Below are 70,920 nucleotides of genomic sequence, written 5' to 3' on the forward strand. Positions count from 1 at the left end.
ATGGATATTGATTCATAGACTCAAATCCTGCTCCACTGGGAGATTGCTGCCTGGTATCTGCTGGTGCTGGGCCTTCAATTGACTCCCTCACAGCTGAGAGATGCCACCACAGAGAAGACACCTAATGGCCACCAGCTCCCTCTCCAGGCTCTAACATCTGTGAGTCCTGGGCTATGACACAAGTACATATGGCTGCCCACAAATAATGTGTTTGGATATCTAAGACTCTAGCTCATGCCTAGGCTGTTGGGTTGACGAATAGCAACTCAGAAGGCTGGGCTCAGTGGTGGAATTCTGGAGGAAGATCTGGTCTTTGCCATTCTTCTCCAAGTTCTGTGCCCCTGACAGTTCACAAGGGTGCCCACCTGCATGCATTTTGATGAGCCCAGGAAAGAAGACCATGCTGGCAGGAAGTTCAAGGGCTCCTGAACCCAAGGATTCTGGAAGAGAATAGAAGTAGGAGGTTTGTCCTGGGTGCTGACAAGGCCAGTGCCTCCAGCATCAGCAAGTCCTGTAATTCTTTTCCCTATAAGCATCATAGCCTTCTACATGATTGGGGTTAGACTTTGAGGTACATGGAATGAAACTATGGTCATGGCCCAATGTGGGCAGGGGGGCCTCTGTGCTTGCCCAGTTCCATGAACTGGGACTGGAGTGGGAGCTCCATGTGGGGATCAAGATGGAGAGAGACACCCAGCCAGGCACTCAGGAAGAGCCAACTCTAGATGGTACATAGCAAGAGAAGACCTGTTGGACACTCCTTGGGGATTTTGGATGCCCAAGGTGCTTGAGGCTGCCTGAAACCTGCCTTAGTATCACTGTGTTCTGGAATCCATGAGGAGAACCCTGAGCAGCATAGAGGAAGATGGTCTTGCTCAGAGTTTCCCATTCATGACAGCGGAAGCAGCTGCCTCTCGGGAGTGGGTGAGAGGGGACTTCTCCTGGGACAGTCACTGGGGCTGCATTCCTGAAGTGACTAGGGTAGACAATAGAGACCCCCTGTGGGGCTTCCTTTCTCCTCTAGTCCTTCATCCAGGAGATTCTGTCAATTCCACAGTCTCTCTCTCCCCCCCCCTCCTTCCAGATGAGTTCCAGGCTTCTACCCAGGCTTGCAGTGTACCCTGTTGCAGGAGTCCAGAGCCTTCAGCCATTCCTGGCTTCTCTGCGCCCTCTGGTCTGAGTCTCCGGTCAAGATCTTCACAGTGACAATCCTGTGCAGTGGTGTTCAGAGGTGGGGCCTGAGGACCATCTTCTCCTTCTCTTCCTTCTCTTCCTTCTTCTCCTTCTCTTCCTTCTCCTCCTTCTCCTCCTTCTCCTCCTTCACCTCCTTCTCCTCCTGTGAATCTGCAGAGAAGACTTCACCCATGAGGGATGAACCCTCACTAGACCCCCGATCTTCTAGTACCTTAACATTGCATCCCCTAGCCCCCAGAATGCTGAATAATCATATGGCAATTTGGCAGAAACTTCAGAGATGGGGCCTGGGGGTGTGACTCAGTGGGCAGAGCACTTGCTAAGCATGCGTGAAACCCTGGGTTTGGGCTCACACAGCTTAAACCAAGCCTGTTGGCAAGCTGCTGTAATCCCAGGTAGATGCAAAAGGGGCAGAAGTTCAAGGTCATCCCTGGCTACATAATGAGTTGGAAACCATCTTGGACTACCCAAGACTCTGTTTCTAAAAGAAAATTTGAAAGAATATCCTGAGGTGCGCCCTTGAGTAAGTGTGAGTTGGGAATCTCTGAACTGACACACAGCCAGAATGGAGTGTGCCTGCCCTCCACACCTCACAGATGTTGAGTAGCAAGGCCTGGTGCCACTCTCAGTGGTCTTCTGTAGCTCTTAGTGTTTCCCAGAACCTGACTGTCCCTCAAACCCACAAATCACCCCCCCCAGCCCGACCAAGTCTACCCTGCTGTCCTCTTCCCAGGTTGTGTTCTGGCTAAGGGGAGTAGAAAGCTGGGAGGTAGGGAGCCAGCACAATGGGACTTGGCCCCAAAGCAGGGTCTGGGCCCTCTGCTGCCCCATGTGACTGAGGGTAGAACGCTTCTGCCAGCTCCTCTGTAAGAGCCCTGACAGTGGAGAGAGGCCTGGAGGACTTTAATCACCATGACTGTCACGCCCTGAGCCAGCTCCCTGCTCCTGCCTGTCCCTTGAGAGCTGAACTATTGTCACATTTTCTTATCCCTCTCTCCAATCTCCACTTGCCCTTTCTCTGTGCTTGGCCATACATCATCCTTAAAGGTTGGCGTGAACCAGAGGGAATGAGGCAGGAGGGGTGCTTAGGGATATCCCCAGAACTAGGTTTGCTTTGGCCCCAGTGCAACTGTCTGGGGCTCCAATGAAGAAGGGTAAGTCTGGCCAGCTGCCTACCAGGCAGGGTCAGTCTAGTGTGTGGCTGGTCATCACAAGCGAGTCGCCGTCACCACTCTGACGCCGCTGCCTACTGTGCATTCTGCCTGCTTTGCTGGCTGAAGTCTCATTCTGTCCACCTTCAGACTCATGCATAATAGTGGGCCCCAATGGTGGGGTGAGGCACTGAATCCCTCCTGCACCCCAAGCAGGATTCTGAGCACTTCCATGAATATCATTCCTTTTGCAAGACTCTTCTAGTACTCCAAGGGTTTCTTTCTTTCTTTCTTTCTTTCTTTCTTTCTTTCTTTCTTTTTTCTTCAACATCTGAACTCCAAGGTGTTTGTATTGTTTTTGTTGTTGGGTTTTTTTTTCAGCATCTCTATTAGAATTGTAACCAGAGATCATGGTGGTCCAGCCTGGCTCCACTGCCTGCCTGACCATGCAGTCTTGGCTGTAGAGCCATGTTCAAATTCTGGCCCCTGGTTCTTTGACTGATCTCACTTGGGATGTCCTTATCTTGAAGATCAAGAGGGCAGAGGCTGAGGGGCTTCTCTGTAAGTCTTTGCTGAGGCTTCCCTGCTCATTGACCAGAAGCCTTCTCTGGTTTTTCAGCAAGGAAAGCTCCCCACATTCTCCCTTCCAGCCAGAACTCCTTTGTACTCTGGTTCTGTGTTGACATTCTGTATTAGTAAGCCCAGCTTTGGTTGATGTCCCCAAGGAGCCTTGTCAGTTATTTCTCAGGGGCTAAGGCATCTCTGCTCACTATTGTGGTCCCAGATAGGTACCCTCCCTCCCTCCCTCATTTCCTTCCTTCCCTCCATTCTCCTTCCCTTCCTTCCTTCCCTCCATCCTCCCTCCCTCTCTCCCTCCCTCCCTCTTTCCCTCCCTCCTTCCTTCCCTCCCTTCTTCCTTCCCTTCCTTCCATCCATTCATCTTTACACAGCACTGGGGATTGAGCCTAGGGCCTCTTGAACATGAGCAAAGTTCTCTATCTCTTCTGCTTCTTCTCACTGCTTATTTACAGAAAGAGCCTCACAAAGTTGCCCGAGCTTGACTTGAATTCACTCTGTAGCTCAGCCTGCCCTTGAACTTTCAGTATTTCCCAGCTTAGCCTCCATGTAGCCAGGACAAAGGCCTGTGCTGTCAGGCCCCAGCCCCTCTAGGGTTTATGAAGGCAATGATCCAATATGTTTGGCAATCTTGCTTCTGTTTACTGAAGGGGGAGGACCATTTTCCTTCTTTACTGCATTGGACCAGGGTTTGTTCTCATTGAGGGAGGGCTGTGTTCTCACTGGGGGAAGCTTCTAGCATAGCATGTTGTCAGACCATGGTGCTGCAAAGCTCTTTGCCCATCTAGAGCCAGGCATGAGATGGACTGGACATCGGGGTAAATCCATTCTCTGTTCACTTGCTCAGTTTATATGTGTTTCTACCGGTCAGTGCTGGTCTAAGGTAGAGTTCCCAACTTCTCTGAACACACGAGGCCCATGCAGGAGCCTAACATTCTTAGGTACCAACAGTATAAGCCCCAGAAGGAGTTTTCATCTCTTTCCTGAGAGCAAGTTCTGGGCTTGTAGAGGGCCATGTAGTATGGGTGGAGGATGTTCAGGATGGGACAGACTTCTCCATGTGTCCCAGAGTCTGTGCCCTCCCCGGCTGCCCTAGGCAGACTTGTCCCACTCTACTGGGATTCTTGATACTCAAGTGTCCTAGAGCAAGTACTGCTTGGGCTCAAAGTCTACCCCTCACCAATCAGCTGGTGACTGTAGCACAATTAATAAAAACCCAGACACAGATATTAGGGTTCAACCTGAAGGTCAGAAAAGCAAAACAGCCAGCTACTGGCTTTTATGTCTACCTCAGTCCGAAATGGCGCTCCTGCCTCCAGGAATCCTCAGAATGAAACTGACTGAGAGCTGTCTCTTCCTATCTTGTGTTCCTCTCTAGTGCTGGGATTAACCACCAGGTTTCTATGGCAAACTAGTGCAGCTACTGGGATTAAAGGTGTGTGTCACTACTGCCTGGTTTGTAAGGCTGACCAGGGCAGCGGTTTTACTCTCTGATCTTTAGGCAAGCTTTATTTATTAAAATACAAATTAAATATTACTACATGTGACACTGGGCCTATTCCAGGTCTGTTTTTCCTATCTTTAAAATGGAGTTATGAGCATCTAACTCCATAGGGAGATGGTGAGGATTTAATCTTCATGGTACCCAGACAGTGCTCAGCTCACACAGCTAGTGCCTTATGCCCACTTGGTCAGTCAAAGCTTAAGGAAAGAGGCAGGAGGGGACAGTTAGGCAGGCAGAATTGAGTCCCCCTTCTAACACAGCTTGTTTTCCTCAGGTCTCCCGTTATATGAAGGTTGCCAGACTCTATTGGCAGAGCCAGGGGTGAGGTCTTGAGAGTGTGTTTCCTCCTGAGATGCATGGCCACATTTGGAGTCTCCTACCAGCCTGACCTTCTGGGGAAGGTGACCTTGAGGACCAGCAGGACAGGGTAAACCAGGATGGTGAGGGGCTAGCAGCCAGTGGATCCCGGAACCTTTGCTCTGCCAGACCCTCTGAAAACCTGGTCTCAGCACCACTGGAAATCCTTAAGCTGGGATTTCAGTTTAATTACGTATTGATTAAATGGAACAAAGGCATGGGGCTCCAGGGGGAAGACTCTGAGAGCGCCTGATGGAATTTCAATCATGCCCTGCCTCACTCTCCTATCCAAATTCTCCCTGCAGAACAGGGCTGACTCCCCATGGGCTCCGCTGGTCTCACAGACCCAGCCCAAGCAGAAGAACAGCAGGTGGCCCTTGGTCACAAAGCATGGGGTTCACTTTCCTGCCTCAGCTCCCAGAATCTTACTTGCCTACTGATTCAAACCCTACTCTGTACACGACCTGGCCAAGTCCCTCCTCCCTGTGGGACTGCTTCCTGTGCTCAGCCCTGCTCTCCAGGAGGTCCTGGGTAGCATGGACACCTTGCTCTGTCACTAAGACCCCACACTGAAGAAATATCTAAGTCCTATTTAACAGGATTGATTGGATGTCTGCCTTGTACACATTCTTTTTTAGGTTCTGGAAGTGAGTCTGTTGTTGTGTCTGTCTTTCCTGGAATCTCAGTCTTACCTGGGGACCAAGCATGGTCTTTCGACAGAGATGATATCTGACCTGAAGCTTTGGGGAAAGAGAAGCTAGGCAGGGAAAGGCAGGGCTGGAGCATAGGGCGGGGAGGTCTTCCAAAGAAAAGAAACGGCAGGTATGAAGTCCAGTCAGCTGTGGGACAACCAGCAGGTATGAGCAGAAGCCATCACAAGAGGCCTATGGCTGCCACACTGGGGCCTCTCCACAGTCTGAGAACTCTTCTCTCACAGTGCAGTTTGGGGGGATTGACTGACATCAGGGAACAGAGTTGCCAGTTGGAGACTCTGTTCCCTAACTGTCTTGTTCAGGAAGGAGCTTGTAAACCAGTTCTAGCCAGTGACAGGTAAGAAAGGATTTGTCTGAACTGCACAGCTCTGAGGCTCACTCGTTTCTGGAATTCTACCTACCCAAGAGTATGGGCGATCTTTCTATTTTCTGGTGTCTTCTTCAATTTCTTTCTTAAACAGTTAAAGTTCTTGTGATACAGGTCTTCCACTTGTTTGGTTAGAGTTACTCTGAGATATTTTTATAGTATTTGTGGCTCTTGTGAAGGCTGATGTTTCTCTGATTACTTTCTCAGTCAATTTATCATCTGTGTAAAGGAGGGCTACAGATATTTTTGAGTTAATCTTGTATCCTGCTACATTACTAAAGGTGTTTATGAGCTGTAGAAGTTCCTTGGTAGACTTTTTGGGGTAGCTTATGTAAACTATCATATCATCAGCAAACAGTGAGAGTTTGACTTCTTTTCTGATTTGTATCCTCTTGATCTCCTTTTGTTGTCTTATTGCTCTAGCTAGGACCTCAAGAAGTATATTGAATAGATATGGAGAGAGTAGACAACCTTGTCTTGTTCATGATTTCGATGGGATCGCTGGAAGTTTCTCTCCATTTAGTTTGATGTTGGCTGTTAATTTGCTGTATATTGCCTTTATTATGTTTAGGTATGTTCCTTGTATCCCTGCTCTCTCCAAGACCTTTATCATGAAGGGATGTTGTATTTTGTTGAAAGCTTTTTCAGCATCTAATGAAATAATCATGTGGTTTTTATTTTTCAGTTTATTTATATGGTGTATTATTTATATGGTTGACATATTTTTATATGTTGAACCATTCCTGCATCTCTGGGATGAAACTGACTTAATCATGGTGGATGATGGTTCTAATGTGTTCTTGGATTCGATTTGCCAGTATTTTATTGAGTATTTTTGCATCAATGTACATGAGTGAGATTGGTCTGTTATTCTTTCTTTTTTAAAAAAATTATTTATTTATTATGTATACAATATTCTGTCTGTGTGTATGCCTACAGGCCAGAAGAGGGCACCAGACCTCATTACAGATGGTTGTGAGCCACCATGTGGTTGCTGGGAATTGAACTCAGGACCTTTGGAAGGGCAGGCAATGTTCTTAACCCCTGAGCCATCTCTCCAGCCCTGTTATCCTTTCTTTATGATGTCTTTATGTGATTTGGGTATCAGGGCAATTGTAGCCTCATAAAAAAGAGTTTAGCAATGTTACTTCTGTTTCTATTGTGTGGAACAATTTGAGGAGTATTGGTATTAGCTCTTCTTTGAAAATCTTGTAGAACTCTGAGCTGAAACCATCTGGTCCTGGGCTTTTTTTTGGTTGGGAGACTTTTAATGACAGTTTCTATTTCTTTAGCAGTTATAGGTCTATTTAATTTGCTTATCTGGTCTTGATTTAATTTTGGTAAGTAATATTTATCCAGAAAGTTGTCCATTTCCTTTAAGTTTTCCAATTTTGTAAAGCACAGATTTTTGAAATATGGCCTGATGATTCTCTGTATTTCCTCTGTGTCTGTTAACATAACATGTCCCCCTTTTCATTTCTGATTTTGTTAATTTGGATATTCTCTCTCTGCCTTTTGGTTAGTTTGGATAAAGGTTTGTCTATTTTGTTGATTTTCTCGAAGAACCAACTCTTTGTCTCATTGATTCTTTGCATTGTTTTCTTTGTTTCTATTTTGATTTCATCTCTCAATTTGATTATTTCTTGCCATCTAGTTCTCTTGGGTGAGTTTGCTTCTTTTTGTTCTAAAGTTTTCAAATGTTCTGTTAATTCACTAGTGTGGGATTTTTCCAGCTTCTTTATGTAGGCATTTAGTGCTATGAACTTGCTTCTTAACACTGCTTTCATTGTGTCCCATAAATTTGGGTATGTTTTGTATTCATTTTCATTGAATTTTAGGAAGTCTTTAATTTCTCCCTTGACTTATTGATGCTTCAGGTGAGCATTGTTTAATTTCCATGTGTTTGTGGGTTTAATGGAAATAGTGTTGCTGTTTAATTCTAGTTTTAATTTTAAGCCATGGTGATCTGATAAGATACATGGGGTTATTCCAGTTTTTTTTTTTTAATCTGTTGAGGTTTGTTTTGTTACCTAGTATGTGCTCAGTTTTTGAGAAGGTTCCATGAGGTGCTGAGAAGGTATATTCTTTTCTGTTTGGATGGAATATTCTATAGATGTCTGTTAAGTCCATTGAGTCATAACATCTGTTAGTTCCCTTATTTCTCTGTTTTGTCTGACACCTCTGTCCAGTGGTGAGAGTGGAGTGTTGAAGTCTCTCACTTTTAGTGTGTGGGGTTTAATGTATGATTTAAGCTTTAGAAGTGTTTCTTTTACATATGAGGGTGCCCTTGTATTGGGGTCATAGATGTTCAGTATTGAGATTTCCTCTTGATGGATTTTTCCTGTGACTAATATGAAATGCCTTCTTTGTCTCTTTTGATTGATTTTAGTTTGGAGTCTATTTTGTTAGATATTAGGATAGCTACACTAGATTTTATCTAAGGTCCATTGGATTGGAAAATTTTTCTCAACCCTTTACTCTGAGCAATGTCTGTCTTTGAGGTTGAGATGTGTTTTTTGTGTGCAGCAGAAGGACGGATTCTGTTTTCATGTCCAATCTGTTAGCCTATGTCTTTTTATAGGTGAGTTGAGTCCATTTATATTAAGGGATATTAATGACCAGTGGTTGCTATCTTCTGTTAATTTAGTTTTCATTGTTGGTGATGTTATTTTGGTGTGTTTTTCCCTTCTTTGGGATTTGCTGCTGTGAGATCATCTATCGTCTGTGTTTTTATGAATGTAGCCAACTTCCTTGGATTGGAGTTTTCCTTCTAGTACTTTGTGTAGGGCTGGATTTGTGGTAGGTATTGGTTAAATCTGGTTTTGTCATGGAATATCTTGTTTTGTCCTTCTATGGTGATTGAAAGTTTTGCAGGATATAGTAGTCTGGGCTAGCATCCATGGTCTCTTAATGCTGCATAATGCTTGTCCAGAACCATCTGGCTTTCATTGTCTCCAATGAGAAGTCAGGTGTAATTCTGAAAGGTTTACCTTTATATGTTACTTGGCCTTTTTCCTTTGCAACTCTGAATATTCTTTCTTTATTTTGTATGTTTAGTGTTTTGATTATTGATGTAGGAGTGTTTCTATCTGCTGTTTCATTGGTTAATTAATAAAGAAACTGCTTGGCCTGATAGGTCAGAACATAGGTGGGTGGAGTAGACAGAACAGAATGCTGGGAAGAAGGGAAGTGAGGCAACCACCATGAAGCAGTCGCCATGACTCTCCTCTCTGAGATGGATGCAGGCTAGAATCTTCCCGGTAAGCCACCACCTCATGGTGCTACACAGATTACTAAATATGGGTTAAACAAGATGTGAGAGTTAGCCAGTAAGAGGCTAGAGCTAATGGGCCAAGCAGTGTTTAAAAGAATACAATTTGTGTGTTGTTATTTCGGGTGTAAAGCTAACCATGCGGGAGCTGGGTGGGACGAAAAGCAGGCCTACTCACCTCATCACTACAGATTATTATGTGGAGAGTGGACTTTTCTTTGATCCAGTCTATTTGGTGTTCTTAAGCTTCTTGTATCTTCATAGGCATATCTTTCTTTAGGTTGGGGAAGTTTTCTTCTATGATTTTGTTAAATATATTTTCTGTGCTTTTGAGTTGAACTTCTCCTTCTTCTATATCTATTATTCTTAGATTTGGCCTTTTCATGGTGTCACATATTTCCTGGATATTTTGTGTTAAGCTTTTGTTACATTTAATGTTTTCTTTGACTAAGTCTGTTTCCTCTATTGTATCTTCAGCGCTTGAGATTCTCTCTTCCACCTCTTATATTCTGCTATATATGCTTGCATTTGGGGTTTCTGATCATTTTCTCATGATTTCTGCTTCTATAATTCCCTTGGCTTGTGTTTTCTTTATTGTCAGTTTTCAAGTCTTGAATAATTTCTTTCATATGTTTGATTTCTTTTTATGGTTTTCTTTAAGGGATTTGTTGATGTCTTCCAATTTTGTTTGTCTTTTCCTCCGTTTCTTTGAGGGAATTTTTCATTTCCTCTTTAAGGACCTCAAATATTCTCCTAAAGTTATTTTTTAGGTCATTTTCTTCTGCTTCATCTATATTTGGTTGTTCAAGTCTTGCTATTGTAGGGTCACTAGTTTTTACTGGTGTCGTGTTGCTCTTTGTGGTATTGCATGTGTTCTTTTTTTATTTAATAAAGTTTTATTTTTCCAAATGTACAGCTGATTGAATCTGTTCATGCATCTTCACCAGCAGTGGGGGCATCTCCACCCTTTGTGTTTCTGGTGTAAATTACTTGGGCTCTGTGCTTTGAAACCAGCTTGATAAGGTCTTTACTAAGGAGCTCCTGAAGGGCTGCCCTGGCCAAGGAACTGCGAATCTTTAGTCTCTCAGAGACCGCGGCTGGAGTAGTAAGTTTATAGTTGGGAACTTCCTTACAGAGTTTGTCGTATGTGTCCTTGTCAAACAGGTCTAGATTGTTGAGCTTGTCCCAAACTTTGCCTTTGGACCACTTCTTTTTTTGGGCTTGCCACCGGACTTATTTACTGGGTCTTTGTCTCTTTTGGCCGACGTTCCGCCATCTTTCTTCTTCTTGTCATCCTTGGGCGGCATGATGAAGCTCTGAGAGTGGCGATGACCACTGCAGTCTCCCTAAGATGTCGGGGGAAAAAAGGAACTGCGTGCGTTCTTACCTTGTCTACCCATCTTTTCCTCTGATTGGTATAGTTGGGGCTGTCTGTGACTCTGGTGATCAATCTTCCAGGTGTCAGTGAATCCAAGTCTCAGATGGTTGCTCTTTGTGGGGTAGTCAGGGCCAAGGTTCCAGTCATCCCATTGGTCACTCAGTGTTCCTGGAAGTTGCTTGGTGCTCCCAGGGTTTGCTCTGCAGTACCAGGGGTTGGTCATTTGGGCCTGCTCTCACAGAAGTTGCTTGCTTGGGGCTCTCTCTGCTGAGATTGCTGCCTTGGGCCTGCTCTGGCAGAGGTCTTGGCTCAGGCCTACTTCCTTGGAGGTCCCAGACTCATTACCAGAGGTCTCTGATTCCAGCCAACTCCCTCAGCGGTTGCTCCCTTGTACCTGCTCCTGTGGAGTTCACCGTCTCAGGCCTGCTCCAGTTTAGGTTACTGGCTCAGTCCTGTTTCTGTAAATGTCCCTGGTCTGGGTCTGCTCCTGTGGAGGTCCCTGGCTTGAACTTGGTCCTGCAAAGGTCTCTAGCTCCGGTCTACTCCCTTGGAGGTCCCAGACTTGGGTGTGCCTGGACCCGCAGAGGTCCTGGCTCAGCCCTACTCCCTTGGAGGTCCAACCTTCAAGTTCTTGTCCATTCTTAAAGTTCACAGCATTGTGGGTCACTCTTCCACTTCCCTTGACCTTAGCAGATTCTTGGCCTAGGCTAGGGAGATGGTTCAACTAATAGAGTGCTTGCCATGCCAATGTGAGGACCAGAGTTCCGATTTCTAGAACCCATATAGATGCACAAAACCTGGCCTTTATGGAAGCCTTCTCTTCTCCCAGCACTTTGGAGGCAGAAATAGGAAAGCCCGATGGCAAACTGGCCAGCTAGAATTAGTCAGAATTAGCAAGTTCCAGGTTTTGTGAGCAACTCTGCCTCCATAAATAAAATAGAGAGCGGTAGAGGAAGACACTTGTCAACTTTGGGCTTGCACGTGTGTAGATACACATAGACACATGCACGCACAGCACATAGATCACAAAGGAAAAGAAAGAAAGGAAGACAGGGAAAGAGGGAGGGAGGGGGGAGGAAAGGACAGAGGGAGGGAGGTCAGTCCTGGGCCTGAGTGAAGCTCCCGGATGAGAGGGATTTCTACCCAGCACTCCTTGCTCTCCTCTCCGTCATCTTTCCCAGCCCTCATCACGTTCACATATTGCCATAGCTGACTTATTTATCTTGTTTATTATCTGTTTCTACCACTCAGCCTGTGCTGTCCAATATGGAGGCCAGTGGCCACAAGGGGCCGTTTGGTCAAAGGAAATGTGACTGGTCTGAATTGCCACACGCTCCTAAGTATAAAATACACATCAGATTATGAAGACTTGGTGCTAAAAAGCGAACGAAAGACCTCATCTTTAATTTTAATAACACCGCTCACCGAAGCCTACAGACTGGAGTCTATAAAATGAATCTCATCCCAGTCTTACAAAGTAGCTGCTAGAAATTTAACATGAACTCCATGCCCCGCAGCACTTTTCTGCTGGAGATTCTTGCCGTAAACTAGGGATGGATGGACGTGGCCTGAGTGTCACATGTCGCAAGCCACCTGCTTGGGGGTGGCCCAAGAATAAGAATAGTCATTCCCTCTCTAAGGGATTATAAGAAAACAAAGACATTCTTATACTCAACAAACCAACATGTGGCCCACAAAGCCCAAACTGCTTTCTCTGGCCTTGACAGGAAGTATCTGTTGCTGCTGTTGCTGCTGCTAGGCTGTAAGATTAACCAAGGCTTGGGCTTCTGTCACTTCTGGTTTTCATTGTGTTCCTGGTGCCCCACGTGGTCCATACCTTATGTACACTATTGGGTACCTAGTAGGTGTTCAGTAGATATTTGGTAAGTGGATGAGTGGATGGCTGCAATTCCCCGATGGCTGTTGTGCCTGCTGCTCTAGAGGGCAGATGAGTGATCCCCTACATCCCACCACCCTACCGGATGTGGGACTGTGTACTGTCTCTTAGCATCTGTTTCGAGGTCAGAGCCACTAGCGACCTTCCCAGCTGCTGGGGCTTTGGGTTAGAGGATGTGGACAGGAAATCACCCACTCCCTGACCTCAGAGCAATGCTGGCTGAGGAGGAGAAAGAGCTCTGTGTGGGAAGGGCAGTTAGTCCTGGCTGGGAAGCCGGGTTCAGAGGATGCAGTCTTCAGTGACAGATCTTCTCCTGGGAGCCAAGGAGCCTAGATATGAAAGGCAAAGTGACTGGAGCCTCAGGGAGTCCCAACCAACACTGGGCCCTCTTCCTTGTGATGTGGCTCCCTGCATAGGGTGATGTGGCTCCCTGTATAGGGTGATGTGGTTTCCTGTGTAGGGTGATGTGGCTCCCTCTGGAGGGTAGTGTGGCTTTGATGGATTAGAAACCAGAATTTGTCCATTATGTTTTTCTAAAAGTAGGTTTTGTGCTTTGGCTCCTTTGTGTTTAGCTCTTATATCTTTTGTAATAGAATTATTTTTATTTTAAAATTTTTATTTTATTTCATTTTTTGTGGTTTTTTTTTTTTGAGACAGGACATATAGCCCTTGCTTTCCTGTGTAGAACAGGCTGGCTTTGAGCTCAGGGATCTGCTTGTCTCTGCCTCCTAAGTGCTAGGATCAAAAGCATGTACCACGATGCCTGGCTTGTAATATAATTCTTGTTCTGGTTGACATTATTTTTAGTTTTTGAGACAGGCTCTTGCTATGTAGTCCAGGTTTGCATTTTTGAGGGACAGGTATTAGACAAACCCCTGGTAGGCCGAGAGATAGGGAGAGGAGCCACCATGGGGCCATGGCTAGGTAACAAAGGAGTAAGTTTCCAGGACTGCCAGCATCTTCCTCACCCTCCTGACTTGAAACAAAAGCCTGGCAGCTGTGGTCTCCACCAGCAGGTCCCCTACTGATGAACTGGCTCTAGTAGTTCAAAGCCTGCTCAGGACAGGCCACACAATAGCTGCTGACCAATCAATCAACCATCCATCTTCAAACCTACCAACTCTAAAGTAGGGCAGGAGGCTCTTGAGAGGTTTTAAACCCCAACCCTCGAGAAGACACTGGATCTCTTGGCTTGCCAAGTCCTTCTATTTTACAGAGGGTTTTTTTCTCTGTGTGTCTCTGCAGGTGTGAGTTTCCTTACCCTCAATAAACACCTTCCGTCAGCTGCTGGTTCTGTCTGTGTTGCTTGAGATTTCTCTGTTGTGACCTGTTGTAGTTGAGGTTTTTTTTCCTGCCTTTTAATTCCCTAACTGGCAGAGAAAATGAACCTGATCAAGACCCCTAGTCGGTATTATTTCAAGACTCCTAGACTGCAACACTTTCTATCCTACCAACTCAGCCTCCTGAGTGCCACACTACAGGTGTGGGCCATCACCTACCCAGTTTACTCCTAAGGCCTGTAGGATGCTTCAGAGAGTTGGGACACTTGCTGTGCAAACCTGATGACTTGGATTTGATCCACATAGAGGTGGAAGGGGAGTACTAACTCCACAAAGTTGTCCTGTCGCATGCACATGCACACTCATGCACGCACACACACACACAGACACACACACACACACACACACACACACACACACCATGAAGAATGCATTTTCACCCTTTGCATCTTCTAGCATGCAGAGTGAAGTGAAAAGAATGGGTTTTGGCATCTGCCTTTTCATACACAACCAAGAGAGGATGCAGAAGTCCCCAGGAAACGCTCACAGCACAGGGGAAAGAAAGGTTTGCTTAGGCAGGAGGAGGGGTATTTGCTGGAGGCCTGGCCTTTGAAATCAGATGCACTTTCCAGGGGGAACATTCTTAGCCTTTCTGGTAGAATGTCTCACAGGGATGGGGTTGAGAGGGTCAGTAGCAGTGGCTGAGTAGAGAACAGCCCATAATGGGCCCTAGATGAGCAGCTTCAGATTCCCTGAAATGGGAATTATAAGTGGTTGTGAACAGCTTGATACGGATGCTGAGAACTGAACCTGGGCCCTCTACAAGAGCACTGACCACTCTTTCTTTTTCTTTCTTTTGTCTCTCTATGTAGACCTTACTGTCCTATGTAGTTCACTATGTAGACCAGGATGGCCTCAAACTCAGCCTCCTGAATGCTAGGCTCAAAGGTATGTGCCACCACGCCCAGAGCACTGAGAACTCTTTACTGAGCCACCCTCCACTTTTCTTTGAATTTGCCCAAGACATAGCCTCCATTCCAGGTGGTGGTCAGTTGGAACCTCCAGCTCAGCCCCATTTCCCTCTCCAAACCCCATCCTCTCAGAAAAACCACTAAAAAGCCCAGTTCCGTGTTCCTGGTGGTTGGGGCAGTTCCTCCCCAGAAGATGCTAGCTGCCCAATTCCCACCTAAAGCATTATAATTGGGCACAGGCCCAGCTTTTGGTGGACATGTTATCACCTCCCATGCCACCCCACCGGTGACCTGCGCATACGAGGTATTTCAGCTCCTTCCTTTAGGTGGATCATGTGATTTTTTTCTGTCCCTTCACTTGCCTCGATTTCTGGGGGCTGGGAGAATAATCTGGGAGCTGCTTTGCTCAGAATAAACCTGGTCTTTTGCTTTTTAATTTGGCTTGATCTGGCTTACTGCATTGGTGGAGAAACCTATTATCTGAGTATAGAAAACCTTGTATAGAAACATTGGTGTCGAAACCTGGGAGATCCAGTGCCTCGACCACGTAGCAGGCTACTATTTTATCTCCCTCTCTGCCAGAAAGGAATGACTTTCGACTTGTGGTAAGTCACCCATTTCCAAGCCACTGGCCACAGAGGTCTGGGACCTCCTTCGGGTCAAGACCCCTTCTGGGTCTAGACCCTTGGACTTCCAGCCAAGTCGAGGCCGTGCCAGGCAACCCTGATCTGTTGCTGGAGCAAAGACTGACTTTGTTCCACGGGACCTTTGTGGAGGAGATGTCCTACCCAAAGGCAACCCCGCACCCACCCACCGCACAACCCCAGGCTACAGCGATGGTCACACAGCTCTAGTGGTCAGTCTCCTGCACAGGCTTGGAAAAAGGCAACCGCAGGTCTAAACCTGATCCTCAGTCACCCAGGGGGTGTCTACTGCAAAATTTATCCAAACTGGGGCCGTCTCACACCATTTGGCAAGTGGTTTGAGCTCCCTCATCCAGGTTTTTTTTAATTCTACACTCATGCCCCTCCCTCTTCCATGTTCTCTGTCTGTCTGTACTTTGCCCCTCCCCTTCTCTGTTCTTTTTGTCTGTCTATCCGCCTCTCACGTCTCCGCTTGGAGATGACCTTCCTCTCTTTTACTCTCCCAACCCCCCAATAAACCTCTTGCCCTGACTCTTGTTGTTCCTGGTGTGTTCTCTTAGTGGCAGGGCCCAGTGAAAGGTACCCACTTTGCCTTTTTACTCACTAGGCTCTCCTGGCATTTGGTTTGGCTATGCTGGGATTCTACCCACAACAAATCTGGTCTCTTTGTCTGTTTCTGTCTGCTCTCCCACCCTGAACTGCATAAATATCCACCCTTACATTGTTACAACATGGGAGTCAGAGCTGAAGGGGCGGGCTGCTTCATGCCTAACACAATGCCAGTTCTCCTACAGTGTCTGATGCTCTGGCCCGTAATAAAGTATGTACGGATTTTGTCTGTGACTGAATCTAACTCCAAATTTCAGAGTCCGATTTTCCTATGTTACTTTCCACATGGACACGTGCGCTTATCTGGCTCCTGCAGCCTACTGCACCCACGAGGATACCTCTTCTGCTTGCTCCCCTCTCTGAGCAGCCTGGGAGACAGCTTCAGCTCCGGTCCACTGTATGCTCCACAGGGCTCTGGCTCTTGTGACCTGTTGACCCGCGTGACACCTCCCTCATCTGCCCCACCCCATTGCAGTCAGACTGCAGACCCTCTTAGCCTGTCTCACAGTCTCCGCCTGCAGCGCTGCAGCTTGTTTTTTCTCTCAGCACACTTGCACAGTGTTCCCCTCTGCGGCTCTTTTCCTTCCTCCACGGACTCAGATTTTATTGCAACAGCGTGACCTCAATACAAATCAACGGCCAAAATTGGCGAACTTGTAGTTTCCAAATGCTTGCAAATCATAAACAACTGCTACTGCCACAGACGAAGGGTCCCCAAATATCTTATTCCTTAACTTAACTCTGCTACACTCCAAAGTCTCTCACGGCTGAGGCTCTACTTCCTCACTCCTGAAAATCTTTTATTCCTATAGTGTACTTGCATATTGCTCTGTACTGTAAACTACTAAATCAGAATGTGTAACTTTCTCATTTGGCACAGTTTAAAATCTATATAATTTGTAACAAAGTCTGCTTTCCGCAGAAAGTTCTGCTTGTCTCACTGTTTTAAAAGCTCTATTTTGGTATGTATGTATGGATCTGTGCCTGTATTTTCTTGGGGACGTGGGAGTCACACAGAATTACTTCAGGCTCAGTTGGGTGTGTAAACGTACGTGGCCACTGCATGTTTGTTTCTGACTGGTCTTGACGGCCTGAGTTTACGTGCTCCATGTGTCTTGCTAATAGCTCAGCTATTATTGAAACTAACTGCCTGGGCTCAGAATTTGTCTCTTGGATTTCTGGCCACTGAATCTGATGCAATGGCAGAGATTCATATCTCATTTGGTTATAAATAATATTGAAGTTATGTCATGCTGTTCTACCTTATTTTAAAAAATAGCTAAGGAATTGGGTATGGTAAATTTTTGTAACAAAAGTTAACTTAAAACTTACAACTCCAAATTGGAGCTGCTCTGGGAAGCAACACATGCTTTTCCATCATCATAATCGAGGATAGCCACATGGACAGTCACCATTTTGACTAAGGTTGGAGAAGAGGGAGGTCATGTGATTTCACCACTATCTTGATTAAAGGTGACCACTTAGAGTGGACCTACCAAGAAGACAATAGGTCTCCGAGATATTTTGGGTTAGGATGGATTTTTGTATTATAATTCTTGCCCTGTTCTAAAAACAAGGTTTATGAAAGATAGGATTTAAAACAATGCTGGCTTAATAGGATGTTCAAGCTGCACCTCCGCATTCATGTATCAGGATGTATCTTACTGGCAGCCAGTGTTTGAATGTCTAACCTTGCTTTTACTAACATTGTTAAGCTGTAGTTAGTTTGGTAAACTAAGTCATACAGAAAACTGTTGTGTTCTATAATGGTGTACTTTAAAAGGATCAGGAAAGATCTCAGTCTCTTTGTGGACTGTGTTTATGAGTTAAAAGTCTTATCTTGATATTAAGAGTGTCCATTCATAAGCGGTTATTTTTAAGGCTAACCTTAACAGGGATAAAGCTATAAAATCCTAATCTTCTCAGACACACAAGGTAACCGGCAGTCACCTCATAAAGGATCAGCTTCTTTGATACGTTCAGGCTTAGCTTCTCAGATATTTTCACAGTTGAACCTAAAACAAGTAACTACAAACAAACATTTGTCTAGTTTAGATGTACCTAACAGGTAATGATTCCCCAACGCTTCAGGACCTGAGAATATGGCATTTAAAATGTTTAATAACAAAGCTTTTCGTGATCGAGACATGCCCACTCCTGGCAGCACCCCCATCTCCTCCAATGAAGATGGATGGGCACAGAAGTACTTTCACCTGGAGCTTGTTTTAAATGTAGCAAATCCAGTCACGGCGCAGGAAAAACTGCTTTACACCTCAACTGCTGCCAAGACCCTGTCCAGACTGTGGACAAGCAGGACACTGGGAAATTGATTGCCCTGCTTTGCTAAGACAAGGTAGGCTGGTCTCCCCAAATTCCTACTCCACAGAAAAGTCAGTCAGATCTTCCAGGCCTGGCAGCTAAAGACTGATACTGCCCTGGGACCTCTGTCCCCAACGACCATGGAGGAACCTGGGGTGACGCTCTAGGCAGCCAGTATATCCCTGCCATTTTTGATAGATTTGGAAGCTGTCTCACTTCTGCTTCCTTCTCAGAGCTGATGGTGTTTGATGACCAGGGTACCGACAGCTTCAGCAGTTCCTCTCCCCCTGATTCCCAAGTCTGCAGCCAGTTTGGGAGTTCATTAGCTAAGTTTCTTATTAAAAATACAGACAGCTTTGCCTTGTTCACAGGCTTCATAGTAAAGGATAAACGGTTTCAGATGTAACTTCCCACTAAAGGAACACAGGAGACGGTTTAAGGTATGTGAAGATGTCTGGACTTCTGTCCTTCTTCCGTATTATTCCACTGGAATTTCAGAGGGTCGGCGTTTAGCATTGATACGTGGGGCTCTGATAAACTGATGGAGCACTGACTATTTACAGTTCAGTCACAGGCTCAGATTTTAAATTTCCTCTGGTTGTCTTCTAAGTATAAACTTAGAGGTGTGTTTCATCGGCTAAAACCAGGCTCTCTGGACATAGGAAAAATATTCACACCTTTGACTCCAAATCCATCGCCTTTGCTACAACACTAAGTGTAAATCTGTTCCACTGTTTTACAGCCTGCAAGTTCCTGGTGAAAGAGGACTGCTACTGTATCAAGGAATCTGGCCAAGTCACTCCACAAACTGTCTGAAGAGCTCCTCAGTATAACCAGAGCACATCCCATGGCTGGCCCCATTCATAGGCTGGTATTAATAATCGTTTTTTTTTTCTCTTAGCAACTTGCCTTCTCTGCCTCCTCAAGAAACACACTCCTGAGGTCTCCAGGATGGCAGTTAACCAAATGCTTCTTCACCCACACCTCTGGCTGAACGTGAGTCCACCGACTCCTTAACTCCCCCTCTCACATCGTCCCTTGCCAATAAGTAACCAGATTTGAATGGGCACCCATATTCCCAAGAAGGTTGTGATGTTTGGCTGGAATCTCCAGCTCAGCCCCATTTCTCTCTCTCCAAACCCCGCCCTCTCATAAAAAAAAACCCACCCAAAAGTCCAGTTCCACATTGCTGGCAGTTGTGGTGGTTGCCCTCCTGAAGTTGCTAGCTGCTCAGTCCCTGCCTAAAGCATTATAATTGGGCACAAACCCAGCTTGTGGTGGACCTGTCATCACCCCATGTATTTAAGCTCCCTCCTTTAGATTGGCCATGTGGTTTTTTTCTCCTGTCCCTTCCCCTGCCTTGATCTCTGGGGCTGGAGGAGTCACCTGGGAGTTGCTTTGCTCAGAATAAACCTGATCTTTCATGTTTTAGTTCAACTTGATCTGGCTTTCTATGTTGGTGCAGAACCTTATTATCGGGGTACAGACAACCTATTAGGTGGTTCCTGCAGATGGTACAATGAAGGAGACCACCCAGCTCGGCTTGGGGAGGGGCTTAGGGGAATCTCTGGAGGAGGTGACTTGAACACTTTAAAAAGTTTTATACTTTATTTATTCATTCTGTGTTTGGGGGTGGGGTATGTATATGGCATGGTGTGTGTGTGTGTGTGTGTGTGTGTGTGTGTGTGTGTGTGTGTGTGTGTAGGTCAGAAGACATGCTTTGGTAGTTGGTTCTCTCCTTCTGCCAAGTGGGTCTCTGGGATTGAACTCAGATCTTCTGGCTGGGTGGCAAGCATCTTTATATGCAGAGCCATCTCAAAAGCACTATTTTTAAAATCACTGATAGAGAGCTACCCAAGCTATTTGCCCAACATAAGTACAGCTGGGGGCTATTGTAATTGGTAGAGCGCTTGCCTAGCATGCAAGTAGCCCTGTGTTTGCTCTCCAGCGGTGCCTAAGCCAGGCATGGTTGTATGTCTCTACACTCTAGAGGTGAAAGCAGGGGATCAGAAATGCAAGATCATCCTCAGCTATATAGAGCTTGAGACCAGATCATGTCTTTAAAAAAAGGACTAGACATGGATCGGGAGCAGCATTTAGGCAAGCACTCTGCCACCGAGCCTCACTCTCCCAGTCGTGCTTGGGAAAGCCATGCTTTCAGGGAAGCCTGAGTGTCCACAGGGCAGGGAGAGAGTCTATGCAGAGCGGAACACAGATGAAAGGGTTGGAGACAGAACGGCACCTGAAACTCAGAATCCTTCTGCAGAGGTGGGCATCTGTGGGGGCAGCAGGGGAGGGAGAGGGATGGGGAGGATTTGAACGCTGGACTCAGGAGTGGGGAATAATGTTGGCCGAGTGATGGGAAACCCTTGGGCGTGGGATTATACTTTGATTTTGAGTGAGAGACCTGTGGCTAAGGGGAGGGAAGGTCTTGCTCAAGCTCCACAGACTGAGAGCTGAATCCGAACCTCTGGGGCAGCCAAGGCCTGCCTTGGATAACAGTGTTAATGACTCTAACTCACTTCAGTCCATTAACGAGTCTTTATTGAGCTGGAGCAGGCGCCAGGAGTGCGTGGGTGTGAGCTGGTATGCAGGCGCCTGGGAGCCCTGCCCCCACAGGAGATGGTCATCTGAGCCTCCCTGGACAGGATCTGAGGCTGAGGTATTGTCCCCTGCCCCTGTCACCACCCCTAGACTGCAGAGCCTCCAGGCATCCGTTTGGACTAGTTTGGACTCTGTTCATGGGGTGGGTGATTGAAGTGTGTGGTCACTGTGGACACTTGGGACTAAGCTTCAGTCTTTTTCAGGGTTGCCTGCCTTTCAATTCCCATCTCTAATTGTTGTCATGAGTAAGGCAGCATCAGGAGAGGTTAGAGGGAAGCCTGAGAACCCTGGCTGACTGAGGGGGTCTGAGTGTACCGAAAACAGATGCTGACCAGAAGTGGTCCCAAGCTCAGCCTGGATAGAATAATTCATTCACATGTATGAGACCGCATGACTATGCACGCACATGCACACACACACACACACACACACACACACACACACAACCCCGAAACAAATAATGCCCATGGGTTGGCTGAGTTAGGCTTAGGACAAGGCAGGGAGTCCCACCCTGCCACTCCTCTGGCCACATGGTCCTGGTTATGAAGCTGACAGTGCTGAAGGGACAGGAGGAGGACCCAGTCCTGCCTTGGTTCTGCTCCTGTTTCTGGTTGTGGCACTGAACCAATCACAGTCTTCAGTAAGCCTCAGCTTTTCTGTCAGCCTCGTGGTACCAAGTCTCTACTTGAACCACCTCCTAGGGCTGAGTAGAAGCCAAAGCCAGATCACTTTAATGCATTTTCTGGGTTGCTTACAGAGGTTTTAAGAGCCAGGAGCTGCCTGGACTTTTGGGTGTAGTCCTGAGAAGTGTTAAAATATTAATCCCATTTCACAGATGTAAAAACCAAGGCCCCCCAAAGTAGAAAGACAATCAAGACCACACTACCAAGCCCTGTAGCCTGATCCTTGCCCCCTGGAGATGTCAGAGTCCCTACACAGGGTTGCTTTTCCACAGCCTGGATGCCATGGTGCTCATTGCTTCATCAGTTTTGAGTGTCTTGTTCTTTCCTTTTCCTCCTCCTCTTCTTTTTTAATATTTAAGAGTCTTAACTCTTACTCTAAGCTGGCTTCAAGCTCACAGCAATACTCCTGCCTCGTCTTCCTGAGTGCCGAGACTACAGGCCTGTGCCGCCATGTCCAGCCTCAAGGCTGGCATTTGTTTTTATGTCTGTATGTGGGGTGGCCTGTGAGCGGGCTGCTGTCTGCCTGTGAGCATAAAGCTGACAAGAGGCGCTGGCAGAGTGTGGAAACTGTCAGCAGGGCAGCCGCCTGTGAAATTAACATGATATCAAAAGCGTCAATGTTTATTTACTGGAAATATCTGGACAGGATGCAGATCAGGCCTGCAGCTGGTGCCTGAGGGTGAGGGTCACCTCTGCCTGTTCCTCCGCAGCCACTCGGCCCTACTGGCAAAACCAAATGAATCCCTGGCTGAGATCTCTGCTCTTCCTAACTCGCTGGGAGTCGGCGCTCAGGGAGAAACAGGGCTTCGGGGACTTTTGTCCTATAATGGTGCCAGGCTCTAGTGGATAGCGTGGGCCCTTCTCCCTGGGGTGCAAGGGTGGAAGGGTGGACACACGGGGAACTCATGGCCCTGCAGATCAACTTTCTTTTCTTCCCCAGCCAGGTAGGGTCAGCAAGTTCTCCATGAACCTCTAGCCTTAGCTGATTGGACCAGAGTGATGTCACCTGACTCAATTCAGCCAATCAGAACATATCTTGTAGGACTTCAAAACCAGGGACCTTAATTTTGGCTAGGAGGTGGGAGCTGAAACGGAGGTGTCTGGAGACAAGGGGAACTGTACAGAGGGAACAGAGTCCAGAGCCGGCTCCCAGGAGATCCCTCTCCCACCCCAGTGCTTTCCAGATTGGGAGAGGAAAGACTGGAGATTTAAGAGGTTGGTTTTTTAAAATGTGTTTTTTGCTGGGTATGGGGGTGCTTTAATCTCAGCACTGGGAAGGCAGAGGTGGGCGGATCTCTGTGAGTTCAAGGACAGAGTGGTCTACAAAGAGAGACCCAGGCTAGTCAAGGCCACCAAACAACGACAACAACAAAAAAACCCACCACGAACTATTATTTTGTTGTTGTTGTTGAAGGAGGTAGCATATTCCACCGTGGGCGTGGAGGCCAGTACAGGGCCTAGTCATGACAAGCTCAATAGAGGCCTGAGTTTCAGATTACTCTGAGGCCACACCTGGTTCCAAGAAAGATCACAAACTGAGACCACCCAGGAATGAGCCATCCATGGGGAAAGTACCTAATGTTCCAGCCATTATATAGGATCACCTGATGTTCCTTAGCCCAGCACCTAGCCTTCCCCTTTCACCAAGATACACCTAGACAAATCAGCCAACCAGGGGGTCCTGAACCTTAGAAACCCCTCACCCCAACCTCTGCTATGATAAAAACCCCACCCCGACTGAACTAGGGGCTCTCTGCTCGTACCAAGGCATTGGACACACAGAGTCCAAGTCCAAACTTGAATAAAGGCTCTTTGTTTTCACACATGGGACTCGGTCTCTGTGGTGGCCTTTTGGGGGTCCCCAGGATCTGGGCATAACAGTCAGAGGACTTTGTAAGAGTTGGTTGTCTCCTTCCGACTTTACATGGGTTCCGGGTCTGAACTGCTTTCTCAGCAAGTGTCTTGATTCACCCAGCTGTCTTGCTGGCTCCAAAGCCTGGCAGGTCTTTCTGCAATCCTGCTTCTTAACATTTCGTTGTAGTCTATGTTCATCCAAGGACAGTGGCCCTGGGACAGAGTCTGACTGTGAGCAAAAGAACAAGAAACTGCGTTATTTGGGAAGGATGAAGAGGCTCTCATCCATGCTGTATCTATGGTAACAAAGTCAGGAATTCGCTGTGTCCTACAGCACTGAAGCCCCTGAGAAGCAGGCTGGGGGACCACAGAGGGAAACAGAACCTGTGTTCTGTTTCTTGTGGGGACATCCCCTTGCTGGCCTCTGCTCCTCCAGGGTCTGCAGGGTGGTGGCAGGACTCGTCACTCATACACCTTCCCCAGCCTCCCTCTTGACAAAACCAGATTCAAACATCCCAGGGAAGGGTCTGGTCAGCTGTATGTGGTTAAGGCAGGTGCTGGTTCTCAACGGCCAGGACGGTGTGGGTCAGGTGCCCTCATAGACCAGGCATGACTAGGGCAGGGGGTCCTATCAGATTGCAGTTCCCACTCACCCCACACGGTCAGGGGTGGGGAGACACATCTCACAGAACTGAGGCCCTGTGACCAGACAGAACAAGAGCCGTCCGTTCTGTTTCCCCAGCATGGGAATGGGGATGGGGTGGGATCAGGCCAAGAAGAGAACCAGAGAGAACTAAGTGGTCTCTATTGCTGACAATGCAGTGATGGGCTCAAACCCCTCCTTTTCCGCGAGGAAGTTTCCACGGGTTGGGCTGACTTCCTTCTGTGATGGAATTGCAGGCCTAGTATGCTGATATGGTGGGAAAGGGCCTCTGCATGTATCCTGATCCTGTAGGTGGGCCTGGCCCGGGAAATCTCTATTCTTACCATATGTTCTAGGGCTGCCTGAGTAACACTGATTTAGGCAATCAGAGTGTCCTGAACGAGACCAGACTACTGGCTAACACTGGCCTTCAACGTTGTCTGCACATTCCAAACACCTGGGGAGCTCTTGAGCCGCCCGTGGTCCAGGCAGGAGTCAAGAGTGTGAGAATCTGTTTAAAGCTACCTGTGACTCCACTGGGCAGCTGGAGCCCAGCCATGGATGGGGGCGCGGGTGGAATCATTTCCATTCCACCCGCGTTTCTGCTTCAAGACTTTGTCCTTTCCACAGCCCAGAAGAGGAAGCCTTCACTGCCTCCTGGTCTCGTCCTGGCTGATTGGACCTAATCCTGTCCTGACAGCTCCCTCTGGGAGTCTACAGCTAAACACAGAAGCTGGTGAGTTTTCCCCGGGGGGCTGGGGAAGCTGAGGCTGCTGTCTCAGGGTAACAGGTTCAGTCATGCATGCCCTGACCGGCAGCTCTGAAGAGAAGGACAGGTGACTTTAGCTCTGTGCAGTCACAAGCTGAAGGGGAGGAAGCACATTGCTGTCCCCGCTGGCTGGACTGGACTAGGCTTCTATGAGCCTCTGCTCCACAGGAACGGCTCCCTTCAACCCCCAGACAGAGACTTCTGCAGAGAGGCTACTGTTCTAGGAGTAATGTGGGAACCCAGACGGCCTGGTAGTGAACACACAGAGAGGCCTAGGGCTCTTACTCCATTTCCTGAAGGGCCTACGGTAGGACAGCAGCTGGCACCTACTGGGCGCATCTCTCAAGCCTGGTTCTCTTTCTGGACGTGGTATTCAAGTTTGCCAACAGTCCCATAAGGGGGAGCCATGATCTTCGTTTCTTTTTTTTTTTTTTTTTTTTTTTTTTTTTTTTGCTGAGAAGAGCGGTTATGTGCCTCAGGGTGCCTGCAGATTAGAGCCGAGCAGAGGCTTAAGCTGATGTGCCAAATCACTTCCAACTGATCTCACCAGAAGCCAATTATGTAAAGCAGGGCTGAGGGCAGGTCCTGCTGTGATACAGGAGTGGGGGGCTGCTGCTTGCCTATCCCCCAGAGCCGGGATGGGGGACCGACCATTGAGGAGATGCCTTTAGGCCTGTGTCCCTGGAAGGCAGCAGCAGAGCAGCAATCGAGGAAAAAGGTGGGGTACAGTCTATGAATGAGACACTCAGGATGGGCGAGTTATGGTCCTTCTGATTGATTGTGGTCCCAATCGTTGGGAAATCTACAGGCCACAGAGCGCTTTGTGACCCTCAAGCTGCTCCTAGCCTGTCTTGTGTGATTTCTCACAATGCTTGGTACTCATATCTCCCTTAACAATGTGTGTGTGTGTGTGTGTGTGTGTGTGTGTGTGTGTGTAGGTCAGAGGTCAACTTTTGAGTGTCATTTCCCAGGAGCCATCACTTTGTTTTTCGAGACAGTGTACTCATGGCTTAAGTCTTACTGATTAGGCTAGGGACCAGCCTGTCTCTGCTTCCATTACACGGGGTTACAAGTGTGTCATTGCTTTAGGGTGTTTTGTTTTTGCGGGTTCTGGTGATGAAAATCAGGTTTTTATGATTGCCTAGAAAGCACTTTACCAAATGATCTCTTTCCCCAGCCCTCTCCCTACATTTTTCAATGTTTCCCATGGGCCACTGATGTTGGGGACTGAGGATCCCCAGACCCTGAATTTCCTGTGACCCCCTTGCCTCACCCTCCTCCTATTAATAGCTCTCATAATTTTGGCTTTATTTTTCCCAGATATTCTCTGAGACCCTGATAATTACACGCCAGGAAATCCACTTAACACCCCACCACACATTAAACCAGAATGATATTTTCTCTTCGCCTATGCCATCCTTCGATCTATCCCTAACAAATTAGGCGGAGTTCTAGCTCTTATCCTATCAATCCTCATTCTAGCCCTCAAACCTTTCCTCCACACCTCAAAACAACAAGTAAACAACTTTCTATGCTTGCAGCTGCTCTGAGCAAAACAACTTGTTTTCCTGGGCTTGCAGCTGCTCTGAGCACAAGACCCTCAGGAGTTCCTGATGGCAGGGGGGGTTCTGGTGGCTTGCAGCTCAAGGATCCCGAGAGCTAGGGCGTGGCCATTGGTCAAGGAAGGCACTATATAAGCTGCCCTGGAACACAATAAAGTTGGCATTCTTTAGGAATTCAAGGATGACCCATGTCTCTGTCTTTGTGTGTGTGTGTCAATCTCCAGGCCCTTGTCTGGCTTGCGAATGTAGTGCAGGCGGTATACTACAGGCATAGTACCATAGTACACATAGTACAGGCGCTACAGATCCGTAGTACATGTAGTAGCACAAATAGTACACACTGGCTGTTCCTCCTGCCCCCCAGACTCCCCAAGAGTAAGGACTCTGCTTAGCACATCCTTCCTAATACCCCCAGTGCTTCTCTGTGACTGGTGGAAGTAGGGACCCAGTTGGGCGGGAAGGAGGAAGGAACTGTTCCAGAGCAAGCAACATTCCACTTTCTAGATGGGGAAAACCCAGAGGGGAGACTAACCAGGGTCACACAGGAATGACAGCTGTTTTGTTGGGTTAGTACCCAACTCAGTGGACCATCCAGGATGCATATAGGCATACACTGTTGTGGGCGGGTGTACAAATCCAGGTTTTATGTGGAATGGGAGGGTCTAAAGCCTCACCCGACAACCAGTGCCTCCTTAGGTGGGGGAACAACTTCCCCTTCTGGCAGGAGCAGGTGAATCTTCCTAGAGCTGGAGGCAATGGGTCATGAAATAGAGAATGTGCTAGCAGAGCCTGGCCTAGGAGCCTGGTGGAAACCATGCTTGCTTTTAATGTAAAGGAGACCATGCATGCTTGTCCACTCAACAGGAAAATGACAACCAGGACGGCCAATTTCACCCCAATGGGACAAATCTCTTTTTGGGGGTAGGGCACCTGGTGGTGGAGGAGCTCTGACTGTGTGGCAGGGACAGACCCTCCTCGTGTGCCTAGGAGGCTCTTGCTTTTGTGGCCCGTGGTTGTTCTGGACATTGTGAGAAAGACTGAGCACTGAAAGCTGTGGGAACCTGCACGAATCATAACAGTAGGGGCAAACATTTATTGGCCACTTATTCTGTGCCAAATCCAGCTCTAAGGGCCTCGAAGGCACGATCTAATTCACTCCTCACAAGCTGAATGGGCAGCTTGCCACAGTCACACAGCTGGCTGGTGGCAGAGCCAAGATTTGGACCCAGCTCTCTTGGCTGCACACCCTGTGCTCTTAAACCCCTACATTCAGCCCAACTTCCTGATATGCTGTATTTCAGTGGATCAAAAACTCGAGGTCTGATCTCACCTGGTCCTCATGTTAGCAGATCCAAAATTAGGGGATTCGTTTATGGAAGGGCCTAGACCACGAACTGAAGTTTGCCATAGAAACTGTGTGTGTGTGTGTGTGTGTGTGTGTGAGAGAGAGAGAGAGAGAGAGAGAGAGAGAGAGAGAGAGAGAGAGAGAGAGAGAGAGAGAGAGAGAGCACATGCAAGTATATACAGTTAGGAGAGAGTTGGGGACCCATGGTTCTCTGGCCAGGATACTCACCTGTTCTAAGACCATCCAGAGGGATCAGCACCATCGTGGCTCATTTTCACCTGAAGGCTCCTGAGCCACCTTTAATACTTCAGCCCTCAGCCTCCCAACCTTTTAAGAATGAGGGCCAAGGCACACGGGTCCAAAAGGCAGTGTATGTATGGGATTCCCATGGCCATGCCCCTTTCCGAATAGCCCCTCCAAGCATAGCCAGGCAGCACAGGTTTGTTGCCTAGGAGACAGTGCTCAGAGTGCACTCATTGGTTGTCCCAGGCTCTGAGAATGAGGAGGCTTCAGGCTAAGGCTACCATGTATGCAAATATTGTTTGGCCCTGTGTGTGTGTGTGTGTGTGTGTGTGTGTGTGTGTGTGACTTTGTGTGGCTGTAATCTGCTGTCCTGTCAGGGAGAATGGGAGGCTGTACAGATGTGAGTTCTTAGTTGTGCATGTGTGCTTGTTGGTGTGGGGTATGTGTGTGTGTGCATACTCTGAACTCTGCCTGCCCCAGTACTTCCCTCCTTAAACTGTGAAATATATCACTCTTGTGCTCAGGCACTCCAGCTCCCCATTGCCCAGACAATGCTCTATCCTGCCTCAGTTTACCTGTCCTCTCCACAGAAACATCAAGTGCCAATAGGACGGAAGATGCTCTCTAACACAAGGAGATCTCAAAAGCAAAGACAAAGCATTCAAGTAGGTTTTCATTTTAAGCCAGGGGACTTGGAGCTGAGGGTCTGGGACCCTTTGACAATTTGGTGCCTGGTTTTGATTCCCTCCCTGCCCACACCCCCCTCCCCACTGTTCTCCGCATGAATGGTTACTATACCCTAACCTGCCACTGCTGGTGGGATTCTGGACTTCATAGCTAGCTGCACATGCAGTCCCCAAGTGGGACCTCCCATGAACTCCTAACAAGTATGCTGGGAACCCATTCTGCTCTGCTCACGTCCTCTCTATAGAATAGTTCACCCAATCACCTAACCCACACCCTAGGAGTCCTTTCTGCCTGGCTGACTGCAGGGACCCACCAACCTTGCAGTGTCTGTCCTTTCCAGCTGCCCCATACAAGAGAGGCCATCGCTGTGCTCCTGGCTCTTGGCCAGCCAGTTCCCAGCCCTGGCTCTGGCTGTAGGGACTGATACCCTCCCTGCTGGGGCTCTACCTGCACTTGGAAGTGCCCAGAAGATCCTAGCTACTTCTCACAAGTGAGCTCATCTGGTCCCCACCTCAGCTGTATGGGGAAGGAGAGGCCGAAAGGCAGGAATTGCTCCAGGTGGTAGGTGATTGGCAGGTCTTGGAGGAGGACAATGCCAGCATGGGTAAGGAGACCTCTGGGGTTTATGAGGGGCTGTTTGCGTGAACGGTCTCTGGGGATTCTGCACTGAGCAGCATTGAAGCCATGTGGGAAATGGCTGGAAGGGCCATCAGGGCTGGGGCAGGTGGAAGGGCTACAGGCCCCCTGTTGCTCCACGTGGCTGTCAAGGTAGCATGTCATCCTGCAGATGAAGATTTATGGGGCAGGCGTAGTGAGTCTATTGGCGAGGTTGTAATTGTTGCTTCTGCCGTCCTGGGCAGGTCAGGCTTGAGTGTGAGGGGATCTCGCTGAAGTCAGGGAGGAAGCTGGAAGCTGGAAAAGGGGTAGAAGGCCCAGATGGTGTTGGCATCTCTCAGGCTCTTGGGAAAGATAGGTTCAGAGATGTTTAGGAACTTGTAAAAGGTCACCCCATCATAAAGCATGTCCACTTCTAGTGCTGGGCCACAGACAGTGCACAGAAGAGACGCCTGGCCTGCTCTGCCCTCCAGCACTGGGTGCCGCTGTGGATGCAGCTCCATTCCCTCCCCCCCCCCCCCCCGGCTTTATTCCTTGTGTCCTTGGAGTGTCCCTTGTGAGGCTGCGGATCTGGCAGGTAATGGAGGCCAAGCTTTACTGTGCCCATGTCTCTCTTTACGACGCCATATTTTTTTTAACGAGCTATGTAAATGTGTGCCAGTCGGTACAAAGTCAGGGCCTCCAGATGTCCCCTCCCCCCCACCTGCCTGACCTTGTGTGTCTTGTGGGAAAGTTTTCTGAGGGCTGTGGAGTTGGCCTCCTTGTAGCCACTTGCTGGCTCAGCTTGAACCAGTGCAGGGGCTACTGCTGAATGACACATTTTGTGACCTAGGCCCTGTCACTTCCCTCCCTGTACCTCATCTACGCAGTGAGAAGGCTGAGCGCTTTATGCTGTATGAAATATCACCGTACCACTCTGCAGCCCTAGGCCGCAGCTGGGCCCCTCTGAGACTTTGGTTTCTCATTGTCAAAACAGGCCGACCACCACGTCAGTGCTGATGAGCCCTGGGCCTGTGTGGGCAAGAGAAGGTCACAGAGAGGACCCCCCCCCCCCCCCCGGACTCCTGCCTGAGTTTCCCTTCCTTTGTCTTCTTCCTATTGTTCTCTGGAATATTCTGCAACACCATTCCCAGCAGGTGCCCCTACAGTACAGAGGGGCTGGGGAACAAGGATGGAGCTGATGAAGAGAACCAGGCTATGGTCCCTGGTGGTGTCCCTGATGGGTATGGAGGCTGGACTCCTATGGGGAAAGAGAGTCTGAGATTGTGCAGGGACAGCCCCAGTCTCTGTGTCTGCAGAGGTCTCCCCAACCTTCCCTGGCATAGTAACAGCCAGGGTTCGGGATACAGATTATGTCCTAATAGGAGGCCATAAATCCCTTTACAGGCTGAGCAGCCAAACTCCCCGGGAGAGCTCTGGCCACCTAGGACTGCACTGCATGGTAACTGTGTCCCCAGCTCCCAGCAGATGCTAAGGCCAGATTGCCAGGCCTTCGGAGCAGCTGCTAAGCCTATGTCCTGTATTCTGATCAGAGTTCTATATGCTGCAGAGGTGCCAGGTGGCCTCGGAGAATCAACGGGTACAGATATTGACCATGAGTGTTCGCACCATAGCATGTTCGCCACCAATACCTCATTCATCCATGGAAGAGAGATGGGGGGTGGTGTGGCTGTGCCCGCTTCATGGATGAGAAGCATGAACTGGGAGTGGTTCAAATGAGTCCTGGCATTCAGACCTACCTCAAGATGGGCCTAGGCATCCTTTCTACCCCACAGTGCTTCAGGTTCACCTCTGAAAGGGAATATGTTAGAACCTCTTCGGACTGGGATTAAAGGGGAGGATGTAGGAACGGCTTATAGCCTAGTTCCCACATAACCCTTGTTAAACTGTGGCTGCCAGGATTACTGCCCCTGCCTCTGCTGCCTCCTGCCACAGAAAGGACATTGTACCCACCAGTGAATCTCAGTTCTCTATGGTCCCTGCAGTTATCACTCTTGGAGACCCCTACTCCTGAGCAAACTCTAGAGGCCTGTAACCACAGATGCATCCTCCAAGGACAAAGAGACTAGATGTTTCTGTCGAGGGCAACTTCCACGCTGTCTGCAGCACCCTTCAGGTCTTCCTTGTTGTCTAGTATGAGTATGCAGCTCCTCCTCTCAGACTAGACCCTCTCCCCTTGAAGCCGAGGAGCTTGTGACACACCTAGGCAGCAGAAGGAGTCCAGATGTTCATGCGGAACTTTCTGGTCCAGGCTTCAAAATACTTGGTGACTTATGCTACACTGTGGTAGAGCGGAGCCTCCAAGAAGATGCTATGCTAGTCTCGGACAGACCGTGTGGAAACAGAAGCCAGTTGTCCCCAGTCTTTCCAACTTCCCTTGATAAGGTAGCAGACATGGTCAGAAGCCACCTTGGGTCTTTTAGCCCCAGTCAAGTATCCCTGGTAGATGTCCCACAGAGCATAGATAGGCTGCTGTCCTCCCCAAACTGCCCTAGTTCCAGAAGGGGGAATACCAATACATACTTGTGGCTTCAAACCACTAAGTTTTAGGGGTAGCTGTGTAGAAACAGGAAATTCTACCCTAACCCCTTAGCCCTTCTGTGACTTCTTTACCCAAATTTGGCCTCTGCAACTCCTTAGCCACAGCTGATTGGATAAGTGACAAGCACCTTACACTGAGGCAGCCAAGGTATTGGCCGGTAGGTGACCAATCGGATTAATTTCCTTTGGGACTATGAATGGAGAGATAAGAGCTGCCAATAAACCATACTAGGAAGGAGGCTGGAGCTGGGGATTTCCTAAGAGCAGATGGAGTCGGGAAGTGACTTTCCATCTTGTATGGGCTGTTATCACAGGGGGTGCTTACTCCCTTGTATGTCTGTGCTGTCCTTGGTTTTGTGGGTGTGGGTGTTTTTCTCCCCTCACTCCAAGCTGGCCTTGAACTCTAGACCCCCCCAGCCTATACTCCTGGGATTACAGGTATATAGCACCACGGTTTCACCAGGGATTGAACCCGCGGCCTTGTGCATGTTATCTAAGCACTCTACTACCTGAACTACATCCTGGCCTCTAGCCTCCTCTTGTGGCACAGGAACCCTGGCATCAGGCCTGAAAAGTCTCAAGCCTCTTGGCCAGCTAGTGACAGAAGTTCCTCCAGGGTTCCTGACGTCAGTTGTCTGTAGCCCCTTCTCACAGGTACTCACACATGTGACCCTGTCCTTTAGGGCCTTTATGGCTGCTCTGTCCTAAGCAGGGAGACTGGTGGCCATGTCTGTTCCTACTCTCCACACAGTTTGGCCTCCAGGAGCCACGTGGAGGGGTTGACCAAGCTTGACTTCTAACTGATCCCACCACGTCCTATAAAGTCCCCGATATTCCAGCTCCTGGGTTCAGCCACCATTCCCCTGCTTGCTCATCAGGCTACTGACAGCAATCATCGGTGTTTCCCAAATTATATATGATCTTTAATATTCTCAGGCACCCTAAAAATAGGATTCTCAACCTGGTTTTATACAGGGGGTCTCAGTGGTGATGTCTGACTTTAAAGCCTGTGATCTACCTGCCTCTGCTGTGTGACTCTGGTGGGTTACTCTCCCTCTCTGAGCCTCATCTGATGTATCAGGGGAAAATAGAAGGTGCTTGCTGCTCCGTTTAGGGCTTACCTCCTCCGTGTCAGCTTGGCCCAGTCCATTTGCTTTGTGGGGGTGGTCCCACCATCTTTGTCTCTGACATGCCCTGCTCCTGGAACTGGCTTTGGTTCTGTCCCCTGGAAAATGGGTGGACGCTCAGGATTCCAGATCTTGTCCTCTCTACCCCCAGGAGCTTCCTACCACTTCTTCCCTTGGTCCCAGGTGAGGTTAGCTGGGTGCAGCCCCCTGCCACATTTGGGATGGCAGAACATTCCTGCAGGGTCACAGGTGTGCAGTTCAGGACCCCAGGATTTTGATAGGGTGTAGGGGGCCAGAAAGTCTTTGATTCTCTCTGCCTCTAGGTTCAGGTTCCGGGCCAGTCCCTGTGCATCCTTGGTGGGGTCTCTGCTGTTCCTGTTCCCTTCCAGAGACTATTGGGCACAGAGAAGTAGAATCCCCAGTCAGGCATCCCAGGATGCCCCCTTGAGCAGTAGCAAGGCATAGGGCAGTGATTTAAAAGAGTGCCCTCTTCCATAGACGACATTTTCCACAGTGAAAAGAGGCTGTGCTGAGACCCTCCGGCTTTCTAGCTTCCAGACAGCCAGCCCTGTCCTATGACCCTGGGCACTCCTCTCCCAGACTGACTCTTCCCAACCTGATAGCAACCTAAGAATTTTCCCACGTCCCTGCGTTTCCATGGGAACCGTTTCTGTCCCAGTAGCCAGGAGTAAATTAGCGCCTTGGCCCCATTTAGCAGCACCTGCGGCATCCCAGAGATCATGTGACAATTCCATATGAGCCTCTTGGAGAGAACGGAGGGTGTACTAGCTTAGCCTCCAGACTGGGTAGCAGAGAGCCTGGGCTCTGATCCCTCTCAAGAGATGACAGGCCTGCCAGGTTCTTGAAGCATCCTGCAACATGACTAGCCTCTTGGATGCAGACCATTTCCTTGCTAAGGAAACCCCAGCCTCTCTGGTTTCCCACTGAGTTCTCTTGTCCCTGCATGGCTGAGAAGCCCTGTGCCAGGCTGAGAAGGCTATGGCTCTGAGAGTCTGGAAGCAGACCCCAGGAATGTCACTCGGAGGCTGACTGGCTTCAGCTAAGTTACTGGCATCCTGGGCCTCATCCTCTTTATGTGCACCAGAGTTGGAGTTAATCCTTCTCACCATCAAAAGCAGTGAAATCAAGGCTAGGCATGGCACACACATTTAACCCAGCACTCGGGAGGCAGAGGCAGGTGAGGAATTGAGGTTTGGAGGATAATCCTGACAATTGGAACATGAACACAGACCTGACCTCAGAACTCAGAATCTTATAACTACCCATCTGCTTCCTCTAGGGATCTCCACTGAGTCCTAAAGGAGGTCACCAGAGGGCTCAGCCTTGTCCAGAACCAGGGCAGTCCTGGGCAGTGGTTGGGAGAACAGGCTTGGGCAAGGCTGGCTGTAGCCTTAGATATCAGCTCAGCTGGGAGCAGAGCCATGGCAGTGATGCCTGAGAAATGAAGGAAGGACGGACAGACAGATGGACAGACTGAGGGCTCATTTCAGGCTCTCTCACCAGACACGCTGCTCACTCCCAGGTCTTGGCTTGGAGATGGGAGCCCATTGGATGAGCTGCATTCTGGCAGTTTCTTGATGCTAAGGACTGAACTCCCTATTGCTCTCTATGCCCCTTGGTCTCTGCACTGCTATAGCTAAGGCCAGAGGATGGAGGGGAGACAGGAAACCCTGGACCCACATAGGGCTGAGCAGAAGCTGTCTTTAGGAGAAAGTACCAACTTGGAGTAGAGAGGCCAGGTGTCCCTGGCCCATGCCTTCCCTGCCCAAACATGAGACGTAGTGAGTGCTGGGTCTGTGGACCGAGCTGCAGTTAGCTTTGCAGAAGGGCCCATGGATTCTTTCTAGGAAAGTGACAAACAACCACTGTTGCCCAGGGCAACCCTCTCCATGGCTGATTTGGTTTGAACAGTATGGTCCAGGTTTTGTCTGGCTCTCCTGGTTAGCTCATGGGCAGTTGGGTCCAAGACCCAAATTCAAGCTCTCCCTGTCAAGCCCAGGATAGGCCCAGAGGATGGCCTAGTGGGAGGACTGACAGCGCTGGGTGACAGGCTGTCTCCAGATTGCCCCAGAATGGCCGCCTACCCTGAGGACTCCACACAGGAAGCAGCAGATAGTCATCAAATAATCGTGGATATAAGACTGAGAGCTGGCCCTCTCAATATTGATACCCGTCCAGGCCAAAGCTGGCTTCTGTCTGGGGGCCTCCTGGGCAGAGGTAGAAGAACCTACCAGCCCAGCCAGTATCCTACGAGGAGCTGCCCCCCACCCCAGCCCTGGCCCCATGGGGATCCCATCCCATGGTGAGAGAATAATGACCATAATGAGAGCAGTCACCCACACACATGTGCACAGCGCTTTACAGGTTACAAAGTGTTTCACATACATCATCTCATCAGTTCCTCACAACAGCCCTGTGAGGTAGGCAGGGCAGGAATAATGTTCCCATTTGTACAGATGTGGAGACTGAGGCCCAGAGAGGGCCAGTGACCTGCTTGAGTCACACAACAGTGAGCAGCAGAGCTGGGACCAGAGGAGAGGGCTCGGGCCTGCCTCTGGCTCCTGACTCTTTCCACTGACTGTGCTGTGCCCACAGGAGGACCCCAGCCCGTCCCAGTTTCAGCCGCACCCGAGCCTGGCCCCCCCACCTCCCCTTGGCAGTGCAGCCTGGCAGCCAGCAGACAAGCCCCACCCACACTGGGCAGTCCTGTCCCCTCCCCTACTTCCTGTGAAAAGCCAGCTGGAGCTGGGTCCTGGAGCTGAGCTGCCACCCATGGCTCCAAATGGCACCTAGCAGAGTGGGCCAGAGGGTGGGGCTGGAATCTCCTTCCCTGTTTTCCTGAGTGATCCCTCCCCACGGGGGAAGAGAAGAGAAAGGAGGAAGAGAAAACAAGAAACTGAGTTGGAAGAAGGCCCTGGGGCCATCAGGACGTCAAAAGTTTGCATTCCGACTAGCTATAGGAAATAGTTTTTTCTTTTTATTATTTCAAGTTTTCATAAAAATCCATAATTATTGAAACCCAAGTTACAGAGGAAGTTTGTAACTTTTTTTTTTAATTGTATTGACTCTGCCGCGTGTCGGTTCGTCGGCTTTGGATTCGTCTGTCAACTCTGGCCCCTGTGTAGGTGGGGTCCTCAGGCCTGGCCTTCTGAAGTCCTGGTAGAAGGAGGGCAGGCGGTGAGGGCTGGCGAGGCAGCAGGGGCACGTGGGGGGAGGGGGAGGGTGGGGAGGAGGGCAGGAAGGAGGCGGGAAGGCCTGGGAGTGAGTGGGCAGCAGCCCGGCTCCTTCCCAGACCAATGTTCCCCCAGGGGGGGGTTCCCTGTGCCCCAATCCCGCCCCGTCATTATATCATCTTCATGTTGAACTTGCGGGGTGCATCGGCCGAGCTGATGCCTGCGTCCGATTTCCGGGGCACATACTCAATTTCGATGTTGTGCTTTGTGTTGCCTTTGCCCCGGCTCCAGAGAAACAGCAGCACCAGGCAGAAGAGGACTACGCCCAGGAAGGAGATGAAGCCCATGGTGGTGGCAATGATGAGCGTCTTGATGTCGAAAGGGAAAGGCACGGTGGCGCGGGTGCTGTTGGCCTCTCCCTCGCCTGGCTGGTTGGAGATGAAGGCGAACGTCTTGTTGGGTTGATGGGGCCAGTCGGGCGAGTAGCTGCGCACATGCAGGTGGGCGGGCATGGAGTCGTTGCCGCCAGCATTGGCTGCGATGCACAGGTACGTGCCGTTGTCCTGTACCTGGGCGTAGCGCACCTCCAGCGTGCCATCAGGGAAGACTGTGAGCCGCCCATTGCTTTTAGCTGAGACCAAGTGCTTGCGGGGTGAGAGCCAAAGGATGGCCGGTGGAGGGTCGCCATCCGCGCGGCACACAAACTGCACCGTGTGGCCCTCATCTACAAACACCTGCTGCGCCTTGCGGTCCCGGATGTGGGCCCTGCGGCAGGTGAAGTAGTTGGGTAGGAGAACGTCCGGAAAGTCCTTGAACTCCTTGCCCTGGACGAACTCGGGTGTGGCGCAGGTGGGTTGCTGCCTGTTGAAGTTGAGCCGCCAGCGGCGCCGGAAGACCCACAGCAGCCGGCAGTCACAGGCCAGGGGGTTGGAGTCCAGGATGAGCGTCTCCAGGTTGCCCACTGAGTGGAAGGCCGACTCCTCCAAGGTGGTCAGCTGGTTGCCAGAGACATTGAGCACACGTAGGTAGTTGAGCCCACGAAAGGCATAGGGCTCCACCACGGCCAGCTGCCCACCCACCAGCTGGATCTCCTGCAACCGCAGCAGCTCATGCAGCATGGAGCCCTCGATAGTACCAATGGGGTTGTAGGAAAGATTGAGGAAGCGGAGATAGACCAGATGGCGAACGGCCAGATAGGGCACTGCGGTCAGGTTGCAGTGTGTGATGGACAGGGATGTCAGGTTGAGGCCGTAGAGGCAGTTGGGGGTCATGGTGTCCAGGTAGGGCCAGTGGGAGATCTCCAAGACCTTGAGTCGGTACAGCCTTTTGAAGGAGTAGTCCCTGATTGCGTTGATGTTGAGATGTCGTAGCCGCAGGACGATGAGGCCATGCAGGTGGGAAAGCGCCTCGGTGGGGATGGAGGTCAGATTGCATTTCTCCAGAGTCAGCTGCTCCAGGCTGTTGAGGCCGCTGAAAGCTCGATGGGAGATGTAGACGAGGTCATTGTCACCGACCTCCAGCGACTTGAGGTTGTATAGGTCTTGGAACATGTAGTCCAGCAGGATGACAATCTTGTTTTCACTGATGTCCAGCTTGGTCAGGTTGCTGAGGCCGGTGAAGACACCCAACGGGATGAGCTTCAGGCGGTTGCTGCGCAGCCCCAGTGTCCGAAGGTTGAAGAGGTTGTTGAAGGCGCCGGGTTCCACGGCGCTCACGATGTTCTCATTGAGTTCCAGTTCCTCCAGGTGTGGGAAGCTGGCAAACTCGTCCTGGTTGAGCGTCTTGATGCGGTTTTTACCCAGGTCCAGCAGACGAGTCTCGGTGGGGATGCCCTCGGGCACTGCCACAAAGCGCTTTCGGTGGCAGAGCACTGCTCGGTCCTGTGCTGAGCACTCGCAGCGGGGCGGGCAGCCCGTGGCAGAACCTGATAGTACAGAGCCCAGTACCAGCAGGAGGATGGGCTGCCAGCAGGCCAGGAGGGGGCTGGGCATGCTTCTCATGCCCCCCGCCAGCATCCTCTCGCTCACCTGCAGCAGGAAGAAAGCAGAGGACAGAGGCGGCAGTGAGCAGGCAGTACTTGGCTGGACCCCACCTCACCCCCATCCCAAGTGGGAAGGTTGCAGAGGAGGGGCAATGCCATCTTCTTTAGGGGATCACAGATAGTTTACTCTAGGTACGTCCTGAGTCTCAGCTCACCCTGGGCCTTATCAGTGATAGTCAGTCTTGGTGAGCCACCCAGACTCACGGAGGCTCAAAGAACTCAAGGCCAGGTTCGTGGGAATAGCCCTGAAGGGGATGGGAGAACACAACTGGACCCAGTCCACAAGGCAAGGGCTCCTGAGGCTGCTGGGCACTCTACCATGGTAGATACCATGATACATTCCACCCAACTCTGCCACTGAGTCCTAGGTGGCCTACAAACCTTGGGTACTTGTAAAAGGTACCAAACATGTTCCAGGATGGGGTGCCATCCAGAATCCAGGACTCAGCCAGGAAGCCTCTGCACCTGAAGATCTCACCTGGGTCCTGTAAGCCCTGGACTACCTCTTCTACAAGGGTAGATCTCTGATTGGATCAGCTAACTCAGCCCAGTGCAGGAGTGTTTCCTGCATCCTGATCTTAACCCTGCCATTCTTTCTAGACTGTCACTTCTGTAGACTGCAGGAATCCTGGTTTGAAGACCCAGCTAAGCCAGAGAAGACTTAACTGATTCCCAAGATGAAGGATTGCCCCTTCTGAAGTCCTATCCCACCACCAGGCTCCTCCAGTTACTGATCTGACCGCTAAGACCAGGATAGGTGGTCTCACGCCCGTACTGTAGTACTGTACATACAAGGCTGGTTAAAGCTAGATCCTAAGACATGCTGAACGGGCTGGGAGGCTGCTGGAGGCTTCAGATGGAGTGAGTCCTGCATACCTCTCCCGATCTTGGTACTGCCTGCCTGCCTTCTACTCCCTTTGTGGGAACTGGCCTGGAGATGGGATGGGGAGGAGCCAAGAGGGCTTCAAGGATGTACCAAAGCAGTGGCCCACTGCAGGCTTCTGCTGCCAGTGGGATGAAGATGCTACAATACTCATCACCTGGCCTCTGGCGCGGCTGGGCTGAACTGCTGCAATTCAGTCCTATACCCATGGCCCTGTGGAGCCTACTGCAAGACGGGGAGGCCAGGCTTGGGAGTCCCGTCTGTGCCCAGTTTGGGCTCTTCCTTACGCCTTGACACAGCCTCTGCCTTCAAGCCACAATTTATCATAGTTGTCATCCATTAAGGCAACCGAGGCTCTGAGAGACTGTGACTAGCACTCAACCAGTAGCAGGGACCAATCTGGACCAGAAGCTCTAGCTCCACACGCTTTCAAATGCTCTGCTGGTCTTCAAGAACTGACAGGTATTTCCTGGCTGTTGATCGACTAAGTGACTGATTAACCAGCGAGAATTCATGGTGTCACTGACATGGTATGGAATCTGCACAGTTTTGTTATCCCCCAGGGTTGTGTCGCCCTCCCCTTTTCTCCCCCTCATTCTCTCTCCAGATTCTTCTGTGTCCGAGCATCTCCCTGCCCTGCCCCCACAGGACCACTTTCCACAGTCACACACGCTCCAGTGACCCACCAGAAAAGCAAACATCCTGACGGGCGATCAATAAGTAATTGGGCCAGCAGCTGGGGCTGGTGTGGGTGTGAAGCTGGGGACTTCAGGAGGCGAATAAGACTTTTAGCGCCCATCTCGGGCCTGGGCTAGCCTGGGAGCTGCTAGAGGAGGCTGAAGAGAGAAGGGAGGTATAAGGACCCCAAGATGTTGACAAACCCTCTTGCACATGTGCACAGCACCTTGATGTACAGCATCCACCCACCTCGCCTCCCCATAGTTGTATCTACTTTGTCCTGCACACCCTGCCTCTAAGCAGCCTCCTTTTGGAGAACTGTCCCAGCTGCCTTGCCAGCCTTCTACCCCAAAGACCACCTCCCCCATGAAGTCCTCTCTGAGGCATCACTTGCCTACAACGCGGACACACTTGATTCTTCCTTGCACCAACATGTGACTGCTGTGTTGTGCACCTCATTCTAATGGCCTTTGGGCCAACTAAGCAAAAAGTTAAGGCCCAAGAGGAAGACAAGAAGAGAGGAATGGGAGTCAGCTGGGGACAGTGCCAAAAATGCCCTGCATTAAGAACAGAGGAGAGCATCCAGCAGCAGAGCAAAGAGAGAAACATGCTCTCTGGCCACCATGTGATGTATAGTCAACTCTGGGTCACACTGCCGCTGTCCCAGCTCCATCTGTCTCACCTGCTATAGGGAAGGGCTCAAGAACACTCACGGGTGAACGTTCTGTGGGAGGCCACACGTGATCAAGAGGGAGTTGTTATAGGTAGTGGACGGCCCTCTGCCGGGGCTGACCTTGGTGCAGGCCCACTGAACAATGAAACCTGGGGTCTGTGAAAATGTTGGTGGGAAAGTTAGGCAGCCTTGCCCTATAGAGCTACCGCCCCAAGCCAGGCAGTTGGGCAGCCTTGCCCTATAGAGCTACCGCCCCAAACCAGGCAGTTGGGCGGCCTTGCCCTATAGAGCTACCACCCCAAGCCAGGCAGTTGGGCAGCCTTGCCCTATAGAGCTACCGCCCCAAGCCAGGCAGTTTGCCACAGAGCAGTGATCATGAGTCAAGAGGGCTCCCATGTACACATCCTCTGAATTGTCTTGTTCTACTACTGTGTGAGCGTGTGTGTGTTCGTGTTCATATATGTGCCCATACGTGTGGAGGCCAGAGGTCAACATCAGATGTCTTCCTCTGTCACTTTTCACCATAGTTTATGACACAACACTTCTCACTGAGTGGGGAGATCACTAGTTTAGCTAGACTGGCTGACTGACAACCTCTAGGGATCCCTGCCTCTACTTCCCCAGCACTGGGATTATGGGTGAACATTGCTGTACTTGACATTTTCTGTGAGTGTTGGAGATCTGAACTCGGGTCCTTATGTTTGTGTGTCAAGCATTTTACAGTCTGAGCTGTCCTGAAAGGTAGGGAAACTAAAGCCCTGAGAGGCTAGGATGCCTGTCCATACCAACACAACAGACAGCAGAGCATGTTGGGCAGAGGCTCCTAGGCTCACACCCCCACAGGGTCCGTGACAGTAGTATAACATGTTGTGTGGGGGCCATGTCTTGAGAGGGTCACCCAGGCTGCTCACCACCAGGCTCTAGCAGTCCAAGCTGCTCCTGTACTGTCCAAGGTGCTTTATGCTTTTTAATCAGTGTTTTAATTCGGATCCTTGCCCCCCTGAAGGGCTTCTCGCGAGGATAAGAATTCAAAATTGGAACAATAAATACAAAGAAAATAAAGCTCAAAGACAGGCAGGTGGCAGGCAGAGGACAGTAGTGCCCAGGGCATGATGCCCAGACCCTGCGGTGGCCTGAGTCCTCCCCGAAGCAGGGCTGGGGAGGCAGCTGAGCCATCAGTGTAGTTCAGGATGAACTCTGAACTGTCTGCAGTAGGGATGGCTGGGTTGCCAGCACCACCCACACATCTTCCCTCGTGTCCAGGGGCAGGCATGGCCTGCCTCAGTGCTGCCTGACACTGGCCATTTGCAGTTCTCTGCATCAGCCTGATAGCTGCCTTGGGCAGTGCCTGCTCTTCCTGGACTGTGCCCCTCACGGAACAGACATTGGGTTTCAGAGTCTCCCAGGGAACTGATGCTCGAAACGCTGGACAGTCAAACATCCTTGGCTGGGGACAGAGGGGGCTGAAGACCTGGGATGAAGTTCATCAGGACTGGGAGGACCCACATGAGGGTGGCTCAGCTCTCCTGACTGTAAAGTCACACTGGGACTCTGGTGGGGAGGGTAAGTGGCAGCAAAGGAAAAGGTGTGGGATTGCTCATGCATGGGCTGGGGTCGTGTTGCCCCATAGGTAGCGTCTCCTGGTGGCACCTGGGTGCAGCTCTGAGCCAGGCCCACAAGTCAGTCAGTGGTCTGCTCAGAAAAGGAGAGGAACTAACACTGGAGAGCCCTGTTGTAGGTTGCATGGGCGGAGCTTTGCACACTGGCTCTGAGACCCTGGAGACACCGTTCTCAGAAAGCATGTCTCACTCATTTTACAGCTGAGAAACTGAGGTCCACGAAGGGAACTCACTTGTGCCAGCATGAAGCCACGAAACCAGAGAGTAGCAGGGCTCTGTCCCTCTGGTGGGTCTGCTGGTCTCTGGAGAGCCGGCTGAGTGCGTGTGTCCTGGGGCAGCGGGAAGCTGCTGGTCTTCAAAGAGCCATGCCCAGGTGGTTAGCCCTTGCAGTAGATGGGATACCTCCTGGCATGTGTTCAGCGACTGCCCACTTGGGTTCCTGTGAACCCACGCCTCTGTCTGGACCCAAATCTCCCCTCATTTGGGTTGAGCCGCAGCACAGGTGGAAGGCTTAGTTATACTGGGCTCTCCGGGTTCCCACTTAGCATTCCTCAGGGACAGCAGTCCCCCGTATCATCCCTGCTCCCCCTAGGAATGGCTTTTTTACAGATCCTCTGCTCTATGAGGCTGGGCCTGGGCCCTCTGAGCAACAAAGCTTTGAGATTCTTAGGCTGGTAGGTGGCCTGCACACTTCCTCTCTGGGAACAAGGCTGGTGACCAGCGGTCACACTGCCTTGAAGCCTACTGTTCCCATAGCTGGGCTGCAGTAGAACAGGCTGGCTAGGGAACCCCAAAGTGCTCAGGCAAAGTGCTCATTGTTCATAAAGGACCATGTGTGAGAGCAAGAAAGGGGAGGGTGGGGTCAAGAGAGTAGGGGTAGAGGCAGACAGAGAAGCAGGAGGTGGGTGAGAGGCGGGCAAAAGGACGGGGAAGGGGCAAAAGTCAGAGAGAGGTCCAGGCTGGGTGACAGATGCCCTTAATCCCGGGACTCCAGAGGCAGGAGCAAGCGAATCTCTGTTGGGTCCCAGGCCAGTCTGGGTGACATACGGTGAAAACTCTCAAAAACCAGCAGAAATAGACGGGACCACAGCCTGTGTGCTAATCCAGCTGTCTGGCTCCGACCTCACATTGTGTGGCGTTCAGTTGTAAGACTGGGGCCTCTTAAGCTACCTCGTTCTCACCATCATCCTTATAGTGGGTTTGATCAGTTAACCATCTTCAGGTGCGCGGACAGAGACTAACACAAGTGAGAGGACTCAGGTCACCAAAGAACAGATGCCAGGCAAAGTGTGGGCTTCTCAACTGAAGCCCTGCTCTAGCAGCTGCCTTGCCGGGGCCTCAGTGTTGCTGGGTCCATGTAGCATGAAAGCGCCAGTTACATGTACCTGTTCACGGGCAGCTAGGACCAAGTGGCGGTATGGTGCCCTTCTAGAGACAATGCACAATTACCTGCTGGTTCCTCCCCCTACTGGTGCCAGAGATCTGTCCAGCCTTCACCACCTTGCTGCTGTGTGGGTGTGGGCACCCCTCACCCCTTGTGTTCTCTGGAGCATGGCTGCTAGTGCTGCCTCCTTCTCACTTTCTCTGTGGCTCCCAAATTAAAATGCTGAGCTGGATTTCATTCATCTCTGCACCCCTAGCCTCTCCCACCTCAACTAGTCAGGGAGTCACGTGACTGTGGTGACAGCCCCCGAAACACTAGACAAAATTCAACCCTGTCCTCCAATGCCTAGTCTAGGCTCGAGAAGGGATTCCGAGAGGAGAAAGGATAGCAAGGCTAGGAAGGAGGAGGTGGCTTATGGCCAGGTCAAGCTGAAAGCATGCAAGACTCTGATTGGCTTTTCTCCTGCCCCAAATCCTGGCCCAGTCCCTGGGCTCCTTCAAGACACTGTTCTGGCTGTCCTGACTCATCCCTGCTGAGCTGTGAAGAGCAGGTAATGGATTAAGAAGAAGCTGCTAATGGGGGAATGTAGTGTTAGTCTGCAGGGCTAGGCTAAGAGCCCAGGAGCAGGCCACCTGGGCACAGGGGAGAGGATCCTGAGAGGAGGGTCAGCATCCAGGCTGAGCTGCAAGATCAGTGCTGTTTTCGCTGGCTAAAACAGTCCAGTGTGTCCCCTCTTGGCTGGCACTGTCTCTAACTATACACACCCTCCACACACACACCAAGGGGAGAAAAAGAATCAACCTGGAAGAAATTGAGGTCATGTCTTTTGTTGTGCATAATTATTTTACTCTTGCTCTTGGTTCTGGCAAAGAGTTGCTAGGTTCGCAGGGTGTGTGTGTGTGTGTTATGTACGGTTGTGTATGTGGTGTGTATGTATGTGTATGGTGTGTATATGTGTGTGTTGTATATGTGTGTGTGGTTGTGTGTGTACATATACAGGTGGTAGGCAGGGAGGATGCTAGAGAGCATCAAATGTCTGTATGCGTGACAGAGAAAGAATCAGTGAGTGTGTATGTGGCACACAGAAAATACCAGTATACATGTGTGACACAGAACACCAATGTGTTTGTGGGTGAGGGAGCACCTGGCCTGGTGCCACCAGCCCTGTCTCTCTGGCACACTGAGAAATCGAGTCTCCTCCTAAGTGTGCCCACTTGGCCTGTGAACCAAGGCTGGCTGGAGGGTACCAACTGGGCTGCTCACCTATCAGCCTTTTAGGACAAATGAGGTTGGGCCAGACTCCAAGCACCCTGGCTATCCTGAACTCTGGGTTGCCCTGATCAAGCACCTGGCCCCTGAGTGCAAGGGAGGGAGGCCCCTGCCCACTCGACCCAAGCACAGCCAGTCTCAGGAGCTGCCAGCCTTCCGGCCAGCCCACAACCTCAGGCCATTTAAGGGATAAATTATGAATTTTAATTGTCAAAGCATCTTAGTGTTTAAAGGCTTCTATATATAGGCTCTGCCCTCCAGGAGTGGCCGTCTTAGAGAGGAGCAGGGATTGGGCAGGGCCTAGAGAAAGTCAACTGTGGTGACAAAGGGCTCACGGGCTTTATCCTGGATTCCGGCCAGGGCACCTCACCCTGCTGTGTAATCCTGGAGGACTGGATCACTTTTGGAGCTTGCTGCTCTGCAGGGTCACCTGTGCTGGGCTTGCCTGAGTAGACAGCACCCCCTTCCTTGAATAGGAGCTGTCCCTTGGGTGAAGAGACCTGGCTAGGGCCTATGTGAAGCGATGGCAGGGAGGCCAGAAACCCAGATCCTGCACCCCAATGACCTGAGCTGAGATGCCAATCTAAGCTCTCAGGGACAGAAAGGCGCCCTGAAGGCCCCTACCCCATCCTCTTCACTCCTAGGGCCTCTCCCAGATACCCCAGCCTACCCCCACCTGGGGAGCCCCAGGCCTCAGGCCTGAGAAGGATGGACGGAGACTCACAGATGAGAGCAGGCCAAAGCAGAGGGAAAAGAGAGGAGTGGGGCAAGCAGCAGGGATTGGGGTGGGTAGCAATTGGATCAACATGGCAGTGGTGGCTGGGAATCCTCCTAGAGGGCCCCTGGCATCAAGCATCCTGTGGAAACCACAGCTAACCACCAAGGCCGGTGGAGTCATTAACCCCCATTTTGTGGTTCAAACATTGGAAACGGTTGGGTGTGGTGGCGCACGCCTTTAGTCCCAGCACTTGGGAAGCAGAGGCAGGGGGATCTCTGTGAGTTTGAGGTCAGATTGTTCTACATAGTTCTAGGCCAAACAGAACTATATATAGAGATCCTGTCTCAAAAGGAAAAAAAAAGAAAAGAAAAAAGAAAAAGAGAAGAAAGGAAAAGGGGTAACACAAAGAGGTTCTGTGAATCTGTTCGCGGTCACAGCATGGTAGGAACTCTGGAGAGTCTAAACTCTGCCTCCCTCCCCACAGTGTCTTACAAAACATTCGGACAAAGAAAAGCAGTGTTCACACAGCCAGGCAACTGGTGGCATCTTCACAATCAGGAGGATTGGTATAGTTATCCCTGTTCTGCTGATCAGAGGACTAAAGCAGAGAGAAGGCATACCGTTTGCTGAAAGTTACACAGCCACAAAGGGCAGAGCTGGGATTCCTTAGACCCCAGCTTGTCCTGATCATTCTTTTAGAGACCTCTGAGATCTTCAAGTGCTCTTACCCCTTGAGACCACAATGTCTTCCTTTGCAGTGGGGCTGGCAGGCTTCATGCTGCCCTCTCACCATGCTGGGCACAGAGAGTTCATGAAGGAGGAAGAAAGGCATTTATGCTGAGCACAGGATGGCACTGCCGGCCTTCAATATATCGACCCCACTGAACTGATGAGGAAACAGCCTGGGCTGTCAGTTCAAGGCCCTGTGCTAGTCTTAATCCAGAGGCATTCCATTTTAGAGACCATCATACAGACGAGGAATAATGTCAAAGAGCACCAGCACCACCCATGACCCACGAAATCTCAGGCTGGCTTAGGAAGGCCCACTGGCAGCTATCTCCTCTGCCACTCCACTCACGGTGGAGCTAGGTCATGGGTGGGTGATGGTTTGGGATATTTGTACCTCACAAAGGGGGAAACATAAGCCCCTGATGCATCATAAAGCAAAGTCTGATGAGTTACTTATGATCAGACAAACTATAAACAAAAACACTACCCTTCCCCTGGTACTGGCTGGTCAAGCCCTCTCTGTTCAACAAGTCCTGGTCAGTCTTTTGTGAATATCCATCATTCCAACATGTTGAGCCGGTAGATCCTCTGCTTGGACACAGGCTATGCTGGGCCCGGCTCAGGCCCAGCTGGGTGACCCTAAGGCTGTCCTTGCACAACCCCACATGTGGTAAGGAGAGTGAAAACCTTGCACACCCCTAAGAACTGTGTCAAGTGTTCAAGGTTGGTGCAAAGAGCGGAGCCAAGGGAGGTGGAAGACCTACCTCGGCCCCACTGTGAGCAGTCTGTCATGGGAGGCTTGCAAGTAGAGGCCTTTCTGGAAGCTAGATCTTAGCAGCCTCTCTCAGTTCTAAGATGCCCACATCTTGGATTCAAACCAAGGGACTAGAGATAGCCAGGCCCCCAGCTGTAGCTGCAGGCCTGCTCAGGATCAAGCAGAAAAGGGTTGCTGGTCAGGCCCCACCCCCTTCCCAGGCCGAGAGTGATTCTCTGCAGAGGGAAGCAGAGGAGGTGGAAGGGAGAGATTAATTCCCTGAAATGGAAAAAAAATAGAAAAACACACACACACCACACACCCTAATAACATGTAATAAGAGGTTGGAGATGAGGAACAATGCCCTGGTAATGTCACCCTGGCGGCAATCAATTTGGGTGTCACATGAAATAGGCATAATTATTCCGCCAGCCCTGGCGCTTGTCTCTAACCAGCTCCAGGGGCCCAGGCCTGGGCAGGGAAGGGGGGAGGAGAAATCAACTGTGGGTATACCAGGCTGGCAGGGGGAGGTACTCCAACATGGCCTGACAGTACCTGGCTTCTTAGCCCCTCTGGTGGGTCTTGTGGTTTAGGGACCCTTGGATGCCCAGGAGCTATCTTGCTTGGTCGCCCTTCATTCGTTTGCTTGGACAAGAGCAATCAGAGAGGGCCCCCAGGGAGTTGTGAATGCCAGGGGCAGGAGCACACACACGTTTCATCCAGCAGTTGGCCACCACATTCTTGCTAAGCACTCACCAGTGCCAGGCTGCATATCAATGCCAGGGTGCAGGAAGGGGAGCTGCAGAGAGCTGAGCAGGGAGAGGGTGTTCGAATAATGAAGCATAGGCTCCCTGTAGCTCCTGAGCTAGCTAGGCAACCCCTTCCCATCCTGAAGTGGACCCAGAGTAACTGGCACCCCCTGAATGCTTCCTTCTTGTTCCTGCTGCACAGGGACGCAAGTCTTACTTGCTCTGCCTTCATTTCCATTTCCTTGCGGAATCCCCCTCCCATCACTCCTGCCCACGCCTGAGTGCAGAACTTTTACGGACAATATCCCCATTTCAGAGGAAACCGAGTTTCGTGGGATAATAACCACTTAGTGAGGTCCAGCCCACACTGGACGCTGCCTGTCTCAACCCCCTTTCAGACACCATAAACCTTGAATCCGAGAAATGCAAATCAAGGCTATAATGAAATCCCAGTTTACACTCATTCAATCAGGAAAAATCAAGACAGTCAATGGATAGCATGGACTTGTCTGGGGATGGAGAGGGTGGAGGGAGCACTTGTCCCCTGTGGGAGAGGCATAAAGTGGTCCAACCAATTTGGAAAACACTTTGGCACAGTTCCTAGGAAAGCCGAACATGGACATGCCCTTCAGCCTAACAGATCAGGGCACTTCCCACACTGCCTCAGCAGACAGGACCAGGGGGGTTGTGGCAGCACCACCTCTAAGAGCCAGAAAGATCAACAACCCAAATGCTCATCAACGGGAGGGCCATGAATACATTGTGTTACATTCAAGCAACAACCAAACCCATCAGAGAAAAATGAATGGGTGCTGAATATCCACTATCATTTGCAAAACTATGATAATGAAGGAAAAAGTTAATTCCAGAGGACTGCATGCCATTTATATTTTATATAGTTAAAAAATAACTAAAATGCCACAGTTCTTATATATTACTTTGTTTTGGTGCTGGGTACTGAACCCAGGACTGAATGCTAAGCAAGTGTCCCACGACTCAGCCCCAAATACAAGAGGCAAGAGAAATTTAAATACATAGTGCAGGACGGCAACTGCCTCCTAAAGAGGAGCTGAGGATGAGGTATGGAGAAGTCACAGGAAGAGGCAAAGGCTGAATGTTGAAGTTGGAGAGTTGGAACGTGTGTTCATTGTGTTATCATGAGCACTACTCCTATTTATTTTATTATTTTTGTGTGTGTTACTGTGTAGCCTTGTCTGGTATGGAACTTACTATGTAGAACAGGCTGGCCTTGAACTCACAGGGATCCACCTGCCTCTGCCTCCCAAGTGCTGGGATTGTAAGCATGTGTCACCATGCCTAGGCAAGTACTACTACTACTATTAGTATTGGTTTTCGATTATTATTACTACTATTATTGGTTTTTTGAGACAGTGTTTCTCTGTAGCTTTGGAGCCTGTCCTGGAACTAGCTCTTGCTGACCAGGCTGGCCTCCAACTCACACAGACCCGCCTGCTTCTGCCTCCCGAGTGCTGGGATTAAAGGCCTGCACCATCACCTCCCAGTGAGTACTACTTACAAACACATGCATCAACAAATGAACATCCTAGGCCTGGAACAGTGAGAACAGCCGCCGCCCACGGTCAGAAGGAGAGCATGTTAGTGTGAACCCATATCTGCAAGATGGGGGGCTTTGGACAGGTCACTCCACCCGGCCGGTTGTTTTCTCCGCTAGAAAACTAAAATCTTGGCACTACCTCCAAGGGGAAAACCAGAAGCACACCTGATATGAACTGTGAGCAGCTAGCACTCATGAAGCACTCACGGCTCACTCCACACCGTTCTAAGTGCTCTGTGTGTAGTAGCGCATTTAACTGCCTCCGTCTCCATTGAGGTAGATACTATAGTTAACTCCACTTTATTGGAAAGGACATAGGGCCCCAGAGAGATTAAGTAAGTTCCCCAAAGTCACAGAACAAGGCAGTGGTGGAGCTGAAGCTTGAACCAGGCCTGTGACTGCGGAGTCCGCTCTCACGGTGGAGTGACGCTGGAGAAGCTGAACACTCGCTCGGCAGAAGCGCAATTGACCCGCAGCACTCAAGGGTATTCACTTAACCATTCATTCACATAAACAAAGGTCAGAATCAAGAATGCCTCAAATGTGTTTGGAAATGACCCTGCCTTCTCAAAGCTTTCTTCAGAGAGTCTCCTCTCATTCTGGAAACCCCTGCTTCCCGTGTCTCTGCAAAACCTCCAGTCACCCTCTTCTCCTAAGAGCCCGACTCCATCAGCTCCCACAAAGAACCGCCCCCCTTCTTGAGCACTCTGCCTTGGTTCTCCCCAGTCTCTACCTGGGACATCTTTAAGCGCTTATCTTGCCCTACCCATTCTTGCAGCTAAGGTCTCCATGGCCCCTACAGGTTGTCCTTGCCAGGAGGTCCTAGGGCCTTGATAACTTGTCCATGCCTGGAGGTTTGCCTAGATATTCAAGGTAATCAATAGGATCTAGCCAGGAGCCGAGCAGGCAGCTCACCAGGATGTACAGAGTAAATGCATGAATGAATGGGCTGGCATGCCATCATGTGTAAATCAATGTGGGTACTTAGAGCAGCTAGGGGACGCTTCTTGAAGAAGAGAGCCTTTTGAAGAAGGATGCTAGACCAAGTCGAGGGAGGATACAGGCATATGGGGAAGAACTGGCAGGGAGAGAACAAAACACAGTCAGTGGTCATGTTCCAGGAGGGGGACCTGGAGCTGGAAAGTCACACCCAGAAAAGCCAGACAAAGGTCCTAGCCCCCTCCCCCCCGCCCCAGGCCAGCCTTTTACTCTCACAGGCACCTAACAGAGGCTCAGCTGAGCCATCCTGGATACAGGTCCTGCTCAACTTTTTTTTTTCTTTGCTAAGCAACAGCCCATTCTGGAGGAGGAGGAGGACAGTGACCCTCTAGAATTCTGAGTTTAAAAAACAAACAAACAATTATCTAGTGTGAGAAACATGTGTTTAGGGACAGGGACAGAAGAGATGACTCCCCAGGATCAAAGAGGACCGTGACAAGTAAAGCAGTCTTGCGGGATCCCTCCACCCACAAAGCATCAAACCTTAGTGTGCAGCACACACCCATCCCGTAAAAGCTGTTTCCTAAACCCGCATTCACTCCAGGTCTAGGGAGCATCACAGTCTTGATGGAACCCTACTCAGGGCCATCTCACACTTCACCCAGGACTGGAGGAGGGGGCACAGAGACAACAAGAGCTCCAAGGGTGCTGTCCTTCTTCGGTTGAGTCTCCTCAAGGAGGCAGCTGGGTGTTGCCCTCAGATCTTGCGATACCATGCCCCCCTTTCCCTGGCACCTTCAGCGTGGCCCCAATGCCTTCTTCACCTCTCCTTTCTGTCACCTCCGTCTTGCTTCCCAGCAAACCAGGTGCTAGCACCTTCCCAGTGGCTGAGGACTCTGCACCCCTCTTGGCCTACACAAGGACAAAGGGCCAGAAGTAGTGGAACACCCTTCCTCTCATCAGCAGCCCTCAGTGGGTCCAGGGAAGCCCCAGGTTCTCTGCCTGCTTGGTGGACTCCCCTGGCACCAAGGCCCTGCGCTGGAGTCGTTGGCATAATGGACAGCAGGGCTGAGCCCACAACCAGGAACCAGGAGAGCCGGGCGCCCTCTGGCTGCCCAAACCCATCCAAGGACTGGGGGAAGGCTGGACTGGCAGGAAGGGGCTGGCCCAGATGGTCCTGCCCCCACCTCAGGCCTCTTGCACTCCCACCCACCAGGGCAGAGCTGTTCCCATCTTCCATGTGCCCTGGTCGCCACTCCACCCACCCACCACAGGGCCTTTGAGAACAAAGGGGAGGTGCCGCCACAAGAGCTGGTCAGGGGCTGGGCAGGGACCCCAGCAATAAGAGACCCAAGGGACTGCCCACCTGCCTGGTCCCACTCCTCCTCAAAGTGGGACCCACCTAGAGAGAAACATCTCCTGGGTATCTCAGAGGGCAGGAAGCCCAAAGCCCACCCAAATAGGGTGTGTTTGGGTACACACCGGAGGCTCCTTTCTCACCTCCCCCTTTTTAACAGGCTTCCACTTCCCACCCATTTCCCTCGGAGTGAAAAGTGGGGCAGGAGGAGGTGAGAAGCCCAGCTGAAGGAAGACAAAGGGGAGCCCCGAAGGTTCCTGGGTCTTCCTCAACTGGACTCCCCCCCTCCCCTTTCTTCCCCTCTCCACCTTCCTTTCACCCGGGAGGAGCCAGAAAGGAACCAGAAAGAGGTTGGGAAGGCTCCTGTGGAGAGAGGGACAATCCTAGCTGGAGCCTGAAGAGAAACTGCTCCCTAGTTGTGTCCCCAGACTTGGGGGTGTTAGCCAGGGCTGGGGAGGTGGCCTCTGGTCCACTGAAAGGGACTCGTTCAGAGCTAAGAGAGCCTACCCTTCGGGTGACCAATGCCCAGAATGGGAGGGTGATTTAGGGAGCACCAGGGCGGGAATGGAATGGAATGGATCTCTCCTTGACCACGGGTCCCAGTTTGCCAACCCGAGAGATCTGTAAGGGCCAGCGGAAGAAAAATGGGAAAATCATTTGAAACTTGAGGATCAGGCCTGTGACCCCAAAGGGGGTCTGGGTGTTATAGGATGTCCTACATAGCACCAGGGGGGTGAAGCCTGGGCCGACAGCTGCTCCCAGAGGCACTCACCGCAGGGCTGCCGACTCGGGCTCGGCAACGGTGGAGGGGCTCACCTGCATCTCGGGCGCGCTGTCCGTCCGCTCGGCTCGGTCACCAATCGCATGTCTCTCTTGCCGGCGCGGCCCCAGCCCCAGCCCAGCCCCCCTCCTCCGTCTCCTCCTCCAACACCTCCGCCCGGTCCACGCGCCCTCGCAGGGCTGGCCGTCCGTCTGTCTGTCCTACGCGGGCGGGAGCCTAGCCAGCCCGGGGCAGGAGCTCGAGAGTCGGGGGCGGAGGTCGCAGCCGAGGCGGGCTGAGGAGCTGGCGCGCTCAGGACGCTTGGCGCGGGCTCCGGGAGCCTAGCTCTGTCCCTCGGGCCGGCCGGGAGCCGCCGCCACCGCCTCTACCGCTGGGGCCGGGGTCGAGGCCGGGCGCTCTCCGCAGCGGGGCCGGGGCCAGGGCTGGGGCCGGTGGGCAGCTGCCGCGCATGCTGCTCAGAGCCCCGCGTCGGGAGGGGGGCCCGAGCGGCGCGGGTGGGGACTCCGCGCGCTCCGGGACCGGGACGGGTCCGGGTCCGGCCGCCGCCTGCGCTGCCGCCCGCTCCGGCTCCCACGCCGGCTCCCGCTCGGGCTCCGCGCTCTGCCGCGGCGTGGGGAGGGAGCGAGAGAAGCGAGCAGCGAGCCAGGGAGGGAGGAGGGACCGAGGGAGGGAGGGAGCTAGAGAGCGAGCGCCAGAGCCGGGCGGGGGAGGAGAAGGCGCGGCCGCAAAACCTGGGTGGGGGTCCTTCTTTCAGAGAACCGGGCGAAGATCGAGGAGCACCCCAGCAGCTGCCCAGCGCCCAAAGGGCAGCGAGAGTGGCAGCGGGGCGCAGACGAAGAGCGCTCCCGGGCCGGCGCCCCCGTGCTCCCGCCCTGCACCACGCAGTGCCCCTCTGGGTCCCAGGCTCCGGCTAGTCTCAAGTCAGCCCGGCCTGCGGTCTTCCTAGGGAGCGTGCACCCATTCGCGTGTGATTGTCACTGACCACATGCATGTGCATGTGAGCGCGTGTGTTCACACGTGTTAACTGGGGTCACTGCACAAGGCTGTGTGGACCGACACACGCACGTGGACGGGCAGGACTCCCCCCACCCCAACCTGGCCAGGGTTGTTTAGAGGACTGCGTGAGGAGGGTCAGGCCTTGACCCCTCCTCTCGAAATGTCTGGGACCCCTCACCCCCACCCCACTACTTCCTAGGGATCTTGGGGCGAGGCTTGCAGAACCGGAAGCTTAGGAGGGCGGTGTGGAAGCCGAGCTTTTTTAGCGGGTCTACCCGGAGGCCAGGTCTAGAATCCGCCTTTGCGTTTTGGTCCCCACCCCGTCGGGTTTCCTGTCCAGCAGAGGGCAGCAGGCCTCTCTGGCAGGCTCCTGAAAGTGGCACTCTACCAAGCAACCAGCAGAGGGCAGCACAGAGCCTCGGTCTGGGCTTAGCTATTCACCACCTAACTCCCTAAAATAAATACCGAGTTTGGTGAATCCTGGCCTCGGACCATATCTTCAGATCGCCCCAGAGAATAAGATCTTTACATAGAGACCCAGGCCCTTCTCGGGCCACAGACACAGAGACTAGCCTGACAGGGTGGGCTGGCAAATACTGAAGCAGTCAGACAACCCATTAGAGCCTCACATTCTTCTACTGTGTACGCCCTTCCCATCTGCTCGAAGCCAGATTCCCCTTAAAACTATGCCAGTTTTATTGGAATAACCATCAATGAAGACGTCACAACGCAGAGGCCCCTTCTCCCCATTAGCACCTCAACATTCCTGATAGATTGTGGGGATGCCCGCAGACAAGGAAGATGAGCTGGGAGGGAAGAGGCCCATTCAAGGCCTGTCCCTTTCTGGGGTGGGCAAGGACCCCCGCTCCCAGTACCTCACTCTCCTTGCAAGGAGCGAGCCTGACATTTCAGAGATGCTTTACTGGTCTGGAGAGGCCAACCCCAAGTTCCCACCCCCAGCGCTGCCTTGATTTCCATAGATCAACCTCACACACAGTCCAAAGAGTTGCACAAACCTGTTCCAGCGAACCCGATTCTGGATACCTCTCATCCTCACTGCCACACCACTGCTCGGGACACTCCCGCCTTCTGTCTATGGCCATCCTTAGCTCAGGCCTAGCTAGAACCCCTTCCTCGCAGGTGTCGGCGATGCTCCATGCATCTTACATTCTTCATCCAATAACCTCTGGAAGAGACATTATTACTCTCCTGTGGCAGCAAGCAGGAACCCCAGCCTCAGAGAGGTTACGTGACTTGGCCACGGTCACACAGCTTGTAAACCGTGGAAAGGGAATTTGAATGGCTTTCCAGGGCTGAGTAAACCAGTGGGAGGCAGGTTTGGCAGAGGGACTTACTGGTAGGAGGGGAGGTGGGGCGGCCACACATGAGTCCCCTCCCTTCCAGAGCCCAGCGCAGGCAGCTCACGAGGGGCCCCCAATTCCGTGATCCTAGCACCCCCTTTCCAGTCTCCCCAGCTCCCCCACCCCGGCTGTTTGTGAGTTACGGGTGAGCTCCCGCCCTCCCGCGCCGCCTCCTCCCACAGCCCGACAGGAATAGACGCTCTCTAGCTCCTGCGTAAAGGCTCTGCCAGACCCGTTGTGGGGCGGGGGCGGGGGCGGGGGCTATTCCTGGTGCGGCGACTGACGCAGGCAAGGCGCGGCCACCGCAGATCTCCGCCCCCGACTCACCTGCTCCCTGCCTCAGTGATCTGGTCGGAGAAATGGGGGAGAGTCCATCGCCCCCATCCTCAGTCTCTAGTTGCTGGATAAGGAAGTTGGTGTAGCAGTCTGGGGTCTTGTGGTGCCCACCAACTCATAGTCTCTCCATGTCCTGGGGCGATGGAGATAACACTCCAGCTACCTCCATTGTAAGCAGCAACCCAGCCATTGTTCTTTATGTCTCCTGAAGAAAATGACTTCTCTCACCAGTGGAAGGAGAGAGGGTTCAGCTAGGGCCTGGTCGTTGACCATGTCATTCTGACCCCATAAGGGAGGAGGCTAACCCTGGGCCCCCTTCTTAGCTAGATGTCTGGTGGGGTGGCTCTCAACAGCGTTCTCACAGGTCCCAGGGCCACCTGTGGAGAATCAGGTTGGCCCAGTTTGGGGACTTTTTGCTACAACCAGAGCTACAGCTAAGGAATGCTCACCACACCTGTAGGCCTTCGTTGGTCCGCGGTCCACTTCCGGGGTAAGTCTTTCTTCTGGTTTCTGTCGCATTTCAAGAGCAAATGAAGACCTCCCGCCTTCCTAAGGCCTATACCCCTGTTGCTCTGTTCTTCCACTAGGAGCTCCCAAGAACAGGTGGGAATGAACAGGTCTCATTGTCCAATAAGCAAATCCTAATAAAGAAGCCGGTGGTTCAAGGAACCTGCCTTCTGTAGCCTGAATTCTGGCCACAGAGCAGGGACTGGAGTAAGCTCTCCAGGGCGTGTAGAGGAGGGGACCCTCCCTCTAACACCTATCCACCAATCTGTAAGCCAGGCTCCAAGCTCGGTTTTCATCTTCATCTCAAGAATGGCATGGTTTTCAGCTGTAGTGGCTCCTATCTGTGATCCCAGCACTCAGGAGACCGATGCAGGGGGTTTGCTGCAAGTTCCTGAGACCCCATCTCAAAATAAAATGATAAAATGGCCACAAAGGAGGACTGATACTGCAGATCGCATCATACAAAAGAGAAAGTAGGCGCCTGGATAGATGGCTGTACTGTCCAAGCTTACTCTGCACAGAGGCCAAGCTGGGCTTTGGCGTGGTTTGTGTTCTATTTCCAAGCCCCAGCTATGGTCTCCTCCCATTCTTAGAGGCTGAGGTTTTAGGTGGCAGGGACCTAGCAGGGACAGGCTTCCCCAGAGACACAGACTGGAGAGGATGGCACACGCAAGCCTGCCTCCGTGTCTGCTGGTCCTGCCTGCTTGCATCCCAGCAGCTCCTACGATTTTACGATGATGGTTATTTCTGAAGGCACTTGAAATTAATGATGGCTCTAAAATGGCTGGGACAGCAGAGTCATTGCTGAGACCTCTAATTAGCAAGAAAAACGGAGCCGAGGAGCTAGGAGGCAGTGGAAGCTGGGTAAGCAGCGGTAGGCATTGGGTAGGGGTGCAGGGGTGGTGCCCACACTCAAAGCTTTTGGATCTGGGTGCTCAGGTGAACCTCATATTCTGTTTTGTGCCACATATTACCTTGCTGTGCCACCTTGAAGGGGAACTGCACGTCTCTGGGCCAAAGTTCCCTCAATTATATGCCAAGGCCTCAGGATTCTTCTGCCCTGCCTAGACAATGGGGATAGTGAGATAAGGTCCCTTAGTTCCTTAGAGGAAAATTCTAGGTTCCTAGAAAGCTAAGTCCTAAACTCATGGCCCTTGGTACCCCTGGGAGCCACAGCAGAGGCCTAGCCTACCCCAAGCTCTGAAGTCCTTTATGCTCAGGTAAAGGCTGCTGGCATAATGAAGTCCTAGAGATTCAGGTTGGAGGGAAGTGGATTGGGACATGGCAGTTAATCCATAGGTCAGAGTCCTGTGATGGTGCAACTGTGGGGGGGGGGGGACAAGGGAGTAGGGACCTGTGGGAGCTGAATGCAAAGTCTCCACGCCTCTCTGTTCACTCAGGGCTGGGGTTGTAGTGCCATCGCTGGGAAGGCTCCAGAGTGAGTGATATACCCCTGTCTGTCTAGAAACAGAGTAGTCAGCAACCCTCAGTGGAGGGGTGGGGGTGGGGGCGGGGCATGGCGCTAAGCACTGAGGGGAGGTCGGGATGCTCTCAGAGTCCTCAGCAGAAGCCCCAGCAGGGTTGAAAGTCTGCCTGGCCTGGATGTGACGTTCATGGGGACTGGGAAGTAAGAGCTCGGTCTGAAGCCAGGCAGTGACCGCCTGACCCACTCTAAAACCCCCAAGAAAAGACCCAATGCTGTTCCTAACTTTGACTTATCTTGCAATGGGAGGAATCAGAGAAGTGCTCTCTCCACTGGGAATAAAAAGATTAAAATGAGAGCAAAAATATGAAAATATAGATAGCGATTTGTATAAAGGGACCACTCTCCAGCTCTTGGGGACCCTGGGCTCTGTGCTTGGCAGAGCAGCTGCTTCTAAGGGCCTGGGCTTGGCGATCCCCATGGAGAACACGAGGGGAAATTCGAGCTAATGCGTGCAAACAGGCATCTCTGTTAGCAAACCCATTCATTAAGCACTCATCTTGAGTTCCGATGTCCTGGAGACCTGTCTATTAGCTCAGAACCTGTTGTTCTCTGAGGTTAAAGGCAGTGTAGTAGATCCAGAGGCCCTCAGGCAGCGTCGGGTTCTAGTTCTCATACTCTCTCTAACTGTTGTGTGACCCTGGACAAGTCACTGCTCTTTCCAAACTTCATTTGCCCTCTAATAGGCGGAGCTAAGGTGACTCCCAGTGACTCCTGCCTTACAGTCTCTCCCTGGGTCATCCCAATCCCCCTGAGTGCAGATGGACCAACTGACTCACCTCCCTCCCCTTCCCAGTGTCCTAGGGCTTCACACATGCCAAGCAAGGATTCTAACCTTCGAGCAACATCTCCACTCCCCGACTCACTTCCGATGAGTAGAATGTGGCAGAAGAGATGGGATGTCACTTTGGATATAAGATTAAAAAAAAAGAAAAGAGAAGATGCTGCCTCCGTCTCCGGTGTTCTCTGTCCATGGTCGCTTGTTTATTCTAAGGGAAGCAGCTGCCACGCCATCAGCAGCTCTGTTGAGAAGCCCACTGGAAAGGAACTGGTGTCTCTAGTCAGCACTACAAGACCCAAGGCCAGGGAGCAAACATGGAAGCAGGTGTTTCTCGGGCAGAGCTCTGGGAAGATCACAGCTCTCTGAATACCTTGACTGAAGCCCCAAGAAACTCTGAGTCAGAGAGGCACCTCTGCCTCACTTGGATTCCCTCCCTGAACAATCTATGAGGTCACATTATTTGATTCAAGCCACTGCACATGGGGATGATTTGTTATAAAGCAACAGACACCTAAGGCATGCTCCACCTGTGTGGAGCAACCATTCCTTGCTCTCACCCTGGTTTGGGACACGGGAATAATTCCGGCGAAGTGCCTTCTGCCAGTGGGGTGAGGAACTGCACAATAACTTAGCGGCTCCCTGATAAGGTTGAAAAGATGCATAGTCTGTTACTCAACAGCTCCACGCTGGGTACATATAGCAGAGAACCAGGCTAGCACAGAAAGGGCCACTAGGATGTTTTTGTCACAGTAGAGGTCAAAAGCATTGCATATACCTCTCAGTGGCAGGAAGATGGACAGAGTACAGTGTGATCACACAACGGGATATCAAATGATGAGGGCAGACACAAGTCACACAAGTTAGTTCAGACAATCCCATAATGCAGTATGGAGGAACAAAGCAAAGATGCACACAAGGCCACAGCATTATGTCAAATTCAAAAGCATTCCTTACGATCTGAGCACAGCTATCTACATATGTAGGGGAGAATGACCGACACTCCGGGAGAGTGCCACTTCTCAGAGAGGCAAGTACCCCCACATACAAGCCTCACCCTGCTCCTAACTGTATTAACTGCTCACTTGGCAACTTATTTGATTCCTCAACAGCCCCACAGGGGCCATCCTGTAATTTGTCCTTATGGAAGAAACCGAGGCATGGGGTACCCAGGGAGATAACCCTGGGCTCCTACATCTAGTGGGCACCTAGGGCTTGGTTCTCACTCTGCTGTTCACAGAGGGGAAGAAATGGCCTCTAGCTATTCTTTGGTCACATGGGACACTTTTCCTCTTCCTAAATATTGTAGGCTGAGATGTGGCAAATCTTAATCAAGCAGTTTGTGGTATTTGTGCAGCCCTCGGGTTCAGTGTAGTGCCAGTTACTAGACCTGCGAGGGAGGCTAAAACCAGGGAAGAGCGGACGAAGACGACGGGAATAAGGTCATCCAGTTTAAGGCAGTTCAAGTTTATGTGGGCTCAGTTCACAGACAGATCAAGGTTCAGGTTAAGGAATATGACTGAACATTTGTGTCATGAGAGGTCCTCACGTAAGCTTCAACCACATCTGTAGAGGGACTGTGGCCATCCCCATTTAGCCAGTGGAGAAATAGTACCAGAAAGGTTGAGCATCTTCTCCAGCCCACACAGAGGACACGATGAAGGGACATTCTCTCATTCCATCCTCCCCTGCCTTCCTGTGATGGCATGTAGACAAGAGTCCAGGATTTGCTGCCCACGGGGCTATCTCAGTCTAAACCAGGTGAGTTGAGGAGATTTGGGAGGAAGAAGATGAATTAGGACAGACTTCCTGTCCTGGGATAAAGAGGCAGGTCCTTCAGTGGACTCCCTAGTGACGAGGTACTCAACTATCCATCCTTCCATTCATCCACTCATCCACCTACTCATTCATTTATCACTCAACAAACATTTGCCACGGCCTTCTCTGTGCCTCCAGAGCCCATAGTCTAGCAAACAAGATTCAGCCCAGTGTGATGCAGGCTATGTTTGCACACACATACACACACACACACACATGGAGCAGGCACCGGGGAATCAGGACAGGCATGCAGGAGGTAGTCAAGGCTGCACTGAATCAAGGAGTGAGGAGACAGTTATGTGTACAGAGGTGGGGAGGTGCTCCACACAGACAGCAAGGATGCAAGGACCCCACCCTTGGGTGGGGAAGGCCACTGCTAGCCAAGGAGACTCTATGGGGTGTGAGGCCGAGTTACTGCCACCTCCTCAGTTTGTAGGCAGCTGAATCCCTGGGCTATGGCAGCCCTGTGGGGCAGACTGGGCCCTGCTCCAGAGGGATTTAGAGCAGGGGAGTTCAAACCATAACGGCGCGTGTAATTATGTGCAAAGCTGAAGGAGGGCTCCTTAATAATTGATGGTAGGACAGAGTAAATATCGGCAGAGGCACCCGGCTGCATCGCCCCGTCCCGTCTGGCTGGGGCCCAGGGCAGCCGCCGGCCTGCTAATATGCCTATAAATTATTGAACTTATAAAGAAGAAAGCAGGTGTCATGTCGTACCCATAAACAGCTTGTTAGCTAAGACTAACGAAGGGGTGGTGGACCCCTTGGCGTGGCATCCGCACCCCTATCTGGATCACAGAGGGAACCAGAGGCAGAGAGGAGAGAGTCCAGTTTGTCCCATTTCTGGCCTCCCACCATCTGACCTACTGTGACATCTGGCAGTCCTAGAAGGGGAGAGGAGATCAGAGTCATGGGTGAGAGCTAGCCAAACTGTGGACAGTAGACAGATGTGGCCATGCACCTGTCTCAGGGGTCGAGGAGCAGGAGAAATTAGGAGGCCTTTGGGGCACACTTCCTAAGGACGCCACTATTGACTGTATCACCCTGGCAAACCACCTGTCCTCTCCGAGTGGCTTTCCACTTCAGTTGCCTGGGCTAGTCTATTTCCGTAGACTATGAGGAGGGTCCTAGGAGTGTACATGTCTGGCATTCCCGGTGCAAAGCAGGCTTTAGGAATGGGTGCTCCTCCCCATCTACCTCCAGCGCACAGAGCCTCCTAATTAGATCAGGCCTAATGAGGCTTCTCTCTGCCAGGCTGTTTACGCTCCATTAAGACCTGAGTCCAGGACAGCAGCTGGGGAGGCACAGGGAAGTGGGTGGGGGAAGGTGCTGGGCTGCCGCCTAGCCCACCCAGGCTCCTCTGTCTACAGGCATCTCATTCCAAGGAGTAGAGAGGGTAAATGGATGGAAACAGGGCACCGGAGTTAGAGCCAGAATTGGCTCCCAGGAGTCTCAGAGGTGCTCATGGTATGCTAACCTCTTTGTCAGGGGAGGTTGCAAATCCCTAGCTAGACACCAGCCAGTAAGGTGCAAGCCTGGCACACCTCTTGGGCTGGCAGCCCTCACTCAGTTCTGATACCCCCAAAAGGCATATTCCTCAAGTGGACGGAAGGAGAAACTTCCAAAGCTCTCACCAGGTAAGTCTTAGCGTGGCTTCTTCTCTCTGGGGAGGGGGTCCTCTTATGTTATCATCTATAGACTCAGTCTGTCCTCAGTATCTGCTTTATAGACCCAACGCAGAGGCCCCGTGGCTGTCCAAAGCCAGGCGGCACTGAAGCATCTGGTGTCTGGGCCTGCTGATGTTCCCTTGACAGTCGGACCTCAGGCTTAGCCTTGGCCAGGTATACAGTGTGACAGGCCAGGAGCTCCCTTCCTACCTGGCTATCCAGCCCATGCCTAGTGTGGTTGTGCCAGGTTGGGGTGGTAGGAGTCTGTGGTATTAGCTAGACTGGCATAATCTGGGCTTTAAGTCTACCCTAAGAGGGGCATCTTTAGTCTGGGACCACAGGCTATTTGTGACAGATAGGACCATCAGTCTAATTTCCAAGCTTATATCAAACTGAGGGGACAGTGCACAGAGATATAGCAGAGTGGCCACCAGGGGGACAATAAGGCAGGACAGACCTCTGGGCAGGTAGCAGGTAGACCTAAGTCCTTGGATAGTGGGAACAGGTGTGGCCACAGGTCAGAGGAGACCGGATCTCTGGAGCAGACTGAGGCAGAGGCAGCCTGAGGCAGCCTCCAGGCCCTCTTCCTTGTTTGTCCAGGCAAGCAAGACATTGATGGTGCTGAAGGGAAAAGCTGGAATATACGTGATGTCAGGCTGTACCCTGGGGCCAGAGGTCACATGAATTCAGTGACAGGAGGGAGGCTAGGAACCTCTGGTCTGCTCTCTCCGTGGGATCTTCCCTGCCTGTATAAGTCTAGTGGCTCCCCTCTACCAAATCAGGCATTCTGTCCCTCCTGTGATAGGCAGTGTGTGAGAACCCACTGTACCCCCAAGTCAGGTTCCATACTCCAGGAGCCACAGCTGTGGTCCAAAAGCAGCAAGTCAGAGAGAAACTTCCAGAGACTTGGTGCTGTTTTCTGGTAGGCTGAAGATCTTTATGCAGTCCTACCTCACCCCCCTCTAATAGGGATGGGGTCTCTTTGTCCACAAGGCAATGGTATGTGTGATGATTGAGTGAAGCTTCTGGAACATAGTCTTTCCTGGCCAAGCACTTGGGTAATTCTTTCTGTGCCTGGCTTGTCTGATCTAAGCATATGCTCCAGCAGGTCGTGAGACCCTAGTGAGATAGCCCATTCTGATCATCCTGACTGTGTGGCAGGCCCAGCACACCTCACCCTCAGGAGGAAGACCCATTGTGAGCAGGAGGCCAGTGTGCATATCTAGTTTGGGGAATTTTGGGGACATACCTGTGTTGTGTTGTGGGCCTGTGTGCCATGTGTCAGGGTGAAATTTGGTGTCTTTGTCATCAGAATTGGGAAGGTCAGCAGCAGGCCTTTCTGCATCTCTTTCTATTCTTCAAGGCCTGTCAGCCCTGGGCAAAAGCTCCTAATGTCCCATGCAGTGTCTGCCCTCTGGACAGAAGAGAGCAGTGAACACAGACAGCGTCCTTTGTCCGTCCTCACTGCCTGTCTCAAGCCCCACTACATGCATGAGGGCAGGTGAGAGAGGGAGGATGTCCTGATTCCAGGGATCCCAGGGGAAGACCCAAGCATCTTCTTCCCTTTCTGTCCCTACCCCCTTCACATGTGGCATTTCTGTCGCTGAAAAATGAGCTTGGCATTTCTGGGCAGAAAAGCACCATCCTGCAAGTCCATTTTTGAGATAATGGAAAATGGGCCCCAGAGTGTGTTGAGTGCGGGGGGCAGGCTGGGGCCTAGCCAGGCTCTCTCTCTCTCTCTCTCTCTCTCTCTCTCTCTCTCTCTCTCTCTCTCTTTAAAAAATTGAGACAGGGTTTCTCTATGTAGCACTGGTTGTTCTGAAACTCTTTCTGTAGCCCAGGCAGGCCTCGAACTCAGAGATCCTCCTGCCTCTGCTTCTTGAGCGCTGGGATTAAAGGTGTGCACCACCATGGCAGGCTCCTAGCAAGACTCTTACTGGCCACTTTTAAACCAAGGGAAGATGCAGTCCTACAGAGGAAGGGCAACATCCATTTCACGAAGAAAGATGAGGTGACTTGCTTTGGAGAAACCAGGACCCGTAGCTAGCCCTGACCCTGGCCACTGTCATGGAAGTTTGAGCTTAGACAGAGGTTCCCCGGATGGGATCCTCTTCATGAGCACTTGGTACAGATCAGGGGCAGCCCGAGATTTTAGACCCCAACAAGGCTCCCTGTAGTCTCAAATTTAAACTTGGGTGTGCACACTGAGGCAGTGTGTTCACACCACCTGCTAGGGTGTGAAACCAGCCAGAAATACCTGCGCTGTTGTGGTGGCTCAGCAGGCAAGTGGAGGAGACAGGCCTGGTATGCCCTCAGGAAGTCCCAGTGACTCAGACTGCATTCCACCCCACCCCCTGCCCCACACATCCAGACACCCTTCCTCCCATGCACAAAGTCTAAGAACAGGCTTGTCTAGGAGCCGCAATCCTTCCTACCCAGAGCAGGGCAGGGAGGCTGCCTCAGACAATTCAGGGGGCCGAGGGGTCTGGAGTAAGGATCCCTGACTGTGGACCTGCCACCAGGAAGTTGGGGTCAAAAGGACCCTAGCACACGGTGGGATGGGGAGGATGGGCTGCAGACTCACTCACCCTCCCCCAAGAGTCGCTAGAGCAGTAGGCAGACCTCTTGGCTACTCACTCCACCAGTGGCCAACTCTTTGCACTTCAGCTTGGCTGTGGTATTTTCACATCGATGAGTTGGAGGTGGGGGTGGGGGTGTCTGTGTGTGCCTCATAGTTGGAGATAAATACCAGATCATGTCTGAAGCATAGCAAGCAGACAAACATGTCTGGGGTTCCTGTAAGTGTCTACCCATCCCACCTTCATGCCCACTGGTCCCAGATAAGTATGCGGTTGCTGCCTCTGAAGGTCCTCCTCTGTGTGCCTACTCCCTTGTCTCACCAGTCCTGAAGAGCTGGCTCCAGACTACTTTAGAGAGGTTTGAAGGCTTTCCTCGAGCCAACGACAGTTCTGGACATGGAAAAGTGAGCAGGAGGCCCTTGCTGCTCAGCTCCTCATGTGATGGGCACTGACCATTCTACTGGGGTGGGGAGTTGAGGAAGCTTAGGGGTATATCATACCAAATGCCCCCTCAGATACCCCACTATCTCAGGGCCCAGGAGACCCCAGCACAGCCCCAGCTTGAATGAGCAAGCACACAGGAAGACCTCAGTTTCCCCATCCACCTGCCCTGCCTATCTCCCATGGCAAGGTGACAGAGGAGACACCTGCAAGAGCTTGCTGAGGTGAGCAAGATGACAGGCACCCAACTGCAGTCACCTTCCAGCCTTCTCAAGAAAGCAGTGACCAAGGCTCTGACCATCCCTGCTTGTATTTTAGTTGTGTGTCTATGAAACATGCATGAGCCAGGCACGTGACCTGGAAAAGACCTCACAAACCAAATGTACAGCCCTCAGCCCATCCCACAGTGGCATGCAAGGGACATCCACCTGGGCACATATGTGCACCTAGAGACTAGCACACAATTGGTATCACTTTGTTTCTGTCCCTCCAAGGAGTCCTGCTTCCCAGTATCTGCTGTCATGGCAACCAAGAGAGCTAAATGGGGGTTAGAGGTAGGGAGGGAAAAAAAAGTTGAGGGACCTAACAGTGGCTTAGAATGAATCTGGAGGCTTAAGTTCCTCTTTCTTTTTTATACCCCAAATATGGGTCACACCTCTGTGGGCAATGGGAAGTGGACACGGCTGGATAGAACTGCTTCCAGGGATAGTCAGCTCAGAGGCCACCAGTCCACTGTCCCGGGAGTACATGCTGCACCTAGAAACCCTGGGCATTTCCCTGATGAAGGTCAGCATAGGAGCAAACCCCTCCACTGAGCTCCTAGTGACTTCTCTGTACACAGGGAAAGGCTGGCGTTTCATGGTTTGGTAGGGTCAGCAGATGACCAGAGAAGGGTGTGCTCTTCTATGTGGGGGCCAGAGGGTAGACAGGCTTTGTGACCTTTGAGGCACTGCCAGGCCTTTAGTCTGTGCCCTCAGGTGCTAGGGCCCAGTTAGTGCCAGGGCAGTAACTCATCTCATGCTCCCACAGCCCTATGAAGAAAGTATGCTGGCATCCCTACCACACAGGAGGCAGAGACCTGGGGAGGCAGGGAAGTCACTCAAGGTCACAGAGGAGTGACTGACAGCCAGGGTACTTATCTCCTGAGGAAGGCAGGGACCTAGTACCCATGTGAGCTAACCACCTGCCTTACTGACATGGTACTGAGAGGCCAGTCTCCCCAGTGGCCATGCTAGTGGGGATCCAGAGGTGGGCAGGGTAGGGATGACTTGAGAATAGCAACCCCCAAGCTCTCGACCCAGAGCTTGTCTATACCAGACCCGGCCAGTTGGTACCAGGATGAGAGAAAAGGGCACCCAGGTTCTTTTATGGAAGTCAGAGCAAAGGAAGCAGAGAGTGGCCAGAGCTACAAGGAGGAGGGAGGCAGCCTTGCAGGGAGGACTCTAAGGGCCTTCCTAGAGGAGCCCACGGGAGGGACAGGACCCACTTCAGGACCTAGCCTACAGACAGGGCTATGGGTACCCAAAGAAGCCATAAGAGCAAGTAGTAAGTGGGAAACTGGAAGAGCCAAGTCTAAACAAGGCCCGTGGAGGGGCCATAATGGTCTTGAGTGGGTCTGGAGGAGGAGTAAGCATGAATACATGCCACGGGACCTCTTTCCCCAATACAGGGCACCTTTCTAACTCCATGCTGAGATGCCACAGGGACCAAGAAGTCCAAGAGCCTCCTCCAGGTGGGGCAGGATGACTCACAAATGCAATGAAAGGGCTAATGGAGGCGCGCGTCTTTTTCCGTTAGTGCTGCCTTTGAGCCCAGGTTCCACAGGACAGGCACACTGGTGGCCGGTGAATCCCAGCAGCTGTGGGGCAAATGACAGCCTTGCTGAATGCTGTTCCAGGTAGCCCAGGAAAGGCCCTGGCAAAACCATGCACTCCATGCTGCCCCGCCCCATGCCCTTCACTTTGGTCTGCCCTCCCCCGCCCCACTTTCCTGTCTCTCTATCATTGTTCCTGTGTTTTCAGCCCTCAGCACTTTTTCTGAAAGAGAACAGCTGGGCTGCTGGAGTCACAGAGGAAATATTTTTTTGACTACTTTGCAGATTCCCCTCCTCTATGAAAACTGATGCCACTGTTGCAGATGGATTGACAGACAGACAGGAAGGTATCTCTTTCCTTGCCTCCTTCTTCTGGGGTTCTGTCTTGGGGAAGGAACAGTGGTAGAGGGGGACGGGTTTGGTATTGAGTCCTTCCGAGCATCATCAGTCCCATTTTACAGATGAGGATGCTGAGCCCCAAGACCACCTAGAAACATTAGCCATTGAGTTTCCATTCCCGCAAAAGCAAGTATTTAAGGAGAACTTGCTGTGCGCCAGGCACGGTGGCTGCTGAGAACGTGCAGTGGTTCTGAGCCAGACACACTGTGCTGACACTTTGCAGAGAAGAAAACAAGGCTCAAATGTGCACATGGCTACTCTGAAAGATGTCCCTTTCTCCCCAAGTGAGACTTGACCCCATGACCCCACAGCTTCCCACGTTTTTCCCACACTGATTGCTGTAGCATGCCTGACCTGACCCTGACTCCTATGGCCAGAGGGGGAGAGCGTTCAGATGGCCAAGTCTATCTCAGCCTCTGGCCACCCTCTTTGGGTCTTAGTGACCTTAATGTGAAAAAGGGAACCAGGGTACACTGAGTCTCAGGGAACAAATAAAATAGAATTGAGCCACAAGTACCATGTTGGCCACCTGTGCCCCTTCCCAAGGGTCACCCTCCTCATCTAATTCTGCAGGATTTGCATGATATTAGAAGGGAGAGGTGTTTGCAAACTGTAAAGTGGTGTGCAGATGAAGAGAAGGGGCCATGTCTTCCCTGTAGCTTTGCTGTTAAAGCATCAGGAGGCCAATTTGCTGTTTCCAGTGTGGTGTGTAAACAAGTGCACAGCATGTGCACCTGTGTGTGTGTGCATGTGTGTGTGTGCGTGTGCATGTGTGTGTGTGTGTGTGTGTGTGAGAGAGAGAGAGAGAGAGATTGAAGTCTCTTGGAGGCCATGCCATGGAACCTAAAAATGAGGGGGATTTCAAGATTAATCTTAAGAGCCAAAAAAAATTAATATGTGTCAAAAGGAATAAGGAGGCTTAAATGGCTCCCAGGTGGGACACAGAATAAAAGAGTCCTTGCTGTTATTTTTTGATTGTCTCCATGCTGGGAAGACAGGCAGAGGGTCGCCATGGCAACTCTGGGCATCCAGCAGGGGGCAACCTGGACCCTGCAGGTTTTGTCTGGGTTGAGCAGTGATTCAGCCCAATGGAGTTCAGAGGCCAGATCTGGGTCCAATCCAGGCAGGACCCTTGTCCTGAATTCCAGTTTCCTTCTCTTCTGGAAGTCACTCGAAGGGTAAGAAAAGGACAGACGGGAGTTGTATAGTGGAGAGGCCAGGTTAAGGCTGTGGAAGTCTCAGAACGCGGGCACAGTCAAGGCAGTCTGAAAGGTTGTCACAGAGAGGAGAGAGGTCATGTGTGGGCAGCACAGAGCATGGGATGAGGAGGGGGTAAAGGAGGTGGTGAGTAGGCTGGAGTGTACAGGCTTGGTCTGGCAGCTGTCTGCAGCCACTCCCAGCCTCTGCTGAGGTGGTGTTGCCTGGGCTGGATCTAGAGTACGTTTAGCCTCAATGGTGGGCTCCATAGGTCAGGATCAGATGCATGGAGAAAGAAAGCCTTCATTGGAAAACCAGTTATGGTAGATCCATCCATGCATGCACACTTCATACACAGAATTATTTTTTTCTGCATGTGTAGCTACATGTATGTATGTGTACATATGGGGGCCCAAGGCTGATGTCAAGGGCCTTCCTTGACCACTCTCCACCTTATTTATTGAGGCAGAGTCTGCTGGTTGAATCCAGAGGTTGCCCGTGTCCAGGGAATCTGCAGGGATTATGGCCTTCTCATGGGTTCTGAGGATTTGGACTTGTTCTCACACTTACTTGCGTAGCAAGAACCTCATCCGTAGAGCTATCTCCCTAGCCTCACAGAGGCCATGTTTTGGGAACAAACTGGAAGAGTGAGCTCTCTGATTGTGCAAATGTAACTGCAAGCTCTGCCTCTGACACCCCTGCGTCCCAGGGCGTGACAGTCAATCAGTATGTTCCGAGTAAGTGAATGAGTGACAGAGACTGAATGAACAGTGTGCAGAAAGCTGCATGGGAACCTAGGAGGCAGTTAACACCTTCTCTCCGCTAATTTGCAGGCTGGTATTGAAAGAGCTAAACAAGCTAATGAAACCCAGCTGATCTAAAAATGGCAGGTGACAGTGCTGCTGCGAAGCTAAAGGAATCTGAGTGTTACGTGACCTGGGTTGTACCCAGAACTATGGACAAGCAAGATCTAGAGAACATGTCCATGGCTCCTTCTGAAGGTCAAATAGCCAAACCTCAAATGTGTACGAAGCTGTTGTTCGTACTAGGACCGTCTGGACCTAGGGTTTGTTCCAGTCATAATTGGCACTAACAAGCAAGGGCCGATGCACGTGCTATCTCTCGCTCAAGGTTCTTGAAATCACACCATGCAAACAGCTTTAAATAGAGAGCAAGCACACCCAAGCTTCCGTATGCTCGATCAGCAGAATCCCCCCCCCACACACACACACCGAATAAAAGATGCTAGTACCAGTCTGGTCAGTGCCATGCTGGCCTCTTTACCTGAAGAACTAGTTAACTCTGTCCAGTCTGTGTCCAGGGAAAGGGGCTTGGTGTTTTTAGGTCTTGAAGTCTTTGGATCTCTGGATTGATCCTCAGGGATTCTAGGCTGAGGTTGAGCAAGAGAGGCCTCAGGATGCTTCTTAAATTCTGAAGAAGTCAGGGAAAGCCAGAGTGGAAAATCCAGAATCCATTTCTCCTTCATGCCAGATCCCAGAGGGAGGCTCACGTGACTCCTGAAAGGTAGGCACAAATAGACCAGGGAGTCAGCCAGCATGAGAGGAGGTCGTTACTAAGTGACTTCAGGCAAACCTTGAGCCTTCTCTGAACTAAGAACTCGATGGGACAGAAGCATCCCTCACAGAGCCACTGTGGGGATCAAACAAGAAGGCAAACACAAAGTGCATCATCAGTGAAAAGTGCCAGGAGGCGTTGGTACTACTCCTGCTGCTGGGGATTCGTTAGGTAGAAGGGGGTCTCTGGGCTTCCAGACGTGCATGGTGAGAGATGACAGTTGACAGCTATCCTCTCTTCTCAGACAAACCCACCATCTCTTGCCTGTGGCTGCAGCTGGGGAAGGCACATGGAACATGCGCACGTGTGTGTGCCAAACAAGTAAATCATTTCCCCCATGTCAATATCTCCTCTGGGTGACATCTGCCCCTCATCTGCCACAGATGCTCAGTCTTCTGTCCTTCCATGACTGAGTTCCTGTGGGGCCCAGCGGGGTCTAGCACACAGGGCCTGACCAATGGGGAAAGGTCAAAGGCAGGGAATATGGGTAAGGTCCTCCATCCCACTGTGGTCCCCTCAGTTTGAGGAGACGTGCCTCAGAAGTCTAAGGTCAGAGGCGGGGACGGGGACCGAGCACATTACTGACAGAAGGACTTAAACCCAAAGAGAAGTTCCCCAAGGCCACAGCCCTGTGGCCATGGATGCAGGGCTAGAGGTCAAGGTGGCTCTGAATTCCAGGTGTCTTGAAACCCAGTTTTCTGTTCTAGTCCACTTGGGCTTTAAAGTGGTTCAAAGTCCTAAGTCATTGTCCCTTCCCGTTGTTCACTACATGCCAGGTCTCCCTTATTCACTGATCTTAAACTCTAGGGCAGACCTGTGCCAGGGAGGGTGGCATCTTCCTGTGAATGAGAGACAGGTCCCCAGCCAAGTGGGCTACCCAGACCCCCTAGGCCCTCATGGAGTCGAATGGAACATTTGTTGAATGGAATCGAATTTACTGTTCGATTGCAGGAGATGTAATTTGATCTGGGTCTTATGAAGTCCTTAATAGAGTTAAGGTATTACTAGGATCTGCTGCTTTTTCATTTGTTAAAGGAGGTGCTGAGCTGGAAAAGGGACTCAGCAGAGTGAGGCACCTAGCTGTTCTTCCTGCCCCAGCTGCCTTCATGCCGTACCCTGGGGAAGTTGCCATCTGTCTTCATCCCGAAGCTAAAGGTCTTCATCTCTGAAGCAGGGATTGTGGATGCTGATGACTTAACTGAGGTACATGGCCAGGGAAGGGAAGGGAGGGAGGTGGGTCCCCTTGGAGCTGGGGCCTGGGGGAGAGGAGCTCACACTCATTAGGTACAGTGTGTGTGTTTCCCTCAGTTCACTCAATGCTCACAGCATCCGTGTGTGGCCGGTGCCTGAGGCCGCTGTGAAGAGTTATTTACTGATTCCCTCGGAGATTCTTTTTCTTTAAGCAAGGGGTTAAAAATTGCACTCCCTTGTCCCCTTCAGAGTTACATGTGGCTCATGCTTTGACCAATGAAACTTTAGTGGAAGCTACATGAGTCACAAGAGAAAGTGGCCATGCTTCTTCCAGCTGTCATGGCAACTGTGGCTATACATGTTAAAATGGTGGGTAGCCATGAGCCTGGGGTCTTGAGTGACAGAACCAGCTAGTCCATGTAACAGTCTGGGAACGGAACTTGTGTTGTTCGAAGTCTCAGGAGTTTATCATCTAGTTTGATTGGTCCAGTGCCGCTGTGGTCCCCCAACAACGTGTTGTGGGAGCCAGAA

At 51.2% G+C, this 70,920-nt stretch overlaps 1 protein-coding gene and 1 pseudogene across 1 annotated transcript; both read right to left on the minus strand.

Annotated features, from left to right (window-relative positions):
- Nucleotides 1–10,063: 10,063 nt before the first annotated feature.
- On the minus strand, nt 10,064–10,440 carry LOC119808803 (annotated as a pseudogene).
- Nucleotides 10,441–36,268: 25,828 nt separating this feature from the next.
- Lingo1 (leucine rich repeat and Ig domain containing 1) lies at nt 36,269–52,363 on the minus strand. Its single transcript, XM_038323597.1, has 2 exons — nt 52,284–52,363; nt 36,269–38,125 (listed from the first exon to the last, which is right to left on the minus strand). The coding sequence occupies exons 1-2, from the start codon at nt 52,287–52,289 to the stop codon at nt 36,269–36,271; spliced, it is 1,863 nt and encodes a 620-aa protein (XP_038179525.1). The 5' UTR covers nt 52,290–52,363.
- Nucleotides 52,364–70,920: the final 18,557 nt, after the last annotated feature.

The sequence above is a fragment of the Arvicola amphibius genome, chromosome 3 (assembly GCF_903992535.2).
Source record: "Arvicola amphibius chromosome 3, mArvAmp1.2, whole genome shotgun sequence".
NCBI classification, from domain to species: Eukaryota; Metazoa; Chordata; class Mammalia; order Rodentia; family Cricetidae; genus Arvicola; species Arvicola amphibius.